Raw genomic sequence first — 72,089 nt, 5'->3', positions numbered from 1 at the left:
AGGTATTGATAAACAACTTTCACGAGGATTCCCAATGAATGGACCGGAAGGGTGGAACATTGTTTCCAAGTTGTCAGAAGCATTTGATAGATTGCATTGTAAGATATCAAAGAAAATGGATACATTGAACACACATAGAACTTGGAGATTCGAGATTATGAGGTTTTGACTCGAAGTGACTCGAAATACGCTTGGAGTATTCAAGATTTAATTGGTGTAATGCCCCACCAAGGGATCCAAAGAATTAACCTAAAGTTTTACTAAGTTTGTTAGCATTTTTTTAATCTTTTTTTTTAAAACATGAAAGTAAAACCATTCATAACATAGTAGCGAAAGCAATGACATCATTCAACTAGAAGTAAACATAAATATACATAACAAGTTACATTCTTTAAGGATCCCGCAATGTTGAACCACACATCTAAATTAACTATTAATGATTCTATCTAACATCACATCCTCATGAAATAATAATGGAAAGTCAAATGTTCATACATGACATTCTCAATTGCTCGATCATCCACTGTACATGCCACAGGGTATGAAAGGCTTAAAATAAAATACATCCGTGAAAATAAAGTACATCATCCTCTTCTGATCCACAATGCAATAAAGTAAATGAAACCACATGTCATACATGATACATCATCATAAATCACAAACACAACTATCTAAGTGCACGGTTCCTCCCAACCATAAATAGCATCATTAGACCATCGTGGGCCCTAGCCATCCCTCCATGCGTACCATCCCCGGTCACCGAAGAGATCATCGGTAATAACATAGTAGGAATGTCACTCCTAAATCATATTACATCATATGCAGCAAGAAATCTAACATGCTACAACATATGTATAAGAAATCTAAACATGCAAAATAAAGCATAAGATAACATCATCTAACATATGCTAATCATCAATATAAAGAAACATACCAGTAAATAACATCTGTCATAAGATCCAAGAACTGGATGAAGATAGATGCCAATAAAGAATGCATCGGCCATGGTGTCTCAGATGGATCTCAAATGATAAGAGTGGAAAAAGCACTACCACTCGACCATGTGGAACCTAAATGGTCCACTCCCAATGCACTAAGGAGATAATCTCAAGTCCCAAACAGGTTATCAAATCACATAGCACAAACACTTTCTAAGTCCAAGAATCCTAAAAGTATACTAACTCAAAGGTTCCAATCACAAACTGACATCTAATCCCAGGGGCACAACAAAGACATGTAGGAAACTTACTATGTAAGCGGGAAAGTGTCATTGCACGGATCATGCTAGAGTTACCCTGGTAGTCTCTCAATAGACCCCGACCCCCTAGTGATCCCTATGCAGCCACTAGTACCCTCTCATACAGATGAGGCATACTATGGAATGCAAGGTCGCAACCAAGCATTCTCTCTACTCCCATCCTAGTTTGTATTAGCACTCGAGGCATGGGAAAGAACAAACAATTATCTTATTAGGTTCATTTAATCCCCATTTAGTGTAATGTTTTTACTTATTAAAACAACTTACAATGAGTTACCTTGGCAGCCTCTTAGGGCCCTGACCCCCATTGCAAGCCACTTCTCGACACTACAAGTAGATAACCTACCCTAAGCTCATGGAATCATAAATCACAAAATCACCACAGTCCTATACAAGCGACTGGTAAAATACCAAAAGATAATCCATAATAAGAGCATCAAATCTCCATGAGCCAATAAAAAAGCATTCATAGATAATCATGACCACAATAGTTCTCTACTGGCAATTGAAGGTATCACTAATAATCACAATATCCATTGGTTCTCAACAAGCAACCAAAAGTATCTCAAAGTAATACTGATCGAGACTCCAAAAATGGTCAAGTCAAAACATGTCACAACATGACAACATCAAGAAATAAATCAACACTTCAGTCCCACCATGGCGACCGGAAAGTAGTCCAAGGATAATTGATCGATGACTCAAAAATGGTTAAGTGAAGTGTCTCAAATACATACACCTCAGCTTCACACAAGAAGACTGGAAAATAATAACAATCATTAAATGCAAACATCTCATAGAGCATGCCATCACATTACTATGGTTGGGTTTAAAAAGATCGAGATCAAATAAAATCAACATGCCATCACATTCGCATAACTCCCAAGCCTCTGGTAGACATCCTAACTGGTCAACATTCTAGGACCACCCAAACCCCAAACATGGATAGCATAAAGAATAAGATACAAACACATATTTTAGTTTGTTTTCGCAATCACATGGTTAAGCCAAATATTAGGTTTTAATTTTTGTTTCAAGTATACTTCAAGTGTATAAGGTTCTTCATTAATCTACAAGTCAACCCATCTATCCCCTTGATTATGATATAGAACAATTCCCTAGATAATTATTTACTTATTAAATAATTCACTTTGTTTTACTTAAATCAATGTTATTAATGAATAGATAAAACTTCCTTATCTCTAAGAAGTGTTCCCCCTTATTCAAATTATTAGGATAAGGCTTATCAACTTTCAATCAAATCAATTAAAACTTTGTTGTTTAACCTAATTATCAATTAAATTTAATTAATTCTAGCATTAATTAAATTAATTAATAATTATATATCTATGTTAACAAGTCAATGGATAACAATCGATTAATAATTTAGCAATAATTTCTTAAATTAAAAATCAACTACTTTCTAATCCATTAATACTCAAATTAATAATCTAATAATAAGTTGTTAATAAATACTAACAAGTTAAATTTAAAACAAATTTATTAATCAATCTACAACACTATATTCATTATTTTTAATGAATTTAATATATCTTTTCGATCTAACAATAATTAAGAAATTATTATTAAATCGATAATTCATATTTAACAATTATCAACATCTAACATTTATAAAGTAACAATGTTAAAGTCAAACACTGGATATATATATATATATATATATATATATATATATATATATATATAACTTACAATATGATTACAAATTTGAAATGCTATCAATAACCAAATTGCATATGAATCATATTATAAAATGATATATATTTATAAAATAGAAGTATTGTCTTTATGATTTAAAAGTATGGGTGCAGGCTTTAAAGCCGTTGCCAACATCACATACGGCAATGTTGTGCGAGTCTGCCTTTGTTGCAGGGCCTACGACGACAGTCTCAATACCTACGACAGCAGGCACAGACTGCCAACGATCTTAAAAAAGAGACGGGGTGAGGTAAAACCCCCCCTCCCATCTTTATATATATATAAATTTTTTAAACAGTTTTTTAAAAAAGTTTATAGCATGCGCGATTCAGATTGTTTTAATATGTATTTTCTACTGTCACATTTTTAAACAAATATATATACACACATATATACACATGTATGTATACATATATGTATATATAAATGTATACATACATGTGTGTGTGTATATATATATATAAGTATATATATACATATATATATAGATACATGCATATACATATATACACACATAATTTGTTATGAAGCATTACTGCATTTTTTTTTTATAAACATATATATATATATATATGTGTGTGTGTGTGTGTATGTATATGTATATATATATACACACACATATATAAGTATGTATATATATATATATATATATATGTATACATACATATTTATGTATATATACATATATATCTATGTATCTATATATACATATCTATGTATATATACATACATATGTATATGTATATACACATATGTATGTATAAATACATACATATGTGTATGTATGTATATATATATATATAAAGAGAACATATATTTAGTTTTAAACAAAAATGGCTTTCCAACTTGATGAATTGAGAATTTCTCCTAAATAGTAATTGTATACATATGTATATATATTATATATGTATATATATATATGTATAAATACATAAATATATATGTATATATACATAAATATGTATATATAGATACATAGATATATGTATATATACATAGATATGTATGTATATACATATATATGTATGTATGTATATCTATATGTATATATGTATATATGTATATATGTATATATATATATATATATATATATATATATATATATAGATATTCTATACATACATATTGTCATGCCCAAATATTATGGCCAAAAACACACCAATTTTTTTAATTTTTTTTTTAAAATTTATTTATTTATTTATTTATTTATTTTAAACTTAAGTGCACTAAGTTGACACGGTTAAGTTCACATGAAACAAGGATGCCAAGAAGACGATTACACGAACTCTTAACAATTCAAATGATTCAGTTAACAACTAATCTTATTTAATTAGAAGACCCAATTAATTAATAGATTTAACAAATCCCTTTAAAAGATTTACATTCTTAGAACATTAGTAAATTCCTTAAATACAATTTATTTCAATTTTGCATATGAATTAGTCATCAACTTCGACAAAGGAGTAAAACTAAAATTATCATTCAATCTATGAGTTAATCTGGATTGCATGTCCCTACAATTGACATAGATCAAATTTTAAACTATATAATTCTAATGTTTAAGACATATAAATTTTAACTACATTTTACTAATCTCGAAAATAAACTTCTCATTAAGAATTGCTAATCGAATAATTAAACTTAATTAAGTGATCCTTAATTACATTAAATAATAATTACATTTGCATTCACATAAATTAATAATTAACGTTACCAATTAACAATTAATAAATAAACAGATAAAACTATTTTAGAAAGAATCTTTAATTAATAATATTCATTAATTATTAAATTCGTTAAGTAAGTATTATTAAATTTATAAGTTGTTAATGAACTTCATTAATACGTATTATAAATTAAACTAATAATTAAATATTAAAAAAAAACTACTAACAACTATTTTTAACTAAACTATATTAAACGAAATTTAATTCTAACTACAAAAAAAAAATTTTTTAAAAAAAAAACACAAAACGCGCTGCCCCACGCATTGATATGCGTGGGGGATCCCACGCAATATATGCGTGGGCCTCACGCATACACATGCGTGGGGATCCCACGCATTTAAATGCGTGGTCCTCACGCATGTGTATGCGTGGGGACACCCACACATACGGGCACTGGGGCCGCTGGGTACGAGCCGCAGGCTCTGCCCGAAAATCATTTTTTTAATTTTTTTTTTTTTTTTTTTTTTTTTGTTGGGTTGCATTTAATATGGTAGGTCGCCCCACCCATTGAATACTTATAATAAGAGGGTGATTTTTTATTTTTTATACTTTATTGACTGTAATAGAGGGGTCTCTTTTTTTTTTTTTGCCCATACATTTTCCAGCAAGTTTGAGCACCTACAGGCCTCTAATTTTATTTTTTTTGTTGGAGTTTAAGTCTTTATCAAATTTCTCCATTGATCTTGAGACATGGGTGTCAATAGATTGGTGAGTCTATACATTGCATATTACATTTTGAACACAACCATAAATTAATCAAATGATTTGCTTATAACATTTTTATAAACTTACTTTAGTTCCTCTTCCTTTGTTGTTGGATCAATACAATTCTATTTTCTTTCACATACAAATGCAACAACTGTATATGAATCCAAGTTTATACATAATGCAACTAATTACTCTATGGGAATGGAAAATAGAAAGATCACAATGGATGTTTAAATTCTCTATAAATTCATATGCATATATTTTCTCCATACCATTCTAATGTCTATTTGAACTCAGCCTTTACTAACATAATTCCTTCATATTCAAGATTAACATTCAACACTCTCAATACATCATACAAGATATATGATAACTCAATACATTTTTCCTTTCTTTCTTCAATACATTCCAAGGCTTGAGAGTAAATAATATAGTCTCAACACAACCAAAATTCTCTCTCACATATCCCTTCCAATTTTTTTTTTTTTCACAATAACATGCATGAACAAAAAGATGGTGGAACTGGCTATAACAAATTTCACACAATGAGAAGACCATTTAACATACATTACGCAAATTTCCAAAAAAAACATGGGAGCAATGCAAGGAAATTCTCATAATCTCTTTTTTTTTTTCCCTTATTATTCATCCTGGTTCAAAGGCTCCACTTGGGAAAGAACCAGTAAGAAAACCCGAGGTCATTGCCCAATACTTCCAAGTTTCCAATCCATTTTACATCATTTTACAACTCAAATAAATCTCTACAAACTTCCAACATGTGCTATCTTCCAAATAACTTCAAATTACAATAAAGAATAATGGGGAGGACAAAACTGAATCAAGGTGGATAATCACAACAAGATCAATTCAAACATACACCCCAAACCCGGTTTGCACAATAGATCCATACATGGAATCAAAATAAGGGGGGGAGGTGGATTTTCCCAATGGGAGAAGTCAATCACCATTCCATTACATAGCCCTTTCGGGGCTTCAATTTTAAGAATTTCCATTCTATTATAAGGCCCTTTCGGGGCTCCAATCACAAGGGTATTCATTTTCTCTTCATACACATGATTTCACAACATCAATAAGGAAGGTGATGACAAGTAGGGGCCCATACACCCTACCCTTTTTTCCCTCCTCTCACCATGAAAGGAGACTCTCACCAATGAGGTCCAACTAAAGCCCTACCCCCATACATGGCCACTTCTTCCCTATCCAAGGGTGAGTAATGCCATCACAATCCCCATGAACTCAAAGAACAAGGTCTCAAAAAAGCAAGAAATGAAATCCAAAACAAGATAAAATTCCCTCCAATATCCTCCCAATACACACAAACCTATAAAGACAAGAACCTTCACAACACTATAAACAAGATTCAAACATGATCAATGGAATGAAAGCTAAGCCCATGAGAGAGAAATTCCTACCTCCACAAGTGTTATGGCAACAATGGAAGTTTGAGAAGAGCTTCTTTCCTTTCTCCTTCCCTCAATCTTCCAGCTTGCTCTCTAAAACTAGAGATTGGGTAACAACCCTCCACTACCTCCAAAATGCCTCTAAATAAGAATCTACTTAACTAGGCTTAAGGTAAACCCCTTGGTGGAGTCAAGGTCACCAACCTATGAAGTGACAACCAATTTCGAATTCAAGAAAAGATGGAGTGTTTGAGTGACCATAAAGGTCAACCAAGGAGACTTGGGGAGTGGAAAACACTCCCAACCCAAACCCTTACCCCTAGGGTACTTAATTTGAAGTTTTTTAAGACTTAAGGATTTAATATGGACAATAAAACTAGGGGAAACAAACTACCAAAAGAAAATACACCTTAAAGATGGACTAGGTAAAAAAAAGAATATAGCACAAAATAAACATGGGGTTCAGCTTTTGTCTTCCCATTGGATTTCCCAGCTAAATTTCCTGCACACTCATTGCACACGTCAGTAATTCGAGAAGCACATGTACATATATATATAAAAATATGCATCAACAATTTCATGAAATTTTAAAACATCCATTCTTCTATAATCTATTCATTCATCTCATTCTACTCATTAAAATTAGAGATTCAAAGTGTTAGTTTGCATTCATTCATTTTATCAGCATATACGTTATAAAACATTAAACTACAGAAATCAAATATCTGGAATAAAGCATCATACATCATAATCAGCAAAATAATGTTCAATGCCACAAATAATGCTCTGACATATCGAGCCATAAATAAAATAAAATAAAATAGAGTATCATCGAGGCTAGGATGGGTCGAGGCGAGGCCTCACATCCTCCCCCACTAGGCATGAACTTCCTCCTGGAGTTCATCAAAAAGGTATGGGTACTGAGATCGCATCTGCGTCGTATCCTCCCATGTGGCCGTGACCTCATCGTAGCAATCCCACTAGACCCTAACCTGGTCCAGCTCTCGACCTCGAAGTGCGAGGGTCCATCGGGCAATAATACGGATGGGCTCCAGCGCTAACTGGCCGTCCGACTCCACCTGCAAAGCATCCCAATCTATAATATGAGACTCATCATAGATATATCTTCTAAGTACTGAAATGTGAAACACATTGTGGATGTGTGACAGGCTAGGTGGCAAAGCTAGACGGTAGGCAACTGTTCCTATCCTCTCTAGGATCTCGAATGGCCCAACGAAACGGGGTGCCAACTTAGAGCCTTTTCCGAATCGAATCGGACTCTTGTGTGGCCGCACCCTCAAGAAAACTCTATCCCCAACCTGATACTCTCGATCCATCCTATTCGCATCAGCATACTTCTTCTGCCGATCCTGTGCCTCTTTCAGGCGCTGTCTAATCAGAATCACCTGCTGCTCCATATCTTTAACTAACTGAGGTCCAATAGAAACTCGATCCTCGATCCTATCCCAACTCAAAGGCGTCCGGCAAGGTCTCCCATACAAGGCCTCATAAGGCGGCATACCTATGGAGGAATGGTGCCCATTGTTATAGGCAAACTCAACTAGGTGGAGGTATTCCTCCCACTTGACCTGATGATCCATCACGTACATACGTAACATGTCCTCCAACACTTGATTCACTCGCTCAGTCTGCCCATCAGTCTGAGGGTGGTACGCTGTACTGAAATTGAGCCTAGTGCCCAAAGCTGACTGCAACTCTCTCCAAAAAGATGAGGTGAACAATGAGTCCCTATCAGAGATAATCTTACGGGGAATGCCATGAAGTCTGACAATGTCTCGCAAAAACACCTGAGCTATGTCCTGGGTTGTGTACGTAGTACGCACAGGTGAGAAGTGAGCAACCTTGGTCAATGTGTCAACTGTCACCATAATGGCATCATGACGACGAGAAGACAAAGGAAGACCAACAATAAAGTCCATCGATATAACATCCCACTTCCACTCTGGAATCTCATGAGGCTGAAGGAGCCCACTGGGATGACGATGTTCTGCCTTCACCCTCTGACACTCGAGGCATCTTGCCACTATGTCGGCAATCTGTGCTCTCATGCCTGGCCAATGGTACAACTGCCTCAAATCTGCATGCAACTTCTTAACACCAGGGTGTGCCGCATAAGGTGCTCTGTGAGCCTCAAGTATGATGAGCTCGCGCAAACCCCCTATGGAAGGTACATACACATGTCCTCTATGACGCAAGAGTCCATCGGACTCCAAGGAATACTCTGAATACTTCCCTTCCAAGGGTCTCTGAGAATGCACAGCCTGACTAACCTCTGTATAAAGCTCATCTGCTGGCAAGTGCTGTAAAATTTGCTCTCTCAAATCGGTGCCCATAGTCATAGATGAGAGCTCATGGCGCCTTCTACTTAAGGCATCTGCAACTACATTCTCCTTTCCCTTGATGTAATGTACATCAAAATCGTACTCGCAAAGGAACTCCATCCACCTTCTCTGTCTAGCATTCAGGTTTGGCTGCGTGAATAGGTACTGCAAGCTCTGATGATCGGAATGAAGTTCAAATCTGTGACCTAGTAGGAAGTGTCGCCACTTCACTAATGCATGAACCACAGCTGCAAGCTCTAGGTCGTGAGTAGGGTAGTTGAGTTCATGAGTCTTCAACTTCCTAGACTCGAAGGAAATAGGTCGACCATCCTGCATAAGCACTGCCCCAATGCCATCCATAGATGCATCAGTGCACACCACAAAGTCCGCCGATGGGTCTGGTACTGCAAGAATAGGTGCACTCGTGAGGGCCCTCTTGAGCTCTAGAAAAGCTCTCGCGCACTTCTCTGTCCATTCAAACTTCTTTCCCTTCCTCTGCAGCGATGTAATGGGGTGTGTCAATCTAGAAAATCCTGCAATGAAGCGTCGATAATAGCCTGCTAATCCCATAAAGCTCCTCACCTCAGTGACACTAGTAGGTGCAGGCCAATCCATGATGGCTCTAATCTTCGACGGGTCCACTGAGATACCATCGCCTGATATGATATGGCCCAAATAATGGATCTCTGATCTGAAGAATGCACACTTCGATAAGCTACCAAACAACTGATTCTCTCTCAACTTCTGCAACACCTGCCTCAGGTGTTCCTCGTGCTCCTCCTCATCATGAGAATATATCAGGATGTCATCCAGGAACACAACTACGAACTTATCCAAGAAGGTACGAAATACTCCATTCATGAGGCTCATGAATACAGCTGGAGCATTTGTGAGACCGAATGGCACCACAGTGAACTCATAGTGTCCATACCTAGTACGGAAAGCGGTCTTAGGGATATCACTTCCCACAATCCTCAACTAGTGGTAACTTGACTTAAGATCAATCTTTGAAAATACACGAGCACCCTGCAACTGATCAAATAGGTCATCAATTCTGGGAAGGGGATATCAGTTCTTGATGGTTACTTTGTTCAATTGCCGATAATCAATGCATAACCTAAGTGATCATCCTTCTTCTTAACGAAGATCACTGGTGCACCCCAAGGTGACACACTAGGTCGAATATGCCCCTTCTCTAGGAGTTCCTCCAACTGAACCTTTAGTTCACTAAGCTCATGTGTAGTCATCCTATATGGTGCTCTCGATACTGGCTCCGCGCCTGGCACAAGATCAATATGAAAGTCTACTGCCCTAGGTGGGGGTCTACCAGGGAGCTCTGAAGGAAAAACATCTGCAAACTCCTGCAATATAGGAAAGTCATCAAGGGATGGTTCCCCTTCTGAGTCTTCCTCTCTGTCACTAATGGTGATTGCAAACAGCTGACACCCCTTTCGCATGCACCGTCTAAGCTGCATAGCGGATATCATACGAAGGGATATGGGTCTCTTAACCCCAAGAATCACTCTACTGATACCATCATCATCCACACATTCCACTATCTTCTGTCGACAATCCATCTTGGCACTGTGGGCATAAAGCCAATCTATGCCAAGAACAACATCATAAGAACCTAGTGGGGTAATGCGTAGATCAGACACCGTGAATGTGGCTCCCATCTGAATCGGGCAACTATGCACCATGGAACTAACTGACACTCTAGCTCCTGAGGCTAACTCTACCTCCCAACCGACATCCTGTCTAACTGCCACTAGCCCACAACGCTCCACAGCAAAAGGAGATATAAAGGAGTCAGTAGCTCCTGAATCAAATAAAACTGTAACCATGCTACCCTGTATGATACCTGCAACCTCAATAACTGTAGCCTGATGCTCAGCTTGGCGGTTGTCAACCGCTGCGAATACTTTGTGTGATCCGCCTACATCAGCAACTGTCGGCTCTGAAAATGCCCCTCCCTGACCACTGGATGATTGTCCCTGTGGACACTCTCTAGCTATGTGACCCATGCCACCACAAGTGTAGCATGGTCCCCGTGTATAAGGCCGTGCACCCTGTGAACCAGTCTGCTGTGGCCCTCCTGACCTGCTAGACCCACTGAAACCACCCCTAGAAGACTGCTGAGACTTCGCTGGCTGAGACTGTGGGGCCTGTACTTTCTGATCCTGCTTCGAACCCTGTGAGTACCACTGCTTGGGCTTGGAGCCCTGATAACCCTGTGAGGGTTTTTGGTGCTGCTGCTGCTGAAGTTTCTGTTGCTGAGACTGTTGGCCCTTAGAGGACCCTGCTAAGTAGTTCTGATTCCCCTTCCAAGGGGGTTTCTACTGGGTAGAGTTTCGGTTCTGAGACCGATCTCCTGACTCCTGTCTACTCCGAGTATCCTCTGCAACCAAGGCCATCTCAACTACCTGTCTGAAAGTAGTAGGAAAAGCCATACGCACTGGACCCTGAAGAGAGAAATTTAGGCCCATGATAAATCTATGCACACGCTGTTTCTCGTCCTTCATGTACTCGACATATGGAAGGAGCTCGAGAAACCTGCTCTCATACTGAGCTACAGTGAGACCTCTCTGATGAAGAGAATGAAACTCCTCTATCTGCTTCTGCCTGAAGTGCTCAGACAGGAATCTCTCTCTAAATCTCTCCAAAAAAGTCTCCCATGTGAGAGTATCCATGCTCATCCCTCCGATCGTCTCCTCCTGATGCCACCAATTGGAGGCATCTCCTCTCAACTGATGGACTGCAACACGTGCCTTCAGATTACTCCCATAGGGACGTAATCCAAAGCACCGCTGGAGGCTCTGCAACCAAGCCTCTGCCACTGTCCCCTCTGTGGAACCGACAAAAAGTGGGGGTCCAAGACGTATCAGCTCTCTGATGTCATCTCCTATGTGTCTAGGAGGTCTCTCGGGTGGTGGTACTCTCTGATGAATGGATTCCCCCTCGTGCTCACCTTGCCCCTCAACCTGCCTCAGTGGGGGACTCCTACTCCTCTCTCTACCACCGGGATCCTGTGCTTCCCCTTCGGGAATCTGCTGAACTGGCTGTGCTACAGGTGGGGGTAGTCTCTGCTGAACTACACCAATCAGTGTCTGAAGGGCATCCAAAATGTCCTGATTCGGGTTCTGAGGTGGTGGTGGTGGTGGTGGAGGTGGTGGTCCATCCTCCTGTCTGACTCCACTACCTCTCGCCCTACGACCTCTACCTCGGCGGTTGTTTCGAGTAACAGGAGGCATCCTACACAATGAAAGTTTTTAATCAATTTCAGAAGCATAATGGTTTAGGTTCCTAGTGTTGAAACTAAGCTCTGATACCAAAATGTCATGCCCAAATATTATGGCCAAAAACACACCAATTTTTTTTTTTTTTTTTTTTTTTAAATTTTTTTTATTTTTTATTTTATTTTTTTAAACTTAAGTGCACTAAGTTGACACGGTTAAGTTCACATGAAACAAGGATGCCAAGAAGACGATTACACGAACTCTTAACAATTCAAATGATTTAGTTAACAACTAATCTTATTTAATTAGAAGACCCAATTAATTAATAGATTTAACAAATCCCTTTAAAAGATTTACATTCTTAGAACATTAGTAAATTCCTTAAATACAATTTATTTCAATTTTGCATATGAATTAGTCATCAACTTCGACAAAGGAGTAAAACTAAAATTATCATTCAATCTATGAGTTAATCTGGATTGCATGTCCCTACAATTGACATAGATCAAATTTTAAACTATATAATTCTAATGTTTAAGACATATAAATTTTAACTACATTTTACTAATCCCGAAAATAAACTTCTCATTAAGAATTGCTAATCGAATAATTAAACTTAATTAAGTGATCCTTAATTACATTAAATAATAATTACATTTGCATTCACATAAATTAATAATTAACGTTACCAATTAACAATTAATAAATAAACAGATAAAACTATTTTAGAAAGAATCTTTAATTAATAATATTCATTAATTATTAAATTCGTTAAGTAAGTATTATAAAATTTATAAGTTGTTAATGAACTTCATTAATACGTATTATAAATTAAACTAATAATTGAATATAAAAAAAAAACTACTAACAACTATTTTTAACTAAACTATATTAAATGAAATTTAATTCTAACTACAAAAAAAAAAAAAAAACACAAAACGCGCTGCCCCACGCATTGATATGCGTGGGGGATCCCACGCAATATATGTGTGGGCCTCACGCATACACATGCGTGGGGTCCTCACGCATGTGTATGCGTGGTCCTCACGCATGTGTATGCGTGGGGACACCCACACATACGGGCACTGGGGCCGCCAGGTACGAGCCGCAGGCTCTGCCCGAAAATCATTTAAATTTTTTTTTTTTTTTTTTGTTGGGTTGCATTTAATATGGTAGGTCGCCCCACCCATTGAATACTTATAATAAGAGGGTGATTTTTTTTTTTTTATACTTTATTGACTGTAATAGAGGGGTCTCTTTTTTTTTTTTTGCCCATACATTTTCCAGCAAGTTTGAGCACCTACAGGCCTCTAATTTTTTTTTTTTTTTGTTGGAGTTTAAGTCTTTATCAAATTTCTCCATTGATCTTGAGACATGGGTGTCAATAGATTGGTGAGTCTATACATTGCACATTACATCTTGAACACAACCATAAATTAATCAAATGATTTGCTTATAACATTTTTATAAACTTACTTTAGTTCCTCTTCCTTTGTTGTTGGATCAATACAATTCTATTTTCTTTCACATACAAATGCAACAACTGTATATGAATCCAAGTTTATACATAATGCAACTAATTACTCTATGGGAATGGAAAATAGAAAGATCACAATGGATGTTTAAATTCTCTATAAATTCATATGCATATATTTTCTCCATACCATTCTAATGTCTATTTGAACTCAGCCTTTACTAACATAATTCCTTCATATTCAAGATTAACATTCAACACTCTCAATACATCATACAAGATATATGATAACTCAATACATTTTTCCTTTCTTTCTTCAATACATTCCAAGGCTTGAGAGTAAATAATATAGTCTCAACACAACCAAAATTCTCTCTCACATATCCCTTCCAAATTTTTTTTTTTTCACAATAACATGCATGAACAAAAAGATGGTGGAACTGGCTATAACAAATTTCACACAATGAGAAGACCATTTAACATACATTACGCAAATTTCTAAAAAAAACATGGGAGCAATGCAAGGAAATTCTCATAATCTCTTTTTTTTTTCCCCTTATTATTCATCCTGGTTCAAAGGCTCCACTCGGGAAAGAACCAGTAAGAAAACCCGAGGTCATTGCCCAATACTTTCAAGTTTCCAATCCATTTTACATCATTTTACAACTCAAATAAATCTCTACAAACTTCCAACATGTGCTATCTTCCAAATAACTTCAAATTACAATAAAGAATAATTGGGAGGACAAAACTGAATCAAGGTGGATAATCACAACAAGATCAATTCAAACATACACCCCAAACCCGGTTTGCACAATAGATCCATACATGGAATCAAAATAAGGGGGGGAGGTGGATTTTCCCAATGGGAGAAGTCAATCACCATTCCATTACATAGCCCTTTCGGGGCTTCAATTTTAAGAAATTCCATTCTATTATAAGGCCCTTTCGGGGCTCCAATCACAAGGGTATTCATTTTCTCTTCATACACATGATTTCACAACATCAATAAGGAAGGTGATGACAAGTAGGGGCCCATACACCCTACCCTTTTTTCCCTCCTCTCACCATGAAAGGAGACTCTCACCAATGAGGTCCAACTAAAGCCCTACCCCCATACATGGCCACTTCTTCCCTATCCAAGGGTGAGTAATGCCATCACAATCCCCATGAACTCAAAGAACAAGGTCTCAACAAAGCAAGAAATGAAATCCAAAACAAGATAAAATTCCCTCCAATATCCTCCCAATACACACAAACCTATAAAGACAAGAACCTTCACAACACTATAAACAAGATTCAAACATGATCAATGGAATGAAAGCTAAGCCCATGAGAGAGAAATTCCTACCTCCACAAGTGTTATGGCAACAATGGAAGTTTGAGAAGAGCTTCTTTCCTTTCTCCTTCCCTCAATCTTCCAGCTTGCTCTCTAAAACTAGAGATTGGGTAACAACCCTCCACTACCTCCAAAATGCCTCTAAATAAGAATCTACTTAACTAGGCTTAAGGTAAACCCCTTGGTGGAGTCAAGGTCACCAACCTATGAAGTGACAACCAATTTCGAATTCAAGAAAAGATGGAGTGTTTGAGTGACCATAAAGGTCAACCAAGGAGACTTGGGGAGTGGAAAACACTCCCAACCCAAACCCTTACCCCTAGGGTACTTAATTTGAAGTTTTTTAAGACTTAAGGATTTAATATGGACAATAAAACTAGGGGAAACAAACTACCAAAAGAAAATACACCTTAAAGATGGACTAGGTAAAAAAAAGAATATAGCACAAAATAAACATGGGGTTCAGCTTTTGTCTTCCCATTGGATTTCCCGGCTAAATTTCCTACACACTCATTGCACACGTCAGTAATTCGAGAAGCACATGTACATATATATATATATAAATACGCATCAACAATTTCATGAAATTTTAAAACATCCATTCTTCTATAATCTATTCATTCATCTCATTCTACTCATTAAAATTAGAGATTCAAAGTGTTAGTTTGCATTCATTCATTTTATCAGCATATACGTTATAAAACATTAAACTACAGAAATCAAATATCTGAAATAAAGCATCATACATCATAATCAGCAAAATAATGTTCAGTGCCACAAATAATGCTCTGACATATCGAGCCATAAACAAAATAAAATAAAATAGAGTATCATCGAGGCTAGGATGGGTCGAGGCGAGGCCTCACACATATGTACATACATACATATAAATGTATATACATACATATGTATGTATATATATATGTATGTGTATATACATATATGTATGTATGTATGTATGTATATGTATATACATATATGTATGTATACATATATGTATGTATAGATACATAGATATGTATGTATATACATATATATCTATGTATGTATACATACATATATGCATATGTATGTATGTACATATATATACATACATATGTATGTATGTATACATACATATATGTATATGTATATATATGTGTATATATATATATAAAAAGAACATCTACCTAGTTTTAAACAAAGAGGGCTTTCCAATTTGATGAATTGAGAATTTTGTCTAAATAGTAATTGTTTTATAAATTTACTCATTATTTTTTAAAAATAGGTTTGTTCATACGCATATGAAAATCTTAGCCCCATAGTTTCTTCAGATCTACGCATATGAATTTTTTTTAACTACCTATGACAAAATGCATACAAGCAAGATATGAAAATCTTTAGAAAGCATATATATATGTATATATATGTATGTATACATATATGTATATGTATATGTGTGTGTGTGCGCGCGCGCACGCGTGTATATATAAAGAGAACATCTACCTAGTTTTAAACAAAGAGGGCTTTCCAATTCGATGAATTGAGAATTTTTTCTAAATAGTAATTGTTCTCTAAATTTACTCATTATTTTTTAAAAATAGGTTTGTCCATACGCATCTGAAAATCCTAGCTCCATAGTTTTCTCAGATCTACGCATATGAAATTTTTTTTAACTACCCATGACAAAATGCATACAATCAAGATATGAAAATCTTTATAAAGCATTCAAAAGACACGAAGAAGACAAGAAGTGCAAGAAGCGGAAATAACATAGGCAGAATCACAAGTGTCTACCTGGACACTGATGCTAATTCACTTTACCTCAGAAACTGTAGAGCAAGCTCCTTCCTTCTCCCACGTTTCCAAGTCCTCCAAACACGCTCCTAGAGCTTCTAGGAGTGCCTGAACATAAAGAACTCTTAGGAAGCACCTAGAATGTCTCTAGAAACAACTAGAAGGTGTTGACAACTAAACACGAATCTTTTCCAACCTTCTAGATGAGTCACAAGGTTGTAGACACCATGTGCTTAATTTGTGCGCTAACTCCTGTGTTGTTGACATATGTGCAATCAAGATAGGCGCTTACTCCTAGGTAGACTTATAACTTTTATTTTAATTCTTTTATCTTTTCTATTATTATTTATTTATTATTTTTATTATTATTATTAATTTTAATTTCTTTTATTTAATTCTTTTTCTCAATTAATTTCCATTTAATTAATTAAAATCAAAATATCTAAAGATCATGATATTATATTAATTTTTTTCTCAAAATAATTAAATTATTAATTAAATCTTTTAATTTTAGACTTAATTAATAAAATATTCTCCAAAGACTACCAAGATAAAATATGAAAACCCATCATAGAACAATCCATGCAAAACAGTCTAAAGGGTTAAAATCACGAATTATGTCATCCGACACATTCAGAAGGTAAAATATCTCAGATACTTGTCCTACCTTTCTAGGACAAATGGTTTAAGGGCTTAGGATTTGGACTTGAGAATTTATCTCCCCTCTCTTACCATTGAGACCGTGCGATAGGGTACGCTCATCCTGGCAATTCAGGGAAGTCGATACTTGGTACCTGTAACCTGCATAAAATTCATGCATGTACATACAATATATAAATACTAAGCTAACTAGGTAATGGCAGGAAGTGGTGCATCATGTAGATCCCGACTAGCAGGTGACTATGACTCCCTTCCTTAACCACATTAGAAATGCCATATAATAAGAGAACAAACACACACACCAACACATGCAAGTATGGGGTAAGTATCCATAAGAAAACACATGCGATAATAAACCATCTACTAATCATCATCAATAACTGAAATAATGTAATAAGCATTATGCATACATGAAATGTAGAGTCTAAGTAATCTCATCATACATCAACTGAATCCATAGCACAATATTTGATAGTCTCAAAACAATGCTACTAACCATCAACATAAAACTAGTTTAACAGAGTTCGGTCATGATAACAACAATGCGACCTAGGAGCAGGTACTACAATTGGTGTTTGACACATATTAGAGGAATATTTGCTGATGAAGAAATGCCTTTGTCATTTCTTCCCTTTTTTTCAGGGCTATTCGTTGTGGTTTCACAATGCACACCCCATTTTGCCTAGAAATGGGGATCCCCTAATATTTTTTAGCTTTTAAAATCCCTAGTCCAGGATTTGAGTCTTTTTAGGGTTTTGCCTACTATTTTTGCTTAGTCTGACTCTCTGCCAGAAAACCCAGTTGCTAGAAACTAGAGATTATAGATAAATTCAAAAGCAAATACCCAGACATAGCTCTAGTATGAAGGGGAACAAAACCTAGAAGCTAGAATTTCAGATTTGACACTTGGTAAAATTTTGCATTTTTTGGACCTGTCTTCCAAGGTGCACTTCTCCCAAGGTGTGGCAATATTTTTTGAAGAGTTCGGAGGTGTGCCGATAGTTAAGTGCTAGTTCCAAATTTAGAGCTTTCCATGCATCATAAATGCATTTTGACGACAGTTTAACTCCTACAAACATCTAGAGAAGGTGGAGATTCTACTTTTGGCATCTTTAGAGACTCTTACGTAATCTAATGGCTTTCTTCTTCTTATTTTCTCATGCTTTCTTTGTTTTAAGACATGTAAAGGCTCATGCACCCATTTAATTATATAAATAAGGGTGAAGTCCTACTTAGCATTAGTTAGAGAGTTGGTTTGTACATAAATAGATTTGTCTTATTAGTTTAGAAGCATATGTTTGCATAAAGAGACCTCTCACTCTCAACACAAATTGAGGAGAGAATTTCTTATAAATTCAGGAATGTAATATGTATTCTAGGCCATTATTTTGATGCAATAATATATACTTTTGGTGCTCTCATTCAGAGTGTAGTTGTTCTTGCTTGAGTGTGTTATATTTTGTGAATGTATGTTCATGGAGTGCAATTGAGCCAATAGTTTTATTGTGTTATTTTGATTGTGTGATCTTTTAGTTCTGGCGTTTGCCATGTGTTTACAAATTTTGCTGGTGTACTTAGTTGGAGAAGAGATCACCATATTATTCCTACATAATTTTTTGTCTTGCATGAGCACACTTTCTGTGGCCTTGTGATCTGATGAAATGTGAAACATCTTACGATTACTGAATTCCCATCGATGATTGCATCAATGGAATTTAGGAAGTGTTGCTCCTATTTTCATTGGTTACCTACTAATCTTTTCAAAGGCTTACCTCGCAAATGTGTTGTTTCTGTGGCTTATGTTCGTTAGGGATTTACTTTTCAAGTTATTTGCTTAAACTTCTTGTTACCCTATCTTTGTTATTTGCTTTTACAAACACTTGGTTAATTTAGGAATTCACGTAGCTGCACAGTTAAAATTGCAGTCATTATAAAATAAAAAAATACAAATACACACACACACACACACACACACACACACACACACACACACACACACACACACACACACACACACACACACACACACACACACACACACACACACACACACACACACACACACACATATATACATACACTTTTTTTTTGTGTGGTTATTTGTTTTGAGATAGCAAACAGATTCAACATCTTATCTGAAATTGGTTAGAACTAGCAAAGGCTTCCTTGTGAACAAATACATTTATCTTCTATTGAGCAGATTTTAGTAGGTCGCAAGATCACCGAGAACCTTGGAGTTGATCCCAAATTAGCTTTTCAAAAGAGGAGTTCGAAAGGATTCCTATTGTTAAGCATTGTGCAAAATGACAGCTCAACAAATATCACAAACACGTTGTAAATATAGGCACAATCATCAATGATACACTTGTTATTTTTATAGAAAATCTAGTTAGAGAACCCCCTAAAGATTTTTTTCCCGAAAAGCTCAAAATAAATTTATTTTCTTTAAAATTTTAATATTTAATATAATAAAATATAATCTTCATATTTAAGTCGATAGGCTTATTACTGAGAGACTTGTAGCCGGAATGTTGTGAGACTCTGGCGGTGTCGGGCACTGTGAAAATAGATAAGCGGTCAAACTTTCGGTTCACTAGTGGTTGTTTGATGTCATAAAAATAGAAATGGTAATAGGTGAAATGAGTAGCTGAGCTGAAATTAACATTCATGGAAGAAATTGGGATTATATAGAAAACTATTACCATGAGCTAAGAGAAAGTGAGGTTTTGTGTACAAAATAAATGATGCATGGGTGAGCAAAGTGCAACATGGTAAGAGTCTATGCAACAGGCTCCGTTTTGCTGAATGACAATCAAGATGCAGAGGAACCCTTAAACTAGCCATCGACTTTTCTCAACATTGTGGCCCTCAGAAATATTGTGAGTACTCTCCATCCATGTCTTTCCATTATTCCATTGTCCACAGTATGTTTCTTTAGGAAAGTTCAATTGTGGTCGAGGCGTATATGAATAAAAGATCTTGTGCTTTGTCTTCTTGCCTGTTGGGAGATCTCCTATTTTGAAATTGATCTGATAAAACTTATCTGATATGGAAATGATGGGTTTATTTATGATGTTGGTGTGTTTTGCATGGTAATTGGTATGGACGATTGACTTAATATTTTCATTTACACAATATGCTATTAACCTCATATGATGCAAAGCAACCAAGAAACTAATCGTTTGGAAAAAGGCTTGAATTGTTAACTGTATGCGTTGCACAGGTTTCTATGGAAGGAATAAGATGTGCTGGGCAATATTTGCACCTTTTAATTTCCATTATTAGGCCATTCATTCTTTGAAATAGCATATAAGATTGAGTGTTGTAGACAAACTTTGATTTGGACTGATGATCTTTGTTTTCATGATCAAGTGGGAGGGACACTCTCTTTCTGATTTTACACTTTGAGTCAACTGGGCTTCCCACCATTTGCTTCGTTTGGGTTAGTGAGTGTTCCAGTCATCAAGTTCGCAAAATTGGTATCGAAGACTATCAATTTATAAACACATCTGCCTTGATGGATTAATTGAATTAAGCAAACCACAAAGAGAAATTCACTTGTAAGAACATAGAAGTGCTACAATGCAGACACCCACTAAGAAAAAAAGGCTAAAACATCATGAGCAATATTGAAGGACAAGAAATGTATAAAAGAAAATACATAATGCAACACTTTCTCTAAGCAATGTCAGATTGTATTGATAAATTATAGGAAAGCAGAAAATTGAACACAAAGTATGCATAAGAGGATTGTAAAATGAATATACATTGCATGGACTTTCATTGGATGCACAGACAACTATACGACTGTAAGAGGTTGGTGGGGGTCTACAATTTGTATTGCATTATTGAATTGGACAAGCATGGATTAGAGGCATGTTATCTGCTACAAGTCATCTTAACAATTATTTGATTTTGTCTAACTTGATAAGTTCTTTAATGATTACCATATGATGGATATGAATATGGATATTGTCCATGATGGTTATTGGCTATTGAATGGCCCCAACAATCTTTAAAATTTTTGTTCCAAAATTGGACATTTGAGCATGTAAGACACGTTTCCTATTTTTATTTGTGATCTCAATGTAAGTGAAGGTAGAGTCTTGTTGACAAGATATAATGCATAGAAGAGTGTAGGGTTAGTATTTGAAATCTTCTCTAAATAGTTGGAGAAATTGCAGATCAATATCTTTATCTATTTTCAATTTCATATTTTGGTTGATAAAGGGGGGTTTTTGGTAGATCCCACACCCATTGGAACACAAATTGGTGCTCAATAGGTACTCAGTATGTGTGTTTTTAAACACATTGAAGATGGGAGTATTTGGATTTTTCTTATTAAGTTTTTTTTACAAACTATCTTGCTATTGAGCACCAAAGAGTACAACTCTAATAATATGTTATATTGATAAGTAGGAGATATATTCTACATTAGTCAATTTGTGATATTGCTATCAGGATTTAATTGTGTAGTGTTTGAGTCAAACTCATTGGCCCATGTTTCAGGAGTAGTAGTTTACATAAACTCATCTCTCATGATAGAACACTTAGCACTCATTGGATCTAGGTGATGCTCATAAACATGAAAAAGTAAAAAACGTGAAATAGTTGGACTTACTAAGAGGTCACCCATCCCAATACTAGTACAATGTGCGTCCACTTAACATAGTTTCCTCCATTGTTAAACCCACTCTTTTTGTAACCGAATGCTCTCTCTCAACCAAAGATTTTTATTTTTTAATATAAAAAAGTTTGCACATTTGCCAAGCCTATGAATATTGGTGCAGGCGAAAAATAATTTAAAATTGAGGTAACAACTACAAAGTTAAAATTGTGCACATATAAAGGAACTACAAGGTAGAGAGGTGAAAGGATGCATATATGCATAGAGAGAGAGAGAGAGAGAGAGAGAGAGAGAGAGAGAGAGAGAGATATGGTGGTATATAGAGTAAGAAAAAGAGGAAGAGATGGAGCTAATGAGATAAAACCAATTTTGAATTATTGATTAATAAAATCTAGGTTATCCACTTCATACATGAAATGATAGTTAGATGGATAGAAATCTAGAGAGTAAGGGAGAGAGGAGTATGTAGTGCATAAGAAAGATATAAAGATAGGGATAGGGAGGTAGACACAGAGAGTGTGTGAGTTGGAGAGAAATATATCTAAATAGAAATAGAGAGATATAAATCGATAGATATTCTATAATATGATCATATGATATATATATTACTTTCAGCATAACCCTTGCACTTCTTAAAAATACAACTGCTAATAATTAACTCAAATCACATTTTCCATTTTGTTACAACCATCCTAAATTTAAAATGAGAATCTGATTAAAAATTCATCACAACAATTACTTAGCTTCCTATGGGTTCTTCTCATATTCCAAATTATATCTTAGTTGAGAACTACCTTTAAAAAACTACTTCTACTTTTTTCCTTAAAATTAATATTTATTAATTAAATACAATTTAGGTTAAAGGTTGCTTCCAGGTCGTCCCGAGGAAGGCGAGACACGCACCCGCACAGCAAAAATGATTTAAATAAAATAAAATATCACATTACCTTGAATGGTCACTGTGATTTTCTTGCTCGTATTATTCTCTGCACACTATCTCTATAAAATTCAGCGTCACCAAAGCTTTTTTCGACTCCGACGGGCCTCGTAGCCTCTGAAAAACTTGCTACTAATGACCTGTTGCTTGGCACAGTTTATCGGGCGGCTAGAAAAAATAAATTGTTAACCGCGGACCCGGAAGGATATTTTAGAACAGAGGCCACTGCTTTTAACTGGGAAACAATCGAAACTTCCCAGGCGGAACCGGAAATAGACATCAAAGCTTCCATTGCTCGCGGGTCGGATTTGAGACTGAAACTCGACCTTTCGGGTAACGAACTATACTGCTAATGCTCTAGGGCTTTCGCCATCAATTGGTTTTGTACCCGCAACTTTTTTTGGTGGATTATATTTGTAAACGCATTAGGGTTTATGTCCTCAATTTTATCCTGACGCTATTTTTCTGTTCTAATTCATGGGCAATGTAATAATGGTGGACTTGAATAGTGGGCTATAATTGAACTGCAAACAATTAATGTAAAACCGCAAGCTCTTTTAGGGTTTTGGTTTAGTATGGCCTTTGCGGGAACGTATCAGGTTGCTTGGGTTTAATTTCAGGGTTTTAGTATAGAAGTTCTTGTACTAAGGATAATGACAGTTAAGTGATTGCTTATAGACTAGGTTAGGATAGTTAATTGAAAAACAATTGTACTGCATTTAAACAAGTAGAATAGACGAATTTGGGAGTACAAAGGTAAAGAAAGGTGTAAAGACCATGGTGCATTCCTATATTTTGATAATGAGAGCTTCTGAATAATCCTAAAAATCTATTTTGGGAGTGGTTTGGTGGGATTTATAACCGTGGATGTATATATTTGGAGATTATGTTTCAAATTTTCTAAGCCAAATAAACTTTTCTAACAATTAACCTAAACAATAGCAATTGAAGTTGTTAAGTTGCTTTTGTCTTTGCAGGAGATCCTTGATTTTGTATATTCCTACAAAATTTATAATTGGAAGATTGCGAATGTGAGCAAACTAGATTCAGCGTGAGGTGATTTGGAGTTTGACTGGTGCTTCTCAGAAAATTTGTATTGGTATGGAGGCTTTATATTGCTTGGTGTTATGGGATATGGGAATTTAGGGTTATAAAGGGACATGGGCAGTGAAATAAAGAACCTGGCATCTGTTATTTTGCAGACAGTTTGATTCAAAATGTATGGGCCTCCAAGGAATGCTCCTCAATTTAGACAACGGCCTCCTGGACATCAGCTTCCAGGGCCGCCAGGTCCGCCTCCGGGGATGATGAACATGAATCGGCAATTTGGTCCTGTAATGCAAGGAATGGGCCCGCCAATGCATCAACATCCATTCGCGGGTGTACAGCAGCAACAACATCAACAACCTGGATTTGGTCCTCCGCCAAATATGACTCATGCTATGCCACCTGGTCTGCCTCCTGCACACATGCCCTCCGGGATACCACCAGGTTCAATGGTGCCTGGACCGCCTCCAAGAACACTCGCCCCTCTTCCATATCAAGCACCACCTATGTCCTTTGTGACGCCACCGGGACCCTTACCTAGAGGGCCTCCTCCACTTCCGGGAGGCACTTCTGTGCTTCCTCCTCCAATTCCACCACCTTCGTTTACTGTTTTCCCTCCAGGAGGTGCTATCCCTCCCCCGCCCATGCCACCTCCATCTCCACCACCTCCACCTTCATCTCCACCTCCCCCGCCACCGCCTCCACCACCCGCATCACCACTTTATGGTTCACAAAACGAAGACATGGCTGAGGCACCAGCAGAAGCACAAGCAGAAATGACTTCTGATACGCATCAGCCCCATCCTCAGTCTCAGTCACATTCGCTGCCTCCACCTCCACCACCTCCACCAAAACCTGCGGATGAAGAAGTTGTCAACCATATCGAAACTTTATGTCAGTTTATAATTAGAAATGGCCCGGAGTTTGAGAGCATGGCTCGGGCCAGGGAGGCTGGTAACCCCAAATTTGCCTTTTTGTTTGGTGGGGAGCCTGGTAGCGATGCTTCGATTGGTTTTGCGTATTTTCAGTGGATGAAGATGAAGTGCACCGCAGAATTGAAAATGCAGCAGGAAACAGAAGCAAAGGAGCGTGCAGGGACATTTCCGCTGTCTGGCACTACAAATCACAGCGAGTTGATTGGAATTACTTTGGAAGATGTCTCGAATTCTCCTGCAGTTAGTGACACAGAAATGGAAGGTGATTGCTACTCTTTTATTTTGTTTAGCTTTTTTGCAGTAGGCCATAGATGTAATGTATTTATTATTTTAATTATTTTTTATATGCATGGGACACTAGATAAATAGTTTTTCCTTTGCAACTTCTATTCATTTTTAGTTATTTTTCATTTATACTCTATTTTTTTTGTGGTGAACTTGCATTTTCTGTTTGACTGTTCACTTCTCCTTTCATTTATACTGTATTCCTTTGCAACTTCTGTTTGACTGGCCAGATCAGAATTTGTGTGCATTGTTTGTCACATGCATTTTGCATGTATTTGAACATTGTTACCCATAGTTCTTGCTTACCTTGATTGCAAATCTGGTTCAAAGAACAAGGTTGGAAGCAATAGAAAAAATGTGAGTGCAAGTTCTGTTTGATTTATAAAAATTGAAGCCATTTGGTGGTGTAGGTTTGAAACTAGATGAAAAATTTGTTAAATGTTTGCTGGCGGTGTCTATTATTTTGTGTTCTGTAGTGGGTTTATTAAGGTTTACTGGGTTGCGTAGATTGTGGGAAGGTTTAGAATTTTTTAAAGATTATGTGTAAGCACCTCCTTTGAATTCTATTGGTCAAAATTAAATGTGGGATTTGAGAAGAAACCAATGCTTTTGTCAAGGACAGTTCAATTCAATGCAGGCCCTAGCCTTTGTGGAAAACTTGCAACTTGATGTGCATTCTATCCCATGCTAGATGATTTTGCAATGTTTACTTTTATAGATTTCTTTTTTATTGTATGCTGGTGATGATTACACAGCACAGAGACCCACTTAGCATATAGGCACCTCGCAGCAGTCATTAGGGGCAGGAGGTTTGATGAACTTTCCTTTTGGAATGCTAAATGCTTTTGAGCCTTAGTGGGAGCTTTGAATCAGGAGTATGAATTTGCTTTAAGGTATATAGGAACAAAGATTATTTGTGGAATTAATTGGCAAACCAAAAGTATAAGATTTCTTGAAAAAATGGACAAAAGAAGGAAATAAATCAGGGAAAAATTGGATTTAAAAAAAGGTTAAAATTTGTAGGAAACGAGATAAACTATTTTTTAAAATTTAAGGGTGAAATATATATTGTTGATTGCATAGAGAAATATTCAAGAGGGCGGTCATCAAATAGTTGCCTATTGCTGGTTACAAAGGAAGGCAAATATTCAGTTATATTTTTAAGTGGGTAAGCAAATAGCTGTCTGGGTCTGAAATCAAGTATTAGCTAAGTGTATAAATTATCTGAAATCCAAAAATATTTTTAAAGAGGGAAGTCACCAAATTGTTGTTTAAGTCCCAAATCCAATATTAGCCAAGTTTATGAAGTGACTGAGATGAAAATTTATCAGACAGCGATATAGCTACTGTTAGGAATTCATCAAAAGTGTAATTTATTAAAAGTGGAAACCATTTTGAAATGATTCAAGACTTCCATTGTGATTGAGGCAAGGAGTTTTGTAGGGGTAGTTCAATTCTTGAGAAAGCTTATCAAATCAGAATCCATAATTGCAATGCTTTATATCCCTTAATGGCAATTGGGGTTCTTTAAATGGGGTGGAACTTAACAAAAGACACTAGTTTAGTTGAATTAAATGATTGGCAAACTAGTGGCTTTAACAACTACTGTTTTAGGTGTAGGCCAAAGTCGATGATAAAACTTAAAATATACATTTTTCATTTTTTGCTTTTGGAATTGATTGTGTAAAGATTTTTTCATCAATGTTTCAGATCAAACTTCATGATCCATCATGATAATGAAAGAGAGAAAGCAAAAGGAGAAAATGATGATGATGGATCACGGAGTGTGATTCGAAACGTTGATGAAAAATCTTTACACAATCGATTCCAGAAGCAACAAATGAAAAATACTTATGGATTGTGGAAACTCACTCACTATTATTAAAAAGTGCATTTTTGTTTATTGTTTAATTTTTTTGTCTTAAAAATTTGGGGACGGATGCAAGTCCCCACTGAAGTTCCTGGGATAGGGACGTCCTCGTCCTTGAAACACTGGCTTTTTTGGGGGGGGGGGGGGGGGGGGATGTGTCCTTGAGGATCATAGGTTCTTATTTGGACGAACCCAAAATGAGTCTGAATCCAACCCAATAAAAAATTGGTGAATTTCAAACCCGAATCTCAAATCCGCATCCATACCAGTTTCCGAATTGACAACTTAGGTTAGGGTGATTGAGGCCCTCTTAAATTTGGTTGATGACCCTATTGCTCCTTGCGCTACTCTGTTATGGGTTTTCTAAAGGTTGGAAAGAAAATGAAACAAACAAATTGTTTCGATGCCGATTTTGCATTGACATTGCTTCTGTCTTGGGATCAATCCCATTTTTGAGTCATTTGTCAGTTTCATGGGTTTTTAGCAATGATTTTTAAAAAATGTTTCTATGCCATTTCTAGAAATTTTAATAAGATTTTGCTCATTGAAAATTGGGTCAATGATTTTCATGATTTGGGATGAAAAAATAAGCTGGCTTTAGGATTCAGTATTAATGGGGTATAATCGGGATTTATTGGCAGATTATTGTTCTTTACTATATAACTGTTCTGATTGTATTCACACTTAGACACTTCCTTGTTTGGTTGCAAGAATTGTCGAATGTGACATTCATCTATGTTGGAATAATCTCTCTTCTGGTATTTGTGCACTCTTAAAATAAGTTCTGGAATATCATTTGGCCCTGTTTGGTTGACTTGGAAGAGGAGTCGAAAGATGCATATTTTGTGTTTGGTTGCAACAATTGAAATAGGAATTGGAATAAGTTTTTTTTAATATTAATAGTTTATTTTTTATTTAGATTGGTAATATTTTAATTAAGCAAGATTTTTTATTTATAAAACTTGGTTTTTTAATTATTTTTTTAAAAGCCAAATTATTTTAATTGGCCTTAATTTTATTTTTTAAATTGCCTTTATCAGTTGAAGGTATACTGCAACCTTTGAAATTCAAAAGACATTATATTGTACATCATAATTTTAATTCTAAATTAAATCAAATTATTTTAAAATCATATTCAATGTTGTTCATAGCTAATTAAAAACTCTAAGTGAGTTTTTTTAAATATTTATGTTTATTGTTTGAAAAATGAAAAATGATTATTTTAAATTATAAATATTTGATAGCATTTTCTAAAAATTTAAACGTTAAATATAAGTATAAATTTGAGTATAAGATCAAAACTAAAATCATTTTATTTGAAAATATATTAAAGAAAATAAAAATAAAAACAAGGCGAGGTTATTAATATCATATTTAAATGATCTTTCAACATAGTTTTAAACTTTTAATTATAATACTAAACACAAGATTTATTTTGTAAAGATAATTTTATGAAAGTTTATAGAAGATATATAATATGATATTAGTCTTTTTTGTTATTTAAAAAAAAATTCACATATTAAACTTTAAATAATGTTGACTTGGTTTATATCTTCTGATGAATAGAGGAAATAGTCCAAAAATGCATTCGAGCGGCAAAATGCAATCGAGTGGCAAAGTTACGGACTCGACAACCCATCAAATTGGGAATAGTAAAAACTGGAATAAGAATAAGCTATTCTTATGCTACCTTTTTTTAGGAATTCCACTATGCTCATTTTGGGGTCAAATTAGGGTAGACAAATTCTAATTCGAATTTTGTATTTTGCAAACAAATGTCAAATTGGTGAATGTGAGCGAGCATTTCTGGAACCAAACAGGGCCTGGCGGGCATATGAATTGAGAATAGGAATGCATATTGGGAATAGGAATGGCTATTCCAATAACAACTATTTTTTTGGAATGGACATAAGCTCATTTTAGGGGCAAAATGAGAATATATATTCCTATTCCCTACTCCAATTGACACGCCAAACGGAAAATAGAAAATATATTCCCAATTTCCTATTCCTATTCTAGCAATCAAATGAGCCAGGGCTCGTTTAGTTGGAATATGTTTTGAGAATTGGCATTCAAAATCTTTTATTTGGGATTTTAGAACTTGAAATCTAGATTACAGTTTCTTGAATTTAGTTTGGGCCCATTTGGTTCAAACCCAAAAATATGTCATATTCAATTTGTTTTTTTTTTGTATTTAAAAAAAATAATTTTAATCGATAAATGGCCAAGGCCTTGACTAATTTTATTAAATCAATAATTAAGATACAATAGCTTCACTTTGTTCGAACGGGCACTGGTAGGAAAGAACGGAGAAGAAAACCTCCAGTCTTGCCTGGGACAAACGTCCTATATTATTACAATTAAAAGGGGCATACCCTAGTCAAAAAAGAATTACAACAATACCGGGGCATACCCCAGATGATCATACAAGATTTGATTACACATATATATCGCAATTGTCACTATCCATAAGCGCTAATGTCGAAGCCAAGTAAGACTGACATATACCTGCCTTGAACACTCGTTCCTCCTGTTGAGCTTAATATACCAGCAATGTTAGAACATGTTTTCATCATAATCTCGAAAAGGATAACCTGAATAGAGGTTCCATATAGGTCTATTTCTTGTCTTTATTAATACAGTTAATCAATCTTAGGAAATTAAAACAACAATAAAATAAGTCCTATGCACCGACATTAAATGCAATGAAGGAGACATACTATAAATTGCCTCAGCTACTCTAAAAAATAAATCATATACCCTGAATCTTGGCCAAAAAATCACGTTGACACATTACCAAATGACCACAAAATTTAGTAAAACACATCATGGAAGCTGATAGAAAGAAAATGAAAGTCCACAATCCCCTGCAATAAACATACCCTGCTAAGACCATAATCCATAAACATACAAACACCTCCATCAGATGATAGGACGATTAAATACCCAAAAAAGACCCAACTGAAATCTATTCACCATTTGTATCTTTAGAAGCAGTAATAAACTCGAGGCTACTGTTGGTTCCCAAAACCGCAGATTGGAATCCTACGAGCTTTGCCTGCTCGATGCTGGGATATCCAACTGGTTAAGGCCAACTTGACGGGATCGATCAATGTTATCTAAATCCCCTGCGCTTTCGGCTCTGCAAGACCGAGGCGGGTGCACCTAATCCTGGACGAAATACTTAGATCCATGATACTTAAAACAGATCGATTAGAACGTGAATACAATAAATGTTTTCCAAATGGCAAGAAATATAGGAAAACTTCCAAACTTGCGATTTATGAACTGAGAACAAAAGCTAACGATTGAAATAATATTTTAAATAAAGTATAAATATAGATTAATGCAACAGATGAATATATTAATTCCGCAAAGGCAAGAAATGAAACATTTGCCAGCGTATGGATTATGAATTAAGAATAAAAGACCAGCGCCTTATTAAATGGGCAATAGAGTCAATATTATTAGTTGAAACGTACAACTTTATAAAGTTTAATATATTTTAACTATAAACAAATTTAATAATTCAGACGCGACGAATCAATTATATAAAAGCAATTTAAATTAGTCTAAAATGCACTTTAACTCCTGTGGAGACAAATTAGACAATAAATATGGAAACAATAAAATATTTCACAATATTTATGTTTATCGAATTTAAAATGCAATAATGATCTCGTCCACTTATCTGAATATTAAAATATTTATAGAAAATAATAAAAAAAACGTTTATAAAGGACACAACTTAATAAAAAATTAAAACTCTAATGCAAGTAAATTAAATAAATACTCCTTACTGATCCGGAAATAAAATCGTACTGGAGACATTCCCTACAGGTGATCCATCCAATATAATTCAACTCCAGAATCGCACAAGAATTTATTCCATAATTCACCATCTAGAGGCTTAGTTCAAAAGGTCATTTCCTTCGCCAATTAAAAGAATATAATACATCAGCGCAAGGCAAATTTTTTTTTTTTAATATGAATAATAATAATGTCCTAAGTCCCCTTTTACATCTTATATTTATAAATATCCAAAGGACATGGGCCTCTCTTCAAAACATCGCGCCCTTTAATAACAAGAAACTAATCACTTTGCTATTATAAGCTTTACCCCATAATCAATATTGTAATTAACGACATATTACTTCCAAATCAAACGATGGAGGCTTATGAATCAAAATATTTATCGAATTCATAGTATTGTCGGGTGTATGCCCTGAGGATCATTCTCCAAAATTGCGTGGGGCCTTCCTCCATTGGGCGTGTATGGTGTACCACGATTATCTGCCAATTTCTGGCGGCTCCTTCATCCAAAGGTGTATTCACCTGCAACAAAAACACAGGGTTAGAACAAGCAAATGTATTTATATATTCCTCTTTCTCGTGATATATATGGCGGCGTAGTCCAAATCTGACTCCATATTCAAGGGTCTCCCGTTCAAATTCTTCACCTCCTCATTTGCATGCGTCTGTTTCTACTGGCCTTTACACGCTTAGTATGTTTGGGCTTCTGTTTTTCTCCATATGCTTTCAACAGGCGGACTTAATTCTCTCCAAATCTAAAATAGAACATTGCTGGACGGAGACAAGAAACACATTAATCCTTTGACTGAATCATTTCATAAGCAATTCCATATATTTGACAGAATGCCATGGGCTGAGATGCTTATTATGATCATGAAACAAATATCTTCAATCCTATGCCAAATCTGTATAATTTGTTCATATTTTAATACCCTTCACTGTTACAACTAAATAATGCATTATGTTGTAGACAAATCTGAATGTGCATCTTTGAATTCATTTCCCAAAGCTTCAAACAATTATACAGATCTTCATCAATCAAGAAGCGCCCAACCCGTCCAACACTCATTATATGTCTCGTTTCCAATTGCTGAAATATGTCACTTCATCTGTATGATTCATTCCAAAGAATAAAATAAAAAAAATGCTGCCAGCACCCTCAAGGTAAATCTACAAATAATTTGAAATGCTATTATGCTTTGGGTCCTCATTTTGCAATAGATCATAGTAACTGGTAGCAAGGTTGGCCATTACTCATGCTGATAACTAAAATATTATCCTTATGAACTAAGTTGTACAAGAAACCAACTACATGAAGTCTGTGCTTTGTAGGTTCATCACCACCAATGTTTGTATTGCTAAGATCATCGGAAAGGAACCCTGAAAAGTTGCTTAGAAGGCCCCTCCATGAGATCTGAATGAGTCAACAGCCAAGATGAATATTAGGACGGCAGATTAAAACATCAAAATAGTCTTTATAATTCCATTCCTCAGTAGTTGCTATTCATTAATATGATTATCATGATCTATTCATGCTTTTTAGTAGATACTTTGCCACATCTTAAGAAGACTTGCTTATATGCATGCACTGATTGTACTCTTTGGTTGCTGGAGATAACCTTTTCGTATATGACTGTTGTTGCTCCATTGAAGGCAAGCCTTGGGTGTTTGAGTCTTGTTTAGATTTATCGCTGCATAACCATTAATAATCTCATTGTAAACAACCAGCATAATATATACATATTTCCCTTCATCCAACCAATATCTTGAGACAATTAACCAATCCCGATGTGACTTCAAAACTGAAGGTGAAGGTTGGAAGGAAACAAAACTGCTGATGACTTCCAGAATATTAGAAGAATACTTTAGCAGATAGTAGCAAATTTTCATTCAGGTATTGAGACATCTAATTTTTCAGGCACCCTCTGTCCTTCAAAACCATCAGTTCTACTTCCATGAACAGTGTCTTGATCCTATCTTTGTAATGATGTCTGATACTTTTCAGTGACTGTATAAATGGAGACACAAATTTTAGGCTCCATCAGCTACTACAAAATAAAGATCAACAAACCTAAAAATACTAAATCTAAAGAGCTACCATAAGAGGAATGCATACAACATATTGATAAGAAAGCTATAGAAATGCGCTATGAGACAAATTGCCCATGGTCGATCTCAGAATCCTTCAATACCTTCGATGACAGAGCAACACTAAAAATGCAACAGGGATACACTTCTAGATCCGCATATACCAGGGCTCCAAGAAACAGAGCATATGTTGGAATGCCATATCATTAGAAGCCTATCTAAAATAAACCAAAGCTCATCAAATATCCTTAAAAGATGAATTAATCACCAAGCAATACTAGGCTACAGTGAAAGAAATGAAGAAAGGCAACCAGATAGTCCATTATTGAAAGAACCAACATTACACATGCCATACTCACAAAATTTTCATTAGGAGAAAATATAGCAAATTGAACTAAATTTACCAAACCAATACCAACCATCGGGATATCGTGCAATAAACCTGTAGAACATCTTGTAAATGGGAATTCAAATACAACCATCTATGTGCTCCAGAAACATCAACCGCCAATTAATAAAACTTAGACCATACAAAGAATAAAGCCCAAAAAAACAGCAATAAAACTAATGTATAAAACATAAACTGCATTTACTATTATATAATAGAGTCTGATAGTACAAAAGGAAGAAGCAGAACTACATACCGAATATCAAAAACCCTCATTTCGTAGTCCAGGTTAATACATCTTTGCAAACCTACTACTACTAGACATAGCTATATATTGAAACCCTAGAAGAACCAAGTAATTGAAATAACAAACCCTCGCTTACAACACAGAGCTTTCCCATAGTCCAACCACTAATCCTACTTCTTCCAAGATACCATTATAATCTTTGGAATGTCATTAGATTTTCCAACGATGAAATTAGGAGGGAATTCAAAGTTGACTTTGGCCCTACTCGTTTTCTTAGAGTTTAGCGTGCAAAATACAAGGGTGTCGAGATCATCAAAGACCACACCCGACTGTATGTAGGCATTGAACAAAGTGAGATAATTAGTTGGCCAATCCTTGCCTTCATCTACCACAATCCTTCTCCATCTTAGTAAGAATTGGATACTCGCTTCCATGCAAGGCAATTCTCGATAAAAGGCCAAACTATCCCTGACTATTAATGTTTGTTGATGGTATGCAGTTTCCAGGTCAGCCGCACCCAAAGGGAGACTCATATATTTCTCAGGAAGGGGGATCCGGAATTTCTTGTCAATGCTGTAAATTGCCTTCTCAAGCCCCTTTTGCCATATCGGGCTAAAAATATCACAGCATAATTTGACTATATTCCCATGCCCAACCTTTGTATGCACTAAACAACCGATAAACGAGCCTATATTGCTGCTATTAGTTCTCCAAGTAGCCCCATAATCAAACACACCCTCTCCATGGCCCTACTCACAGCAAATCTAGTCAGATCATCGACCGGCTTGAGCAGACGATTCCATCTCTCTGGCTTAACGTTTCCCAGAAAGGCCATGGATCGGTTTTCAATCACGTGATAGACATTAATATTAGTCTCCATTGATAATGATAGAAAACGCCACAGACATTGAGAGTTAAAACAAAATGAATACAATTGTATCCAGTAAACCCCTGAAGAGTCTGGAACTAATAATTTTGCCGGCTGTTTCCATCATTCCCCAACCCCTAAATGTGCTACAAATTAATTGCAATAAATTTCATCATAGTAAATAAACCTAGAAGACAATCATGAAACATTATGATGATACATTGAGACCCCAGAATGAAAGAAGAAATACACTCATGAACATAAGATAAAAAAGGCAATATCCATATCTCAGACCTAGGATGGATCTTCAGACAACTAATAGCAAGAGACCCGAAAAAACCTAAACTAAAGAGGAATAGAAACAGAATATATATATTTTTTTAAAATATAAGAATATTTATAAATTATGGAAATATGTAGATATATGCATTCGAGAGCCACGGACAAGTAAAAGAAATAAAGCTTAAAACGAAACACTATATATATCAAGAGGAAAATCAAACAGGATAAAAAAATATTATAAAACCTAATAGTAGCCTAAACTAATCAAAGTGGAAAAGAAAATTGCAAATCGACCTAGTCAACCCCTCAATATACCTCATTGACGTATGGTCAAGTATAAGCCTTATATATTAGACCAATATGAAATTTAACCAAAAGGAACTACTGATTATTATAAATTAAAATCGATACTCCATCAACTCCTTTATTGGCTAGCCAATCAGCTTTCTGATTTCCTTCTCGGAAAATATGGCAAACTTGAGAATCTTCAATACGATCAAGGAGCATAAGGACTTCTTTTAATTTAGAGTTTAAAACCCAATTAGGCGTCACACGCTTCCTAACTGCATTTAGAATAATCTGAGAATCACCTTCAATGATGAGACTAATACATAGCTGCAATCCTTTATCTAGCGCTTCTAGTTCTGCCAAATTATTAGAGGTAGGAGGGATGGGTGAGGCTAGCTTAGCCACCCACTTGCCAGTGTCATCGTTAATTATGCAACCGATTCCTGCCACACCAGGGTTACCTCTAGCAACGCCATCAAAATTGAGTTTAAACCATCCACATGGAGGTGGAACCCATTTGCAACTAGCCCTCGCCTCCTTACTTTTCTTCAAATAAACAAGGGGCAGGTTAATGAGATTGGACCAGTTCTTTTTCACAAGGCTATCCCAGTTCTTTTTCAAAATTTGTTATTCCAAGCTTGTTGGTTCAAAATAGCTTCATTGGGTCGTTGGCAATGGGCAGGCCTCTTTTACATTCTGCCCATGATTTCATGAAATGGTAATAAGAAGTTCCATCCACAATAACCTGATGAAGGGTGGCCAAATCTTCAACCGCAATATTTATCGATGCCTCCTTATATTCCACTCGTGTCTCAGTCAAATCAACTTCTGCTCGTCTCGATTCTACAATTTTCAAATCAAGATCAAAGCTGGAGAGGAACATGCTCTGTGGTAGAGGTGGGATGGCCAGTTTTACTATACAAGTTGTCCTCATGTTCACAATGCTTCCTTCAGCTACTTTTGTCATGACTGTATATGAGTTTTTCTCGTGATATTACTTGATCAATAGTTGGGCATACATCGAGGGCAATATTAGCTGCAAAAATGGCCACCCGGATGTCAAACTCAATTAAATTTCAATTAATTTAGAATTCTGATTTTCAAAAAATGGGATTTAAAACATGGATTCCAAATAGCAAGTATTTTGAAGGGAGATGGAATTCTTGTTTTAGGGGTTAAATGGGTTTCCCCAAATCCCAATTCCGATTTTGCACACCCAAACAACGGATTTGAAATTTTCAAGGATTGGGCATGCCTATTCTTGTTTAATTCCAGCAACCAAACGAGGGCAATCATACTACTGATGTCATTTCTATCATCACTTTGGTTGTGTATTACTGACTACTGTTATTGTGAAATGTCTCTAAACAATAGCGAACAGAATCTGAATAATCTGCTCCCTGAATTCAGACATTACCTTGTGTTTTTGATTTTGGGTAACGTCTTTTACTATATCGGTAGAATTTATGTCCTGTTTTGAACTCATTGGAGACATTTGATTGAAATGAAATTGACCTAAACACACCTTGAGTCTAATTTGAATGTTGCAAATAAAGTTATATATACCTAGTATGTTGATCTTATTGTTGGATGCTAGCAAATATTGATTGTTACAGATTCTTTTGGACTGTAGAATTGTAATTAATGGCCTTTTTTTACTTAATAGTGAGAAATCTAAGCGTAACTGATATGATGGTGGTGTTGTGCAGAAGTGTGCCACGAGTCTGAATTTAGGAGGCTTTCTGTTGAAGACCTTAGTCCAGTACAATCGTCACCAAAGGAGTTGCATAACACATTAGAGGGTTCTTTTGGAGAGCACTCAGTACAAGTTCAATCTCCACCTGAAGGGCTTTGTCAAGTATCTGAGAATACTTGTGTTAGGCAGCTGACTCCAGTTCAAATTTCCCCATCCAATTCTCAGCAAAATTCTGATGTGCCTTGTGCTCGTGAGGCAAGTCCTCTTTGTTCATTCAGAAGTGAGATGCAGCATATATCCAAAGAAATTCATGTACAAGATCCAGTTCCTGTCAATTCTTCACCAAAAGAGCTTCAACATGGATCTGAGGGATTTTGTGTAGAGGACTTGAGTCCTGCCCCATCCCCAGCAAACGAGATTGAACAGGGATCTGAGGAACTTTATGTTGAGGATCTGAGTCCTGTTCTATCCTCACCAAAAGATCTTGGTGGGGCTTCTGAGGGACTTCATGTAGAGGATCTGAGTCCTGTTAAATCCTCACCAGAAGAACTTCAAGATGTTCTATCGTCACCAAAAGATCTTGGTGGGGCTTCTGAGGGACTTCATGTAGAGGATCTGAGTCCTGTTAAGTCTTCACCAGAAGAACTTCAAGATGCATCTGATGTGCCCTGTATAGATTTGACTCCTGTTGAATCCTCTTTGAAAAGTCTTCAGGAAATGTATATAGAAGATCTGAGTCCAGTAAGGTATTCACCAAAAGAGCCTGAATCTGTTTCTGAAGGACCTAGTGTAGGAGATCGGAACCTAATCACATCCTCACCAAAAAACATTGGTCATACACCTTCTGGACCTTCTGCAAGTGATATGAAGCTGAGTGAATTTTTGGGTGGAGAACTGAAAGTACCTCACAATAAAGAAGAAGTTATTCAGAAGGTAGGATACACATCCACTGGCGTCAGTGAAGAACATGTGACTGAAACAAATATGGAACCAGAAAAAGCTTTGTCAACAAATGAATCTTTTGATCTAATCCCTACTGTTTGTGAAAATGTAAATCCATTGTTGAGTGTCTCTGTCTGTGAGATAGGGGGTGACAATACAATTCATGATACAGAGGGCATGGAATTAGAAGCTGTTAAAACCACTTCAGATAATATGAATTTAAGTGAAGCTGATAAACCTCTCGAAGATATTCCTCCACCACCCATTTTACCAGATAACAACATTGAAGAAAAGGTAAATGCAGAGTCAACTTTGGAAAAACCTGCAAATGAAGAGAGCAAAATGCTAAATGTTGATGAGTTTGGCAGACTAGTAAGGGAAGGTGGCAGTGATAGTGAATCAGATGGTGTTTTATATAGTGGGAGAGGACTGAAAACATCTCGAAGTCGGAGTAGAAGTCTGTCTCCTGTTGCCAGGCATCGAAGGAGTCATCCCAGTCCACGCCGGAAAAAGGGCAGGAGGAGTAGATCTCTCAGGTTTGAGAAGCTTAGATTTTGTTTTCCAGGCATTTGGATATATGATTTTCAGTTTGGATTTAATAATTTACAGTTTGATCTTATTTAATAGTAATGGTATTATTCAATGTTTCCGTGAAAATTTCAGTTGGTCGCCAAGGAGAAAAAGGAGCAAGACACCTCCATCTGAATCCAAGCGTTCTGATGAACAAGGGGAGGGAAGAAAGAGGAGGGGTAGTGTTCCAGAATGCATTTATTTTAATAGAGATGGTAGGTGTTTCAGAGGGGCATCTTGTAGATTTATCCATCATGAGGCACCAGAAAACATTAACAAGTCATATGGTGGGGAAAGGAACAGAAGATGCAGAGAGACTGGACAAGACATGCAAAGCTCCCAAAGTGCCACAAAAATATCTGTTGCAATAGAGGAAGATCAGGTGAAGAGTGCATCTCCAGGCAAACTTTCTAATGATAAACCCGACCTTATTTTAGAAGAAAAATCAAGTGAAAAGGAAAAAGAGTTAAATGAGGCTTCATTGAATGAAAAGGGATTGTCAGTAGGGACCGAAAATGATGATGTAAAGCTACCAGCGACGAATGTGAGCGTTGATGCCCTGATCCCTGAGGAGAGTGTCCATCCCAGTGCAATTCGTAGAGAAAAAGAAGCTGTACATGCTCATCATCAAAATGAAGGAGGTATCCCTTCTGGGATTCCGCCAATGGAATATTTCCAATTCCAGCCCTCAAAAGTTGAAGAAAACCAACATTTGCATTTGGACGAAATGCCTCCCCAGCAATTTTCAACAGAAGAAATCCCTGCTATATCTGTACCAGTGAAAGATTTCACAATTCCTCAAGAAAGTTTCAATTTCAGAGCACAGCCTTTGCAGCATGAGGATGGCAGATCACAGCCAGTGGCCATTGAAGATTTTAGAACACAGTCTTTACGTCATGAAGATTTCAGATCACAGCCTGTGTCTTTTGAAGATTTCAGATCGCAGGCTTTATCAAAATCAATGCCAATGGAAAATTTCCAAACTCAGCCCTCATTGACAGAAGACTCACGATCTATGCCACCATCAAATTCACTCCCAGTAGGTAATTTCCAACCTCAACACTTCCAAAGGGAAGGTTTTCAACCTCGTCCCCTTCCAAAAGAAGACTTTCGTTCCCATCCACCTGTTGGAGAAGGGTTTCAACCGAGGGCATTTCCTGGGCAAGACTTTCCTCCTCGACCTTTGTCAATGGAAGATTTCAGATCACGCCCCCTGCCAATAGAAGACATCAGGTCTCGGCCCTTGCAGTTGGAGAACTTCAGGACTCATCCCTTGCCTGGGGAGGAATTTAGGTCTCGCCCTTTTCCAGGAGAGGACTTCAGGTCCCGTCCTTTGCTAGGAGAGGACTTCAGGTCTCGGCCACCACCAGTGGAGGAGTTCAGGACTCGAATCCTGCCAGGGGAGGATTTCCGGTCTCGGATCATACCAGGGGAAAACTTTCGGTCCCAAAATCTCCATGGGGAGGACTTCAGGTCACGCGCTTTGCTAGGGGAGGAATTCCGGTCACGACCTTATTCACTGGATGGCTTGAAATCGTGGCCCTTGGCAATGGAAAATCTGCAATCCCACTCCTTTCCAACGGGAAGCTTTCAATCTCAGACATTGATGAGAGAAGACCCAAATAAGGAAAGTTTTCAGAACCATCTCATGCCTAGAAAAGATTTTCGTGAAGATTTACGTCTGGTGCGAGATTTTGGCGGCCAGCCTACTTTTAGAAATGATGCACTAGCTCCATCTTTATTCAGAGAAGAACAGCCTCCTCCTCATTTGTTTAGGGATGATTCACATGCACATGCATTACCTAGAGGGCACTCACAAATTCCAGTAAATGGTTTTTCTTCTGAAGCTTTGCATAAAGATGTTTTACACTTTCAGCATTTACCTAGAGAAGATCTTCGTATCCGAGGAGATGATTTACAGTCTAGAGATAAATTGTTATCTAATCCTTACAGTAGAGATGAAATACACTTCCCGCCCGTTCATAGAGATTTTCCTAGTAATCAGCAACATGATCTTCTAAGGCAACAGTCATCATCTACACATTCATTTATGCCAGGAAGTTCTTCTCTGCTACAGCGAAATGTTTTGCAAGAAAACTCATCTTTACCATCAAATCTCCCTTTGGTGAGCAATTTTGATAATCATCGACCAGGATATCTTGGGGGATATCCACCCTCAAACAACTTCAATTCCTTTACCTTAAATCGTAACTCAGATTCTCAGACTGGGTTCATTTCTAATCCCACAATGCGAGATTCAGATTTGAATACAAGTTCATTTACTGCAGCGAAGACAGGTATTATGCATCATGCATCAATTCATTTAGAGAGCAGCTTGGAGCCATTCAATTTACCGCACTTGTCAGGTAGTGGCCAAGGAAGCTATGTTACAAGACCAGTTACTTTGCCATCTCTTTCTCCACATAGTATTCCTAGGCCTGGACTAGAGCCACTACCTAGACCTCATGGTGCATCTGTGGCTGGTGGAGAATGGCACTCGTATTCATATTCGCATATGGGGGCATCTTCTGTACCAGGTTCACTGATACTTCATCAGCCTGATAGAGATTTTTCTGCTCCTGGAGACCAGTATGATCCTTTACATGACAGTATTGAACCTGCTTCTCTTGGAGCTAACGACTCATTGAAGAAGATGTTTGAGTCTGATATGGAGAAGGATAATGATGCTAAAGCTGGACAGCAGTCAAGAATAGCACCTGTGTTGGACAAAGTTAGTTCCCGCAATGCTGGGAAGACCAAAATTGGTAGTTCATCTCGTGTACTAGATGTGGAAGAAAACAACAAACATAAAGATGGTGCTACCTCTGCTTTTAAGGAGATTGAAGATGATAATGTTGCAGAGGCAGCAATGGATGCTGAGGTTGGTGCAGTAGAAAATGGAAGCCCTCTTCTAGAGGAAGAAGTGAAGAACTGGAGTCCAGGTCATCCACTAGAACTAGCCACAGGAGGTGCTGGAGAGATTGAAATTGATCAAGGTCATACAACTGCTAAGAGCAAAAAGAGTAAAGATAGCCGATCAATGAAGCTTTTCAGGTCAGCACTTGCAGAATTTGTGAAAGACATGCTGAAACCTTCATGGCGGGAAGGTAACATGAGCAAAGAAGCATTCAAGACTATTGTTAAAAAGGCCGTTGATAAGGTTGCAGGTGCCATGCAGAACCATCAAATCCCTAAATCACGAGTAAAAATTGATCAGTATGTTGCATCATCTGAGGGAAAGCTTTCTAAACTTGTTAAGGTGGGTAGTTTTTGATCAAGTTTTACTATCACACAAACCTCTATTCTTTTTTGATTTAGTTGATGTGGATGCATGTTTATGTGTGCAGGGATATATGAATAAGTATGTCAGGGCTTAAAATAATGGCGTGGGAAGTTGCTGCACACAGGTCATGTACTGCTGGGCACAGTGTCAAGGAATACATTTTCCAGGCTTGCTCATACCAATTATTGGTAAGATAATGACCAACTTTAGCTCTGTTGAAGATCGCTCAATTTGTCCAGAGTGAGCTGAGATACCTGGGGCTGGCTCAGAGGCTTGATTATTGTTGTTAAACTGGTGATTTTGGAGGATTCATGCATTGGCTACGTTTGTAATATGTACGCACCTTAAAAGTAAAAACATGGATGACACATCATTTGGAAACGAATTGAAGCATCAAATCCTTCTTTTGATCTAAAGTTTGCCCATTCTTATGCCATGTAAAATTCAGAAACAATTTCTATGTATTCATCTACTAGGGTGTAGACAGCTACCTTGAGATGTTTTTGTCAGAGCTGTTTAATATGATGCTTAAAGAGATATCTGATCCAGTCAGCTTTAAATTGCGCCAGTGAGTTTATTTTTATACTTATATCCATATTTTGGTATGGTGATATGCAAATGTATATTACTATGTCTTACAGTTTCTCTCAATGTGTTTTATGTTCTCAATCTAATTTTTGTTAATGTTTATGTGTAATCATATTTATTGCACAATTTAACTAGGATATATCTATTCTCTTCTTGATTAATTCTGAAGAAGGCTACCAAATTACAATTTAATCAAAACATTGTTGAGTTCGTGTGTATTTTATCTTTCTGCAGAGAGAGTCTGTCCTTGGAATTTGCTTGTCACGAATAAAACCATAGGCCACAATGATGTGATTGGGAATTCAAGTGAGGTACGGCAGACTTTAAAAACATAAACTTGTTAAAGGGGGTTGGATGCCCTTGATTCTATGTCTGTAATAATGGAATACTATCTTTGTAAATATGATTTGATTTTGACACATAGAATCTCATATGTTGCCTGTTTGGAATTGCTGGGAATGATTGTTTACCGATGTCCTTGGTATAGCAAAGTTAGTTTGCTTGTTTTCTTTCCTGGGCTTGGTATGGTCAATATGACATTGAAAATAAATTAAATAATATTTTAAATAGGCATAATTTATACGGAAAATATAAAATTAAATATAGAATACAACTAATAATTAATAATTCAATATCAGATGTTTAAGGTAGCTAAATTGTTATATATTAATTTTTTACTTTAAAATATAGCAATAGTCATGGTTGTGGTTAGGTAGTGAGTTGGGTATTGTTGTTTGAAAATATTGGTTTTTTGTTTCTTGATGAAAACAATGCTTTTCTGTTTGGGGATGTGGGGTACGTTGTATGGCCCTGGTTCAGGTTTACCTGGGATATATACTCGGCCTTGAACACACAACCATGGGCTGTAACCAGATATATCCAGAGTACACCCAGACTGAGTATGGAATCTGTCTGGGTATGTTCTAACTACAGGGCATGCCTGGTAATGAAGCAAATTCCACTGAGACAATTTCTCCGAAGGACCTTAATTATTTTGAGAGTTGTTCTACAGTTGCATCATGGAATGAGTGTGTACATTTATTTGAATAAATTACAGGCTGACATGTTAAAAAATGAATTCAATCAAATAGATATTTAAGAAAGTTAAGAGTGAAATGATAGAAAGGGCAGAAAGGAGAGCCAGCTACAATGGGCAGAACAAATTTCTTTGTTTTCTACACTTCATATTTGGCATATATTTTAAACAGACCCAACCATAGTATCTGCCAAACATTTCTTCCAATAATTGCCGATGGATGTCTACCATATTCGAAGCCTTAAATTTTATGTGTGCTCTTTAATGTTTAACGTGCATTCATTCTACATATTTTTGTATCTTTAACATATATTGAAATACTGGTTAAAGTCATGGCAGGGAACATCTAATTCATAAAATTGATTAATATGCTTTGTAAGTGAAATTGTGCTTGAATTGGGCAAGAGAATGGTCAGTATAATCTAAAAAAATTATGTTGTCAGGTGCTCAAGTAAAAATCTGTAGAAATAAACCCTTGAATTATAGTTTTTGGCCATGTAAATCCTTGAAATGTTGGCGACTGTTCAGGAGAACTAAAAAATTTGTCAAAGAATGATTGTATCACAATAATTATGTGAATGTGATAATTATTAATTTTGCATTATAAATATGGTAAATTTATTCTTCTTTTATCATAACTATTTACTAAATATTTGTGCATTGAGTTTATCTGTTATATTTATTGTTTTGATTTTTTTTTCTCTCTCTTGAATCACTCAATATTTATTGTAGTAGAAGCTCCTTAGGAACACACACAAGAAATCAGCCAAGACTAGGACTCACTATTGATAAATTAATTCTGGATAAAAACCACAACCACATTAGAAGTCAACTAAAGAACACTGCTTAGAATTCTGCATGAGATGCTCCTATGAGGATTTGAACAATGGGTTTCCATAATTGGAAAACAATCCTTCAACCAGTAAGAACAACTCCTTGGGACTATATTTGTATTTTTACATGAAAATGCTAACAATTGCTTGAATTTATCAGATATGTTAAATTGCAAATAATATCAGACTATTTGAATTTGAACCATTCATACGTTATTGTGTGAATGAAGCTTTTTGTTGGAGATTGTTGCCCTTATTTAGGGTTGCAGAATGAGCACCACTGACAGGGCCTGCACTGGCCTGTATCTGTGAAAATTGTTGGGACTTGGAAAAGAACCATCTGTCCTTGTGATGAATGGTCTTAAAAGGTCACAATTATTTTTGTACAAGCCAAATTGAATTTGCTAGTGCTGCTTTGGGCCAACGTCTAAGGTATTAGAATAAGCTACAATAAATTCACAATGGGTGCGCAACAATGCTGTTTAGAGCTGTGTGCAATTTCCACATCAAATTAAAATTATCTATGCAAGCTCAAAATTTGAAATAAAGGATATGTTATGCATTGAAGTTGAAAGCCTTTCAGAAGAAAGTAGGTTGTAATGAGGAAAACTCCCAAGACAAAAGGAGGGTATAATGGCTTCCAATTTCTTGACAAAGAAAAAATGCCTTGAAGAGCATTTACAGAGGAATTCAATCTGACCATTCTGATTCATCACCATAGCTCAAAAGATGAATCAACATTTGTTAGTCAAAGCATAAGGTTAAACTGATTTATTGAGGATAAACATAAAATTCAATTGAAACTATTTTATTTCTCTTAAAATTATTTTATTTTTTATTAAAATTAATAATTCTAAATGCTACATCCAAAGATATTTATACATTTTATTGTATCTGTTAAATTTTGAATTGGAAATAAGGAGAAACAGATAGAGGAATGTTAATGCAAAATAATCATGCAACACAATGCAAATATCCTGGGAAAAACCTTCCTCTGCAAGGGAAACAACCCTGCCCACTAAAATCTATCCTTTTATTATAAGAACCAATTACAATGTCTCAGCTTCTCAAAACTCAGAGTTCCATAATCACATATGGCTACACCAGATTTTTTACAAAATAAGTAACACTGCTATGCATATGCAGTAATACGACTTCAATCACCAGTACACAATTGCAATCAAATCATATTCAGAATGATATTGATAAATGTTGCTGCCTCGATAAACAAAAAATGGTAGCGTGATAATCATGATTCATGACACACACACCTCGTCTCACACAAAACTTAAATATTTATCACTGAAATAAAGATAGTTTCCAATCCCTGCCAACAAAAATTGCCGTAGATGAGTAGATTATTGTCGTAGATGTAGTCTTGATAGAGACTCTTAACGCTCCTACTCACACAAAGCGCGATCTTGAAAATCACTATTGCTATATTGCATCAAGGAATATGAATGACCAACTTAAATGGCTGACCTGCCGTGATAAATACTAAATGCCATGATAACATAAAAAACGTGCTGAAGGTGAGTGATCGAATTAATATTCAAGTCGAACATAATACAAAAGATCACATAAAGCCACCACCGACAAGATAAATAGTTGAGCTGCCACGATGATAGACAAAAGTGTCAAGTAGTCCACGTAGGCTCTGATAAGAACTCCAACTCAGCTTATAGAAAAATACATTCAAATGACACAGAAAAATGTTTTGTGCATTATGCAGAACCTAGACAAACCTAGACAAAGGTTCGAAGCGGCAGAACAGATTGCTTGTGAAGAGTAAATTTGAATCAATGAACTACTGTTACAGAAGAACACAAATATTGTTGAAATGAAGCACGACAAGATCTGCCTCGCAGCTACACAGAATTCAACAGCGTATACATTTTAATTCAAATTTTTAAAATTTAATTATTTACATCTTTGTTTTAATATTTAAAGGTTGAACTTTTAATCATTATTTCAAAAATATTAAAAATCAAAGTTCATAAAATATGATCTTTTAAAATGTTTCAACTGAACCAATGATTCATGATATGTTTACTAATAATTTGAAAGGAATATATTAAAAATGTAAACTTACCACCATCTGGGAAAAATATTTTTGATTTTTTTTTCAGGCAAGTAACTCCAAGCACATAAGGGTTGTGCACCATATGATCATTACCCAGGATTTCTGCCACTGGGAAGGTGTCCGCAACTAGACTGGTGATAGCAGTGGGATTAAGTTGCTCCAACACTGCTATGGCCATGTCTTGCAGCTCATTCTTAACCAGTCATAGGGCAATCTGCAGTACATTATTATGGACACGCTGCCCAAATAACAGAGCCGCTCACAGATGGGGCAGCCAAGGGTAGCCCTGGGCTGGCTGGGTGTGGGGAGTGATAAGGAATCGTTTTGGTCATTGTATGGCTGTGGTGGCACTTCCCTTGGGAACTCAGTCTAACCACTTGCTGAAGCAATGGCTGCCCTTCAGATTTACCAAACTGGCTAAAGATAATGGGGTCTCTAAGCTTTGGTTGGAGGGTGATTCGATGAATATAGTTAAGTGCCTAAATGTCTCCTCTAGTCCTTCATGGACAATTGATAATACCATTAAGGAAACTATTGATATTCTTAATACTATGGATAAATACCGTATAACTCATGTTTACCAGGAGTCCAATATGGTTGCTGATGCGATTGCCAATGTGGCGGTGAGGTGTGACCAAAAGATGATCTGGCAGGGAAATACAAATTTGCCTTTGAATGTAATGTCAAGCATTGACTTCGACATTATTAACGGGAAAGAAGGGACAATTATTAATGGGAATGTACGTACTTAGAAGTAATGGATTGTTGCTTATGATATGCCGAAAGGGGAGAAAGGATGACATTTGTAGTTATATCTCCTGTTCTCACACATGCTTTTAGGGTGTTTTCGAGTCATTGGCTTTTATTTCCTTCAGACTCTGCTTCTTTGTGCAAATACTCTTTGCAATAGCCTTCTGGTTAGCAAGAATCGAAGCAAGAAAATGGGTGACCAGCGCTGGAGATAGGAACCCCCTAACTGTGAAAAGTGGAGATGATGCACTAAAGTTTGGCAGATTCTTGAGAGAGGAGGTTTGATCACCTTCATGGAGAGGAGGTTTGACCTCCATTCCCTCCTAGATGGCAAATCCTTTAGGCAAATTATTTTTCGTGAGATGGTCAAAGGATTATCACCAAACAAGTAATTTTCTTTTAATGAATGAATTCACACAGTCACTTTGTTATAGATAAATCTTGAGGTCTGGTTGAACACAAAAGTTTGCTTGATGCCTAGATCACTAGATTTTCATCTTTATAAAATGCCGCCCATGGAACAAGTCGATTTTTGCAATTATCTCATCCTTTGTAAAGTAGGTTCCTCATGTCATAGGTGATTTTAGATATGATACTTTTGGGGTGTAACATCATAGAAAATATACAAATATTAATAACTTGGAAAATGATCTCTCTAGAATCAGGGTGTAACATCATAGAAAATATACAAATATTAATAACTTGGAAAATGACCTCTCTAGAATCAAAAACCAAAGTCGTTTCTTGTTCCACTTTGCAAATGATGGAAATTTTAGACACACATCTAAAAGAGATTCTCTTTTGAAGGACAAGCATCTACAAATAGAGGTCTATTCCTAATCTTTTATGTTTATACAAAAGATTGTAGATTTCTACCTATTAATTTTGGAGTTGAAGCTTATTCATAGTCTCTAATGTCTTAATATAGCCCTACAATCCTCAATCAATAGAGTGGCAAAATGCATTGCCTCATTTGACAATTTGTGGTGAGAGAAATCTGTTTCTTTTTGGGAGGGTCACAATCCTTTCATATCTCCTTTTGCCTTGATTGCTTCAATTAACATGTAACATTTCCACCATAATCAGAACCAGGTAAGGATCAAGGGATCTCTTTGTTGTTTCCCCCAAGAAGCTTGAAAGAGACCTTCAACTATGTTGTTGACAGTGACTTAAAAGTTTGTTGAGGAGTAGTTGCTTTGAACCCAAGTTCTCTAATCATGGCTTAATCCAAACTTTGCCAAAATTCGTTACAACATATTTTAAATAGGTCTTGTGTAAGCCATCGAGATATCCAACATTAGGAATATGCTTTTTTAAAATCTCTTTAAAGAGTGAAGCAACTCATGAGCAATGATGATAGTGTTGGTGATTTGCTTATCTTGTTCCTGTGTGATCAGATCCATGAGAATACATTTCAGTTAGTTGTAAGTGGCCTTGGAGATGATTATATATATTGTAATACACAAATTAGAGGGTCTAAAATCTTCAATATTAGCCTCCTGCCTCGTGGGAATAAGAATAAGTAAAGTAGCATTGAGAGTTTGTAGAATAGAATTGGAATTCCGATTCCCCTACAATATCTACTTTCCCTTCACATAGAAGGTGTGGTAATTATAGAGTAGGGAACCACTAGATTCGGGAGCTTTTCTCCTGCCATAAAAAGCAATCTAGACATCATAGTAATTATCTACCTCATAACATAATCATTATTTGCTTGACTAATAAGGTTAGGACTATCGTTTCTAAAGATTTCATTCTTATCAAGATGCTACTCACTATCCTTTAAGAGCATATTTGCCCAAGATGAGACCAAGGAGGATTTTGAGGGCTTTCTTCCATCTGGTTTCAAGCTTGGAGATGAAATTCCTATCTTGTAAGTTTATAGGTTGTAAGAAAGCATTTTGTGTTTCTATATCCTATCTGCAGCAATTGATTGTAAGTTTTTGTTTCTTTCATCTTTGGATTTTAGATTGGAGAATAAATTGTTGTCTTCTAAGTTTATAGGCTAAGTTGCCAGTTCGGATTCTGGTACATATGCGGGTTCAAAATTTGCTCAATTTTTTTCTATGCTGGGTTCATGTTCTTTTTGAGTTTGTCCATACAAGTTTTATTTATTTATCATAAAAAAATATTTATATTTGTAAAAATATGCTGCAGCAAATAAGTTCACACACCACTATGCTAATATTAAAGCATATTAGCAAAATACCATAGTTACACCGTCCTAGGAGACGGGGGGACGGGGGGACAAGTTTCCGAGACGGGGGGACAGAGGGACCTTGATTTGGGGACGGCGAGGGGATGGCGGGGGGACAGCGGCGGGGGACGGGGGGGTGGCGAAGGGAGCAGGGGTGTATGTACTATACATATGATACTTAAAATGCTAGTTATGAAAAGATGTACTACAATTATACAATATAAGATACATAGATGTAAAAAACATTGAACATTGCACTGAAGTTTTCAACTAGAACGTCATGATTCATGATCAAATAAGTTATAATATTCGAAATAATAAATATTAGTCTATATATCAGTCTTCAGATCAATAGTATGAGTATCTAGATTCTACTATCTAATAGTAATCAATGATCATATGAGTCATGACTCATGACATAAAGATGATTACAATTAAGTATCATGTACCATGAACCATGATATCAAAATAAGTATATAATGCAAACAAAAACTACAAGTCTCCAAGAGTCCAAATCAAAATGTCAAATCAATGATCAATGATCAATAATCATCCCCTAGAGGTTGAAACTCATCACCACTGGAACTATCAGTCTCTCCAAGATCAAGAGCTGAAAAGGGAATACCAACTAGCCTTGTGGTTGGATCTAAAGCATCCTCCTCATCAATTTGCGATGGCTCCTCAGGCTCTACATCCCATCGTGATGCTGGGCTTTCCTTGTACACACTTGTGGTGCGGTCATTGATACGCAACACACTGTGTACAGCCACTAGCTTCTCTGCTCTTTGAGAGGTAAGTCTATTCCTCTTAAGAGAGTGGATGAAGCTATATGTAGACCAATTCCTCTCAGAAGCTGAGGAACTAGAAACCTGAGATGAAAAATAATTGGCTAATGTAAGACTCGGGAATTAGAAGTTGAACAATGATCATTGAACAATAAACAATGAAAAGTTAAAAGTTGAGGAACTAAGTACTTGGGACAGCAAACGAATAGCTAGTGTGGTGGTTGTAGATTTCGGTCCATAAGCTGACCACCACAAAATGGGATCCCCTTGTGCCATAGTCTTGATATCCGCCTTTGCCGCTTGTTTGTAACCCCTAAGAGTAGCAAATTTGGTCCACTCAATGCGAACCTTAGCTGCTGTCTCAGGGTCATACATCTTGTCTATGCACTTGAAGAACCCTTCCTTCACCTGAAAAAATTTAAAAAGTACAAATTATTAGCAAATAGAAGAATCAAGATACTAGTAATGTAAATGATTTTAATTCATAAAATGATAAGAATCTAAGTCTTAAAGTGTTATATAATAATAATAATATAAATCACCTCATCATCGTGAAGTGGTGTAACTCTACCAGGCCTAGTCATGTACCACCTCGGATTCAATGCATATGCAGCCATGTGTAAGGGTGTGTTAAGTTTGTCCCATCTACGTTGAATAATAGGTCGAATGTGATCATTGTAGAAGGCTAATGTGGGATCCTTCTCTCGCACAACTACCCTCATCTGCCCAAGCATAGAATCAATGCACTCATACACCTCTCCAAGTGTGGGTGCATCCCCATCTCCATACCTGATCACCTCAAAGACTGGCCTAATAATAGAAACAATGTATTTTGCATCGCTCCAAAATACATCACTCTTAACTATATCCTTCACCCTTATCCCCTGCTCTGACCTGGGACCATCCCACCTATTCCATTCATTTGTCATAACCATTAGTTGCAGTGGCTCCTGCAAATCAAGCATTCTCTCCAAGAGAATGAAATAGGATGCATATCGTGTCTCAACTGGCTTCAAGAACTCCTTGTTGGCGAAGCTCCTAAATAGTGCATGTGAGGTGTGGTGGTTGCAGATATACATCTGCACATCTCTAGCATCACTCACCACTCCCTTTATCCAACTAATCTTCCCCATGTCCTTTAGAGCATTGTTCATAGCATGCACACAACAAGGAGTCCACCAAATATGCCGATATGTGGCCTCAATAAGCCTCCCTGTAGCTCTGCACACATGAGCTGCATCTGTCACTACTTGGACCACATTTTGTGGCCCAATCTCCTCAATGGCTTCTCGAAGAATCTGAAATTGAAAATCAGCATCTTTTCGATGCCCCGAACAATCAACCGCCCTAAGAAAGAATGGGCCCTCTGTACATGTGACTATGACATTGATGAGTGGACGGTGTCTAATGTCCGTCCACCCATCCATGGCAACGCTACACCCCGATTCCTCCCAAACAGCCCTCATGGTCTCCATGGACTCAACAATGTTGGCATACTCAGCATCCAAGATTTTAGTCCTCAATTTGTGCTCACCTGGTGGCACATATGATGGTAATCCCGCCTTTACTACTTTTTGAAATGCCTCCTTAAAATAAGGAGACCGAGCAATGTGAAGTGGAACGCCATTGGCAAATAACATTCTCCCAATGTATGCATCTAACTTCTCTCTCGTCTGGGCTGCAAACAATTCTGCTATAGGGTTGTTGTCAATAGACTGTGCCCTGCGTTTCCCCTTGCTCGTCTCAGCTGCTGCTACACCTATAGAGCTATAAGTAGAGGAAGGTACGGAGGCTGCCCCTGGCAATGAAGTAGATGAAGCTCTATGCTGTGGTCTAGAAGAAGACATGCGTCGGTGTTGTTGCCCCTGTATTTGTTGCTCATGCACCTCCTGTATAGTCTGAATCTGTTGCCTACCAGCCAAAGTAGTAGGCACTGGAAGGCCCAAGTCCTCTGCAACTCCCCAAAGCTTGTTGAATTCAATTCTAATCTTCAAGTTTGTGGATTCACCCAAAAACTTACATGGTTGGACACCTTTACTTGTCCAAAAGAGGAAATGTGCATTCACTCTAGTGATGCTACCATACCAATCTTCACCACAAATATTGCATCTCCACTTTCTTGTGCCACCTGTTCCTTGTCCGCTTGTTATTTTAGTGGCAAATTGTTTTAAAGGAGATTTTAGATCAAACTTACCCCTAGCCCACTGTGCCAAAGCTGGGGAGGGGCAATCAGTAGATGGAGTACCAGATAGTATAAAACCAGTACCCATGGAAGTGGAACTAGTTTGGGCCCCTTGCTGATTTGGCCCAACCGGAATCACAATGTCACTCTCATGGTCACCCCTCTCAACAGTGTTATCATCATCCTCAACCCCAACCTCAGGCTCAAGCTCATATTCTGATTCACTGCCACTATTTGAATGAAATTCCATCTCATCATCACTATGAGTATTCATTGTGACACTGCATTTCACAAAATGAAAAAACAAAAATTAATAAAGCTAAATTATTGAAATTTATAATTTATAAATGATAATCATAACCGATGACTTCCACTCTCTTAGAACTATATTGGAAAAAATTTATTAAAAAAAAATTTAAGAAAAAAAAAAAAACCAAAAAAAAAAAAAAAAAAAAAAATTAAAAACGAAAATTGACTTCCAATGGTTCTGTAGGATTTGGGCTTTTCTGAGTGGATTTCAGTATGTAAGAATTAACAAAAAAAGTTAAAAAATTTTAACTTTTTTTGTTAATTCTTACATACTGAAATCCGCTCAGAAAAGCCCAAATCCTACGGAACAATTGGAAGTCAATTTACATTTTATATTTTTTTTTTTATTATGGTTCTGGTCTTGTAATATAGTTTGAACAGAGTGCAAGTCGTCGGTTTAAACAATCGGAAATAGATATTTCAAAGAGTTCAATGATAACAGAGGTCGTCTAAACAAACAAAAACATTCATAAACATGCATTTCAAAATCATACAAATTTGTTAGAAAGTTAGAAACCCTACCTTTTGCTTAAAAAACTTCAACAAGATTCGGTGAACCGGAACCTAGAACCACCCTCCTCTTCTTCTTCTTGCTCCTAAGCTCTCCTTTTTCACTTGCAAACACTCTCTTCACTCTTGCACAAACTCTTATCTCAGCTCTTCACTCTTCTTCTTCTTGCTGTTGCAAACAATGAGAAATGCAAATGTGAATCAAAATGAAGAATAGAAGGGTTTTAAACAAAGGAGGAGGAATGGATGGGCCTCACAATCCAATACAATAAATAAAAAACATTAAAACATTTTAAAAATGTGTTCAACTTTTTGTTTTTTTATGTGTCTTTTTTGCTTGTCGCGGGAGATGTCCAGGCATCCCCCCACAACGAAGGAGACTCCTTGCCGTCCCCCCGCACCCGTCTCGGAGACGGCTCCCCGTCTCGGAGAAATCTTGCCGTCTCCGGCGGCGGTGGCGCCGCCCGAAACACCGAGACGCTGCCCGAAACGCCGAGACGCCATCCCCCCGTCCCGGGGACGTCCCCGTCTCCGAGACGGCCCAGATTTTGGGGGGGGACGTGTCCCCGTGTTACACTGCAAAATACACCAACACATATATTAACGATTCAGTTGGAATGGCATGACAAAATGTCAAAAATTAAAATATTAATTTTGCAGTTCAAAACAGTAATGTCAGAAAATAAAGCTTGTATACTTGGTTGTGGTTTGTTCTAAATTCCTAATATTGATATCTTTTACCATATCACATATTCTTCAATCCATTTAATTTCATTGTTCCTTTTCCTTACTAGGTAAAAGCCTGAGATAAAAGAAATTGTTGAAAGTAGAAACCTTCCAAATGACGTGGCACAAAAAATAGTAGTGAACAGAACCACGTGTCTTCCTGTCTAGCTGTAACTCATACCCACTCCTCTTTCTCTATTTGACTATTTATATCCCTCTCTTGACTACAATTCTCCATCTTCTCCTCCGTCTTCCACTGTCTACTACATAGGAGCTAGTCCCATTCATTCTGCATGACTTGCCACTAAGGAAAAATGGTGGATGTAGTGGCAATCGCGAAGGTGCAGAGGGCCGATGGTACTGCCTGTATTTAGGCCATCAGAACTGCTACTTCCTCCTACGCTATTTAGCAGAGTGAATCACCCGACTATTATTTCTGCATCACCAACAACGAACTTAAGGTCAAGCTCGAGGAGAAGTTAAAGCGAGTGTGTAAGCCTGTATACCTCACTGGAATTGTATGTTTCTTGCTTTTCATTTCTCTGTCTTAATTATTATGGGGAATTAAAATTGCAGACGAGAAGTCGATAAGGAAGAGGTATATGTATCTGATGGAAGAAATATTGAAGGAGAACCCCAACCTGTGCGCTTACATGCCCCCCTTGCTGGACACTCGCCAGAATATGGTTTTCGTTGAAGTGCCGCAATGGGTAAAGAGGCTACGACCAAGGCGTTAAAAGAATAGGGTCAGCATAAATCTAAGATTACCCACCTCCTCTTCTGCACGACACTCCACCCCTTCTTGCAGTCATACACAAAACAGAAGGCCTGCAAACACATGAGAAGTAAAAGAATCCCTGCAGCCACCAAAGCGGGGAGCTACCATGACCCAATTATGTATTCACCCAAATTGCTTCAAATTCGGCCCAGGTGTGTGTGACTAATTCAACATTCACTGCAAATGTGTGGAAAGTTGTCCAGTCCTTTTGACCGATTTTAGAGCGAATAAATTAGGAAAAATACGAATTTGAACCGAATATGACGGGAACCGACTTCAATTCTACAACGAATCAACTTCGAATTTGGTAGGGACCGACCGAATATGGCAACTTAGTTTATAGGTTGTAAGAAGTAATATTTGTGTTTCTCTCTCCCTTTTGCTGCCATTTGATTGTGGATTCTTGTTTCTACTGGATCTCCCTCTAAGTTAAACTTAAATATGATAAAGTATTTTGTGTTTCTGTCAGCAAATCTTGCTCATACATTTTATTTTATTTTAGTGCTAAGGAAGGGTAAGAGTATACTAGAAGCACATATGTTTTAATTTCTACGATTGTTCTTTAAATTCAATGTTTTTGTCGATAACTGTAATATGTATATATAATGTAAATCTTTGTATCATCAGACAGACAGATGACAGAGGTATAGCTGGTAGTAAATAGACCACCATACATCTCCTTCTTGAGTAATTTATGTATGAAAAGTAGATTAAAATGCTTTTATGTACTAGTTCTATCTCCTTTCCTGTGCATCACCTTCTTTTGGTATAGAATCTTGATGAATCATTTTAATTGTGCTTTCTCATGTGATACATATAGATTCTGACGATTTAGTGTAAATCTCCTGTATACTCCTCGTGGTGCGGATCACAGTGGATGGTGTCATTGTTTTGGAGCACTGATTGGTGTTACTAAAGAGCTGCTTATTGTTCCTGCATGAGTGATTCTTTTTCCCTTGGTATTTGTGTTGCTTTTTCAAGCTTTACTATTGATTTATGTGCCATTTTTGGACTAGGTTTGAATTAGAAACAATTCTTACTTATGATAGGAATGTAAGGTTTATTTTTTGTTTTCACCAATGTAGATCCTGTCAAACATTCACTGCAAGTATGCTTTTTTATCATTAATTTCAAGCACCATTGGCAATGGACAATTTGATTTTGGTCAGGGGGAACATTGCCCAGAGAAAATTGCAAGGCCTAGATAAACCATTTTATATTTGTGTTGTTAAAATACAATATCCTTGTTAGGATACATTTACTAGTCTTCAAGGTACATCAAAATGTTGTACTGAATGGTCTATGACTCTATACACTTGTGACCTTTGCATAGTGATTTATAATCATAGAATGTCCAACTAAATATCTTGAACTGCTATATGAGAATAGATTCGGTGAATATATAGTATTAGGCTTAGATACTGGCGCATTTTGCAATTCCTCGGATGCTGGTGCGGGTGCATGATAGGATGAGATGCATGTGTTTTGCTATTGTTAAGCTTGACCATAATTCAGGTTGTTAATTTTCCAACTCCATTGCTGTACTGGATGGTACAGGTTTAGGAACAGATTTGCCATCAGTGGAATTTTAAACTTCCCAAAAGTTATTTATTCACTAGTTTATCTAGACTACCAGTCAAACCTCAAAAATCACTATAGAACTTTATTTGCTTTTCTATAAAAATCATTGGCCTTTTTAGATACCATGGCCTCATGGCAGTGAAATTTAAATGAATGATATGCTGTTGATGTTTTATGACTGAATAATATTATAATCTATTTTGAATTTGAGCTTGTAATGTTATATTTTACTCCCTAGAACATTAATTTGAGTCCACTGAATTAGCATTATACTCTGTTTATGCTTCTAATATTAATCTGAGTCTATTGAATTAGCATTATACTCTATGGTACAGGTTTAGGAACATATTTGTGGGTATGGTACTTCTGTCCCACGTATTCCATGGGCATGTCTGGCCAGTACCTGGCTGTTTCAGATTGAGTCTGTCAACAGGTAGAAAAAGAAATGCCATCAGTGGAATTTTAAACTTCCCAAAAGTTATTTATTCACTAGTTTATCTAGACTACCAGTCAAACCTCATAAATCACTATAAAACTTTATTTGCTTTTCTATAAAAATCATTGGCCTTTTTAGATACCACGGCCTCATGGCAGTGAAATTTAAATGAACGATATGCTGTTGATGTTTTATGCCTGAATAATATTATAATCTATTTTGAATTCTAGCTTGTAATGTTATATTTTACTTCTTAGAACATTAATTTGAGTCCACTGAATTAGCATTATACTCTATTTGTGCTTCTAATATTAATTTGAGTCCATTGAGTTAGCATTATACTCTATTATTTATGCTCTAATCATAGTAAAGAAGATTAACCTTTTAATGTTTAGTTAAATATTGATACATTTACTTAGGGATAGTCTGGGCCATGTTTTGCAAAGGCAGTAAGTATTTTCTGAGGTGCTAAGTACTCATGGGTTTGCAGACACCAACGGTGACTCATAGGTTTACTCGTCGGTTGTGAAACTAATTTTCACTGGAACTTCATATTAGAACTTGCGAAAAACTCACAACAAACTTTAATTGATAAAAAAGTTGGAAGGGCAACAGCGAGAGCTGGATGTGGATAAAAACATGAAAACAGAGAGGACATGAGAGTGTTACAGGCATTTATACATTGCTCGGCATCTTATTGGCAACCTTGGCAACAAAAAAGGAATTTGAACTGTTGTTCCAGCTGTTAAGTCTTTGATGGGAGTGGTGATTGATTCTCTTTGAAGTGGAACCACCACCATCCCTTGGCTTTTCATCTTAGTTACCGGATTCGTGCCCTAGAGGCCGGATCCGGATTCGGGTCCGATCTGGATCCAGATTTGTGCCTGGATTCGTGCAGATCCGGGCAGGATCCTTGTTTTACACAGTGGATTCGTCCGGATTCATGGCCCACGAGTCCTGACGAATCCACTGTGTAAAACAAGGATCCTGCCCGGATCTGCATGAATCCAAGCACGAATCCTCAAGGATCCAGCGTGAATCCTCAAGGATCGACAAGTTTAAGTGAGTCTAAGTTATTTAATATGACTTTTTTAAATATATTTTTTTGCTTTCTAGTGCTAAAATGACCTTTTTATGCATTATATATACTAATAAATGAGAGAAATAAATAAATAAATAAATATCTGTTACTAGTTGGGGCTTGGGCAAGATCAGTAATATATATATATATTCACGAATCCTAATCGGGAAAAAAAAAATCACGAATCCACGGATCCGATTCACGTGCCCGAATCGGTAACTAAGCTTTTCATTGATTGACATCAGGGCTGTTGATATTTCAGTCAAGTTTGTTTATTACTGACACACACACTTATTCAGACAGCTAACAACTATTGAGCGTATTGTATATGCTATAGTTAACAGTGTTAACCAAGTAACCAGGCTCTACAAAATTCTACAGTTACTACCGAGTACCAGGAATAGTATTCAGTTTACGCTGAGCAGTTTCTACCAATTTGGTGATTGTTAGTGTAAACCGAGCTTCATAGTGTTTACCAAGTCTCTCAGTGCAAACTGAGTTCTATATTGGTTACTGAGTTCGCAGATTCAACAATGTGAATCCAGTGTTGACCGAGCTCATAGTAATAGCATTGACCAAGCTATGCAGTGTGAATCAAGTGATTTAGTTTATATGCCGAGTTTTGCAGTATTCATCGAGTCACTAGTGTAGGCCGAGTTCATACTACTTGAAAGCGATCAGTATGGGCCGAGCTTCTATGTCTACTGAGTGTATGACGATGCCGAGCGTTGTCAATGGATGCCGAGTGTCAGAACCTCACCAAGTTTGTCTTCAGAACCCGAGTTCCTGTAGTTGGGCCAACTTTGTGTATTTTGGTGAAACTTGTATTGTAGTCGACTTTGTTGAATTGTAATTTGGATTGGTATATATGTAATGTATTGTATCACATCCAAAGATATATGATATGAGTATGATGCGAATTTAATAAGAGCAAAAGTGTGAAGTAAAAGGCTACAACAATATAAGGAGCAGCAAAGATTTATTTATTACAACAAGGTGATCATTACACTCAAAGGAATCTCATTCAACAAATCAAGATTGCAAATTAGAGGTCAGCCACTGGTTCATCCTAACAGGTGGAACAGTTAAATCTTTTCACAAGGTAGACTTAACAGTCTTTTGTAAATCTCTTTATTGAGTGCATACTTCATTGTATGTTTTGTAAATCCTTTCACAAGGTGGACTTAGCAGTCCTTATTGTTCTTAAGAGGGCAGATCATCAGAAGTGATCATTGTAAGCGTTAACAGGCCAACTTTATACTGCAGTACTAAAGCTTGTGGGTATCATCCCCACCCCAGTTTTACTTTCTATTTTGGAAGGTTTTTGGGTCACCATATTGCGTGTCAAAGTGTTATGAATGTTTTAATACTTTTAGTTTCTCATGTATGCAATTAGATTAGAATACACATGAAGGATTAATTGGTGAATTAAGATTAAGTTTTATTGGTTACTAATTCACCCCTCCCCTCTCAGTAACTTAGCCTATCATATATTTCCAACAGGGGCCTGTTGAACAGTTGTTCTTGGACTTTTTCTTGTGAATCTTTTGGTTGCTCACATTTGCTACCCCAACAAAATGTTTAAAATTAAATAAGATCTCAAATGGAATATTTAGCATTAGGGTTAGTTAAATAAATGCAATAATAAAAAATATGAAGGAATGAAATCAGAGGATATTTTCAGATAAGAGGGAACTTGTTGAGAGAGTATTATGAAGAATTGACTCTGCGATTGAAGAAGCTTTGAGTGTAGCTACAGCGAAACACTATTTTCGCCTTCTTGGGATAGTGATGCACAAGGACATTGGCCAGGCATTAAGGTTAGATACAAGACTGCTGGGGTTGGTAATAAAAGGGTATCTCTGGACAGAGAGAATGTTAAATGAATCCCGCTTGAGCTAGGCTGGATTAAATTAATTTTGATGGTGCCTGAAAAGTCAACCTAGGGATATAGGAGCTGGGGCAATTGCTCAATATAATGATGGTGAGGTGCTTGCTATAGCAACAACGAAGATTCAAGTTGGAGCCAATAATTAGGTTGAGGCTAACACAACTTTAATTGCAGCCAAACTAGGTGGATTAATAAAGGGGAAGAATCTTGGAAGCCTTATAATTAAGACATTCATAGACTTGGCATATTCACAATATCTTTTCAAACGTTCTTGACAGGTTAAGAGGTTTTAATGATTTTAGAATTAGTCATATATTATGAGGAGGCAATAAGGAAGCTGATACCATAGCTAATTGGGAATCAACTTTAAGGAGAGGAGAAGTGATGGTCGAGGATCTATCAGAGGGTTCCTTAAATTTAAACTCTAACTTTGGAAATGACCCTTAAAAAGTAGTGAGTATTTAAATGGATGGGATTTTTTTTTATCAATACACGTAATGATTAAATTAATAGGTGGAAAGGTGGTGTAAGTGTTTTGATGTGATGTGATGGGACACTTTTGAAATGCTAAGGGAACGATTGAAGAAATTGGTTGTGAAAAAGTAGGCAATGAACTTGTATCTTTGACAGTAGGACATAATGTGTTGATATTGAAATCTGCTGAAAAAAGGCATGATTTTTTTGATAAATAATTGATGAGTGAGAATTAAAAAAAATAATTAATGTTGCTGTTTGAGAGGTGACTGTGGTTGAGAAGTTTTGCAGTAGATAAAAGGGTGTGTGGGAAGTTGGTGCGTAGTGAAAGTTGGAAGTAACTTTCTTAGTTGACACAAATAAACAATAGAAAGGTTTCAAAGGACTGGTGAACAAAGAATAGATGAAGGGGCTGCTAAAAATTAAAAGAGATACAAATAGTTGAGGCTGTGCTAGGTGTTCTTGGACCCCAATTCCAACAGAGAAGGATCAAGCACAGGGTGAATTTTGATGTCATTTCAATCTTCATTGCTTGGGGTTTAGAGTTGGGGGAAATCATTGGAGAAGCAAGGTGAATTTCTGAAGCCTTGTTTGATAACGAGATGTTGGGAGGCCTTGAATCCACTTTGGAGTGGGAAATTCTCGAAACTGGTTCTGATGTGAGTGAATGCTTTAAAGATGAAGAGGATGCAAGGCGTTTTGGTTTGGTGCCCTATCTAAGATGGCGGGGAAAGGTGGATAAGCTTTAATATATAAAGAATGAGATAGCAACATGACATAGGGTGACGGATGGGTTGATAATGCAAAAGAGGATTATGAGGGACGAAGATTGTGTCTTTGTGTTATCAGTTCTGTGACGAAGGAGAAATTGTTGAGGTTGCAGAGTAATTGATGTTGGGGAGCCGTGACAGGGTAGGTGTTAAAAGTTTTGAGGTAAAGATTTATGGCCTATTTGAAATATAGTAAATTTGGGAAAGGAGCAGGTAAGCGGATACCATTGTAAGTGGTGGGAGTAGAAAGGTTTGTGTTTTGTAGGGATTTTATCAATAAAATGCTATTATTACGTATAAAAAAAGATCTATTAAGGCTATTATAGAATGCCTCTCGACAAACCTAATTTGAATATGTTAGAGCTAGGAATTGATAAATTGAAATGTAATTGGAGGAAATATAGGTTAATAGATATGACGTTAATAAACTTGGAAACAATGATGCTAAATAAAGGTCCATGTTACTTGATGCCTAGGTAAACATAATTAACATTACTTGCATGATGAATGTCTTAGGTTTTGGGTTATATTTGATACTTGGAAGGCTGAATTTGGGCATTGCACAAATGATTTGAGGTGTAGGATTAATTTCAAATTTACGTGAACATAAGGACAAGATGTATGCTTTTTTATTAAATTTGTGATGATAATTTGTAATTACTATGTAGATATAAAATTTATGATGCTGGTTTTAAAATGCAATCATCATAAATTCATGATAGCTATTAGTTAGTGGCTAGCTATTGTACTTTGTTGGAGTATAGGACATTGCATGATGATGCCATTTTGGAATCCAGATGTCTTGAAGAATCAAATTTTAAAGAAGACATTTCCTCGTGGGTTTTTAAACTCATTCGACACATCTTGTAATTGAATATTGCAAATAAAAATGTTATTATTTTTTTTTTAGCACATTCAAGTCGTGGTGTTTTTGAAGAGTCAAATTTTGGGCTCGCTAAATATCCTTCCAGTCCGAGTTTGCAATTTATGGTCTAGGCTAATCTTATAACATTTATATACATAAAAACAATATTGTGAGCCTATGAGTGGGTTTGGTTGGGTTAAGCTAATGTCTACATTGTGGGATGCAATTGTGTGGACAAAACTCAAGGAAGTGTGGCGAAAAGAAACTTTGTGCGGGCTTCAAAAGGCAAATGGTCCATATGGAGCAGGTTTTATTATCTGGATTGTAAGGCAAAACATAGCCTTAGGTGAGAAGAGACCTTAAAGATGGTACCATCATTGTGGCAGAAGTAGAGGTTACTTTATTGGGAGTCAAAGTGGCAAGTTGTTTATCGGGATCAAAATTGTACCTTGAAGGGGATTCACAAATTATTATTAATGCAATTATCAAAGGCACATTGCAAGTGTGTGTTGATGTCAATTTTGTACCACTAGATAACATATAGCAATTGAATACTTGATATAGAATATCAAATACTCAATCCCTCTCTTGAAAAGTTAATACTCATGAAGATATGAGAAAGCCTCCAATGTTCCTTACACTTGTGGATACTAAGTCATATCGTTGTGATTTGCTAGTAATCACGTAGGCAGCCTTACATTGTTCATTCAAGGATAACTTGGACTTTGGGATGATGGTGATGATTTTGTATGAGTGCTAGATGAAGATAATGTTGACGGTGGTGATGGTGGAGGGTGTGTTCAAATAACTTATGTCTTCCTAACTTTCTAAGAATGAAATCCGACTACTCAACTACTTGCTATTTTACTCCTATGAATGGAAAGATTAGCAAATGGACGGGGATTGAATGTAATGAAAGCTAACCAGCGGCTCTACCTCCATAGATGCAATGATTCAAGGGAAAAGACTAGTTTACCACGCAAGGCTTCCTAACAAGCCGCTAGGATGCTAGTGGCCTAGTTATAGATCCCTATCAAACATCCACTAATATCACCTTTTAACTATCCATCTACTCTTACTCTTACTCTTAACAACTTTCTTGAAATAAAATCTACTTTAACAGCTTCAAAGGAAATCTAAATCTAACTATTGAAAGTAGAAACCATGCAATAACACCAAGTGTTCTTAATCACCATGCAAGTCACAAAAATGATAAAGAGAAGCAATTTTGGTATTATCTTAGCAACAATTTTCTTCAACCCTTTACAAATGAGAGCAAATGGCCTTATATAGAGGCCAAAATTACAACCTAGGATAGAGATTAAGAGGCAAAATCAACGATCTAGATTGGATCCTAGAAACCCTAATTAAGGTTGCCACCCCATCAGCCAATGAGAAGACTTCAATGCAACAATAAAAAGAGGATAAAAATATGGGGGTCTTTAGGCAACCTCACGAGAAACAGTGGACTGTAGAGAATGGGCAGAAAAAACCTCATTAATAGATATTCCAACCAAAAATAGAATCTTCACTTAGAATAACAGGAGGAAAGACTTTAGCTACATAACAGAGAGATTGGACATATTCTTCTTTAAAGGAGATCTAAGTAATATAGACATGGAGAGACCCAAGAGATGAAGTGGAATTTATGGCTGGTAGAGGTGGAGGTTCCCCGAAAGAGATTCACCAAGAAATGGGCGGAGGTATGGCAAGGCTGGCAGTGCAACAACTCTAGGAGGTTGGTGGAGCAAAGGGATTTGAAGCAAAATTGGAGTATGCATGGTAATTGTTACAAGATTCAAGAAGAGTTGGCAGATTAACGGATTTTCGGATGATTGATTGCTTAACAGAGGAACAAATGTGTTCCTTATAAAAAATTACAAGGACGTTGTTTCTTTTTTAGAAACAACGTAGAATGAAGACGGAATTAGAAACAAAACTAGAGACAGGATAGGAAACATTCCTATCGGGACTGAAGACAAAAGAGATAGGATAAGGAAACATTCCTATTTAGACTGAAAGACGGACTACAGACAAGTAGTTGACTATTATAGAAAGTATAAGATATTATCTTAATACTAATAACCGATTACTTTGTAGTTGAATTTTGTTAAAATTTCTCGTTGTTGTTGTGCCATGAAATGTAATGTGGTTGGTATGTGGTTTTGGGGCTTATACCTTGTAATTTTGCTTTGTAAAACAAGTTGTAATTCTTGGTTTTTTTTGAATAATGTGGGTGTAGGGTTAGGGCTATATTGAAATCTTGTCTATAAATTGTTGTAAGATGTAAGTGGTCGTTTGATAGAAGTTTATGGGGTTTTGGAGAATGAAGAACTTGGACTCTTATTGTAAAAGTGCTTTATTTTATCAATATAACTAAAAATCTATTACCAAGAAAAAACAATTAACTTAGATTAATGGAATATTATAACATGATGTAAAATATTAAATTAACCTAGCTATCTATTTTGTTTTCAATTCATTACTTCTTTTGGTGTGCAATGCACACACAAAGCCATTGATTCTCGTTTGGGCCTTTGCAAGTTTCATTCGTGTGTTTAGTCAAATGTTTCTTGGGTTTTGGTTCATTGGGTTATATTAAAATCTTGTCTATAAATTGTTGGAAGATGTAAGTGGTCGTTTGATAGAAGTTCATGGGGTTCTGGAGAATGAAGAATAGGAACTCTTATTGTAAAAGTACTTTATTTTAACAATATAACTTAAAGTCTATTACCAAGAAAAAATAATCGACTTAGATTAATCAAATATTATAAGATGATATAAAATATTAAATTAACCTAACTATCTATTGTGTTTTTAATTCAGTACTTTTGGTGTGCGTTGCACACACAAAGCCATTGATTCTTGTTTGGGTCTTTGCAAGTTTCGTTCGTGTATTTAGTCAAATGTTTCTTGGGTTTTGGTTCATTCGTACAAAATCATATAAAATTAGCTATGTATACATATTTGCAACAATAGTTAAGTTTACAACACCATATAATATCATAATATTATATGATAAACAAAACCTACATAAAATATTTGAATTTAAAAATACCACAATGTCAATTAGTCAAACTTTAATATATTTGAAATTTAAAATTAAAGATGTAAAGTGTCAAGTTGTCAACAATTTGCCACCATTGCTTGGACAATAGGGTGATATGGGTCTACACAAATATCTTATAACCACCCATATTAGATATGTTGGTAGTGGTATATTAAAAGAACCACAAAAAATAGCATTGACAATTGCATGCATTATGGCTCTCATGCTTGCTACCCCATCGTCAACATCAAGTGCAACAATTTGGGAAGTGGTAGCATCCAAGTTAGTATGCTTGCTTGACATTCCACTTTTGTGAATCCTTTCTTGTAGCCATTTTGTTTGTATGAATGCTAAGTCATCTACCTTTTTTGAGTCCAGCTTGTTATGTTTTTTTGTGTGGGTGAAGTTGCAACTAAATTGAGGACATATTGAGACATAAGTGTTTGAGTGTATTATAGTAAATTTTAAATTGTAAAGGAAACTTGATAATATATCATTGTTTACAAAATTTGCAATAGATTTTGATCACTAGAGGTTATAGGTTCGAATGATTGGCCACGGAAGTACTATCATCAATCAGCAACAAACTTGACTTTTCATGAAGAGCATCTATACTAGTGTCATTGGAGTGTACAAAATCCACAAGACTTGAGTATAACCGTGTCTTCTATTGAATAAATGAAGAGTCTACAAAGACCTGCCTTGTAATCCTTGTTGATATAGAATGGATCTTAGTTTTATAATGTTTTGGACTTGAGATGAAGGCAAGAAGGTGTGCTAGAGTGGTCATTTGGTTTCATTTATCTTAAATAATAATGTCTAGCTATTTGAAGAATGTTTATTTAAGATTATACTCTTTTGCATTTATGATGACATCCATCTTTTCAATCATTGAGTTGATTGCACAAATACATCTCCCAATCAAGGCCTATCTATGGCCATATGAATCAACACAATACAGGATTTTAGAATTATGTTAACTTATTCACTTTTCTCTTTAAAATGCCTTTGAATGAGATTTTTACGGTTATAGTTGCATTCGTATCAAATTCAAATGAAATTAAGCATTTATAAAAGATTATGCTTGATTTTTACAATTATAGTTGCATTCCTATCAATTTCAAATGAATTTATGCATTTAGAAATGCAAAAAAGAGTTTTAAAGGATTATGCTTGATTTTCCTGTGGGCTTGTGGAAATTGTCTTTGGCTCAATTTTGGTTCACCTAAGTTCTTCCTGGACTAACCCAAAGTCTTCAGAGAGTCCTATTAGTGCTTCCCTCGTTGGCTTGAATTAGGATTTGGAATCAGTACAAACTGGATCTAGACCTAAAATAGACTTCCACTGAATCGGTAACTCAATGTATACATAATAGATGGTACTACATTCCTGGGAAATAATTGCTATACATCTGTACATGAACCCAAACCTGCACCTGAAATGACAACTTTGGTGTAATTTATTACATGCCTCCTAAATAACCATAAATAGAAATGTGTTGGTTACCTAAATCGATAGCATAAGGTCCTAAGTCTAGAAGGTTGTGCAGGTAGTTGTTGCTATGTCTTAATGAATGTTGTTTTAAAGTTGTTTCATGTATGATGTTTATGTCTTTTAATCTATTTACTTTGCATTTACATCTTTACTATCTATTCACATTGTATTTCTATGATTCACCATCAATTTATAAATCAGTTGAAGGCAATCTTAAATCTATTGAATTAAGGTCAATAAGCGTCATAGTCATCTTTAAGAAAAAGAGATCCTCAGCTGGTCTTGACCATATTCAATTTTGTAAAATTGATGAATTTATGCTGGAATAAATCATTGATTATGCGAAGATCTTTGTGGCAATAATCTCATAGGTTATTTGCACCCTGCAGTCAAAATTTATCATTTTGTCATGCATTTGCCCATCTCTAAATAAGAATGGAGGTACATATCATAAAAGTATGTTGTGGCAGAAAAATTTTGGCCTTGCCTTTTTTTAATTGGTTAGAGGTTTCAAATGAATAATTGACAAATCAATTTTAGGAGAATTATTTACTGGTAGACAAAATTTGAAAAGTTATTATTTTTGGGAATTTTTCATATTTTATTAATTTTTGTGTTTTGAGTTTGGCAAATGCTTTTCAAAAGTTATTTTAAAATGTGTATGTTGTTGTTAGTGATAAGTAGTATTCCAGAACATGCATACCCTAAAAATATTGCCACTTTGAAGATTTGTTGGTAAGGCATAAAACATCCGTTCGTTGAACCTATTATGAAAAATAAAACACACAATGATTAACAGGATATTTAAAATTTAACAAGGAGTGGAAGTCTTTTTTAAATAACAGTTATAAAAGGTCCATTTGGTAAAGAAAATATTGACAATGAATAAAGAAAAGAACTCGATATAAGAATTAAAGAATATTCCTAACGGCTACCCTAAATTAAGTTATTAACCATTACAAACTTAATATTACAATAATGATTTGATACTCCCTCGTAATGGTCAATCTACTAGCTACACAAAGTTAATCTTGAATTAATGAATTTGTTAGGACTTGAGGACTTGGATGTTAGCAGTTTGATCCTCATTTGGACAATACTACAACTGGACAACATCCCTGATCCAACTTTGACAAGTTGCCTGATGAAATGAAAATGAAGCTCCCCATGTTTATTATGCCCATGGAAGATTGTATTCTAGGTAAGCGTTATCTTCAGTTGATTATAAAAAAAAAGAGGTCGAGGGACCTGCTTGATACATTTTCATGTTTAAAATTAAGACCATCCTTTCAGCCATACTACTACCTCACACATTGTTGCTTAAACTATTCTTCAATACATTGCTTCTATTGAGGAAATATCTAATGTTGCCGCTTCTTGCTGGGCCATGTGATAGCATTCACCAAAATTGAGAACATATTTAAAAGTGGATTGTCTGAGATCAATAGAAGCTGCCCAATATGAATTGGTGAACCCAACTAGCTCACGACCTTTGCTTTTGCTATACAAAATCTCAAAGTCTAGTGTCCCCTTCACATATCTCACTGCCCACTTTTCTACAACCCAATTTCCTGGGGAGGGTTTTACAACATAGCTCATATCAGGTCTAGTGTTGATAATATAGATATGACTAATTAGTTAGTTGGATGCTAACTCCTTCATTGCATGTTAGTTAGTTTGGGTTGAAAGGTTCAACCCGTTCCTAATAGGTGTGGACAAAATTTTGCAATCTCTCATTCTAAACTTATCAAGCAAACTCCTAACGCATTTGGATTGAGAAATATAAATACCACCATTGGTTTTCCAAACCTCGATGCCTAGGCATTAACATAGTAAGCTTAAGTTAGTCATGTCAAAAGCTTTACTTAAATTCCATATGGTTTATTAAATGACATGTGCGTCACTGCCTGTAAAGATGATATCATCTATGTAAATGCCCAGTGGAAGGATCTTTGGAATCCTTGCTGTACCAAATACCTATCAAACTTGGAGGTACCATGGTTAAGCTTAAGTTAGTCATGTCAAAAGATTTACTTAAATTCCATGTGGTTTATTAAATGAAATGTGCCTCACTGCCTGTAAAGATGATATCATCTATGTAAATGCCCAGTGGAATGATCTTTGGAATCCTCGTTGTACCAAATACCTATCAAACTTGGAGGTACCATGGTTTGGTACTTGTTTCATGCCATATAGAACTTTCATAGTTTGCATAATTGATGGTACTTTCTTGGAACTTGAAAACCTTGCGGCTGGTCATGCACATTTCATCCTCCTAGTCGAGTTGAGGAAGATATTCGAGTTGAGGAAGATATTCGGTATGTCCATTGGATAGACTTTCAAACCAAACTGTGTTGCCATGGCAAAAACTAAATGTTTTGTGGCCATCTTTGTTATAGGAGCAAAGTTCTTCTCAATGGTCAATGCCTTCTTGTTACGAGAACCCTTTACCTATACTTGCTTTGTAACCCGTTCACAAGTAATGGGCTTCATTGTTCCTGGAAGAACTGAAAGAATTTACGTCTTAATTTTCATAAGCTCCTATGTTTAGTTAGCGTGAGCTTTTCCCATTCTTGTTTACCTTTGGCCTCCACAAATCCTGGGGCTTATTAAATACCAATATCCCCCCCTCAAACTCTTATATTTAGTTAGCGTGACCTTCTCCCATTTTGTTTACTTATTAGATTATTCCCCTCCAAAAAAAAACAAAGGAAAAACAAACAAAACAAACTCCTACATTTAGTTAGTATGGCCTTCTCCCATTTTGTTTACCTTTTACCTTTGCAAAACCCTGGGGCTGTTAAATACTAAAAAAGAGAGGGTTGCTTCGATTCCATGTCAACAATATAGCATCTGTGTTTGTTAAATATAAAATCCAAATTGGGACAGTGGGTACATAATTTGACCACAAAGAGCAAATTGAGATGCATTCTTGGAACATAGTACACACATTGGGAAAAAGAGTGATTTTCTCTTCAAAAGATATTTGAACATTTCCTTTGTTAACAATTGTGTACTCCTTTCCTTCGAACCAATTTTTTTTTCTGAGTGAAATGTCAAGATGCTCTAGCATCAATTCACCACACAAAAAAACATGACTGATCTGCTGGTCCTTTGGCCATGAAAGTATAGAAAACTGACTCCTGCACAGAATGCTTTTTGACTTGAGCTTTTTGTGGAGGCCCTTTTGGGGTGGAATCCTTTTCTGACAACTACTTTTTGCAACGCTTCATTGCCGAAGTTTACCACAACAGTGACATGTGATACATCTTTAGAATCTTCTATGCTTTTTCTTTATTCCCTTGACCATTTTTGAGGCAACTTGCTTTTATCCTCATCCTTGGCTACAAAGTCTCTTCCTCCTTGGTGTATCTGTATTGCTGCCAAATTGTTTCTTTCATCCTCAGACTGCAGGGCTTGTTGCATAAATCTTCTCACTTCAAGTAAACATTGATAGGAGTGATGTTGAGTGTCTTGATAAAATGTTCATATGCTCATGGAAAGCTTTTCAATGCTATAACCAACGTAACTTTGTCCTCCTTTGAACCTATGGCTTGCATTTGATCGCAAGTGCTTTTGATTCTCTTACTTAATCAGATATTCTAGAGAAACTATATTCTCCTCCATAATGATTTAGAAAAGCATTTTTTTCAGGAAGGTGGCCTTACCTTTATAGACTAAATAGTACAATATTACTTTAATAGAGACACGACTAGTGCCACCAAGGAGGAGATGTCTTTGTGTTGTATCTCTTAGAGAGGGCATGAAATAGGGTGTCCTACCCAGTGGGGATGTTGAAGGTCTTGGAAACTTGCAGCTGCCCCCCACATCCTATAAGAATTGCATAGCTTTCATAATTTAGGCTGGTCAGATTGAAGAATGGAGTTTTGGTTTCTGCTGTATCCCTTAGAGAGGGTACGAATCTAGGGTGTCCTACCCATTGAGGATGTTGAAGGTCTTGGAAACTTGCAGCTGTCCCCTACATCCTATAAGAATTGCATAGCTATCATAATTTAGGCTGTTCAGATTGAAGAATGGAGTTTTGGTTTGGTTAGAAATACAAAAATAGTGAGGACCTGGGGGTGGAAAAAAATGGTGATAAAATTTTGGAATTGGAATGTCCCCTGACTCTCCCCTGAGCTGCTGTACTCCTGCCATCCCAAAATCAAGGTTCTTTGTTTACCATCCCCAAAAGTTTTTTTTCTGACCCCTGTTCTGAGGCTTTGTGGAACGTAGATGATAATGAACCTAATCATATAAGATGCCATAAATTCACCTATATTCTATGTTATAACTATAGATACTTTTATTTGGGTTAAACAACTATTGTAGTTAAACAAATGTAAACTTAGCGAGTTTTATAGGCACACATCTAGCATAGAATATTGACAACGAGTTATAAAACTGTAACAACAAAAAAGAAAGCAGGCACCCATATATACTAAGTAATATAATTTTGATGCTTATTGGAAGGATGGTCTGCAGGTTTCAAATGAATTGAACTACAAGTTGTTGTTCCATACTAGCCTTCCCGCTTGTCCCTTTTCCTGTGAACTTTATCCAATGAAGAATCAACTTCTTATCTGAATGCCCTTTTGTGGCTTGAATAAGTTTGCATCTTTATATCTGAGAAATTTGCAAAACCCTTTCAGATTATCTGTATCATGATGAGGCTTATTCCAAAATCCCTGATTTGACTCCTTTTCATTTACCTTCCTGAACAATATGATTTTTAATTTATTTTTCCTTCTTAGTAGCAGTTACCATGAAGCCCATTACCAATCTCAAAATCTGGGGTTTTTCATTTGAAATATAATTTGAGGCCTCTTATCTTTTTGCTTTTTATGTCTCAAGACTATTTTGTGTTCTTGCTTTTGATATCACAAATTAAATAAAGGTGTTGTTGTTTAGGAAGTCAGTAGCATTAAATTTTGTTCCATGAATTTTGCTACTTTTGGCTTGGAACTATTTGTGTGTGAGAAGACATTTGCTCCCTTTGCAGGTGGCTGTGGATGTTTCATAAAATCAACTTGATTCAGTGATATATGGATGCATATGTTAAGTCAATCAATTTTGGGTTGATTCTATATTTACTAAGTTACTAACTCAGGTTCTATTCAAAGGTTTGGTTTGTGGGTTCGGTCAAATCTTTTTTGGGGTTAGGTTTGCACATACAAAGACATAAAATAAAAAATATATACGTAGTTGTAGCAGTAATTATGTTCAAAACACAACACGATATTAATAGTCAATCAACATAGCAAAATACATCTATATTAATAGTCAAAAAATAGTTGACCTTGATTGTCATGATAGATATTAAAGTTATAACTAGCCATCAGGGATCAAATATCATACGGGTCATCAAAACTGTCATCATAATCCATATGAGATAATCCAAGTTTTATTAAATTGGAGGAACCAGTGGCACTATCATCAGCACTAGCACGATCATGTTCACTAGTGGCTGATAGTCATAATCAACATCAAGTATAGGAATGTGGGCAGTGGAATCATCTAAGTCTATACACTCCAAATTTGATGTCCAATTTCCTCGTCTCCCCTTCTTTGTGGCCACTATGCTTGTGTGTAAGCAACCACAGATTTGAATGCACAAACACCCTCAGTTTTTTTGATTGTAGTGGACTGCTCTTTGTCGAGCTGAGGGAGGAACATTCACTAATAAATTATAATTCCTATTGGATGAACTAGTAACCTATTAAAACAAAATCTAGAGAGATAAGAGGTTCCGAATTTTAAATTAAATATGAAAAAAGGATAAAGATTTTTCTTTTTATATAACTTGTGTCAAAATTTTGATCGCAAGTGGTTGTAGGTGCATGTA

General features: G+C 36.3%; 2 protein-coding genes across 2 annotated transcripts; one reads left to right on the top strand and one right to left on the bottom strand.

Annotated features, from left to right (window-relative positions):
• The first annotated feature begins 23,237 nt into the window (after positions 1 to 23,237).
• Positions 23,238 to 42,477, top strand: LOC149534305 (uncharacterized). Its single transcript, XM_089806906.1, has 6 exons — positions 23,238 to 23,557; positions 24,202 to 24,323; positions 24,427 to 25,468; positions 37,045 to 38,509; positions 38,637 to 41,802; positions 41,891 to 42,477. Exons 3-6 carry the CDS (start codon positions 24,442 to 24,444, stop codon positions 41,918 to 41,920), a joined length of 5,688 nt encoding a protein of 1,895 aa, XP_089663032.1. The 5' UTR covers positions 23,238 to 23,557; positions 24,202 to 24,323; positions 24,427 to 24,441; the 3' UTR covers positions 41,921 to 42,477.
• A 7,378-nt stretch (positions 42,478 to 49,855) lies between these two features.
• On the bottom strand, positions 49,856 to 52,530 carry LOC149534304 (uncharacterized). Its single transcript, XM_089806007.1, has 4 exons — positions 50,888 to 52,530; positions 50,641 to 50,743; positions 50,288 to 50,506; positions 49,856 to 50,119 (listed from the first exon to the last, which is right to left on the bottom strand). The coding sequence occupies exons 1-4, from the start codon at positions 52,528 to 52,530 to the stop codon at positions 49,856 to 49,858; spliced, it is 2,229 nt and encodes a 742-aa protein (XP_089662133.1).
• Between the last annotated feature and the right edge of the window lie 19,559 nt (positions 52,531 to 72,089).

Source organism: Cupressus sempervirens, chromosome 10, assembly GCF_028749045.1.
Source record: "Cupressus sempervirens isolate cs-2001-9-10 chromosome 10, ASM2874904v1, whole genome shotgun sequence".
Taxonomy (NCBI): Eukaryota; Viridiplantae; Streptophyta; class Pinopsida; order Cupressales; family Cupressaceae; genus Cupressus; species Cupressus sempervirens.
The sequence above is the reverse complement of the archived record's forward strand: the minus strand, read 5'-3'. Positions and strand labels throughout refer to the sequence as shown.

Coding starts and splice junctions, on each gene's coding strand:
- LOC149534305 (XM_089806906.1), top strand. CDS start 24,442: ATGTATGGGCCTCCAAGGAATGCTCCTCAATTTAGACAACGGCCTCCT. Junction 25,469..37,044: donor TAGTGACACAGAAATGGAAG/GTGATTGCTACT, acceptor GGTGTTGTGCAG/AAGTGTGCCACGAGTCTGAA. Junction 41,803..41,890: donor AGCTTTCTAAACTTGTTAAG/GTGGGTAGTTTT, acceptor TTATGTGTGCAG/GGATATATGAATAAGTATGT.
- LOC149534304 (XM_089806007.1), bottom strand. CDS start 52,530: ATGGAATTTCATTCAAATAGTGGCAGTGAATCAGAATATGAGCTTGAG. Junction 50,744..50,887: donor CCAGTCTTTGAGGTGATCAG/GTATGGAGATGG, acceptor TATTCAACGTAG/ATGGGACAAACTTAACACAC. Junction 50,120..50,287: donor CTATTCGTTTGCTGTCCCAA/GTACTTAGTTCC, acceptor CACTCTCTTAAG/AGGAATAGACTTACCTCTCA.